We start from the raw sequence: 57,321 nt of genomic DNA on the forward strand, positions 1-57,321 counted from the left end.
ATAAATATTTTATTAATTAAAAACTTCTGCTGAGTATAATAGCCCCTGGGTGAGTAGAATAGCCCCGGTTGACGGTATATAATATTTTTAATAAGGTTGAAGTCCCAGCAAACACTGTTACAGGTTAGTTATAGAACTGTTACAAATTTTTTGAGAATATGTTCTGTAACTGGTTATGAACCTGTGAGTCACTGGTTACGCAAAATGTCGTACTCAGCGGATATGTAAGATTCTGTAACAGATCTAGAATATGGTAACAAATGTATTTGTAACAGTTCTAGAACTGTTTTGTAACAACTATAAAATGGTACATAACTATTATCGTACGATTATAATCTAAAAATACATGAAAAATATTTTTATTCTTAATAAAAATATTAAAACTTAATGTAATAGAAAAAGGAAATTCTAAAATAAACATAGTTAGAACAATGTCAAATTTCAACTGTTCTATAGCAATATTGCTTCACAGGCTAATACGCTAACCATTACGCTACCCTAACAAGGGAATACAAATACAAAATTGATTTGATAACTTGCGACTGAGGAGGATTTAAAAACTGTATTGCTTATATAAAGAAAATAGAAAACAATAAGACTATGTGATATATAAAAATTTTAGAGTTTTTTAAATTTAATTACATACTTAAGTAAAATGAACTATTTATTTATTAATTCCATAGAAAATAGTTAAGGTACTTATGAACCCTTCAAAGTTCTTAATCTCAGGTACAAATATATTCCAGAACTGAACTTCATAAAAATTTTAGAACAGTTGCATATCATTGTTCCGATATAGTTCTAGATATGCGATGGAACATTAGTTATAAAAAATTTGTGGCTATAGTGTTATAGAAATGTTATGTAACACTGTTGCAGAATTGTTCCCATTTTTAGGTACAAATGTCATCCAGAACTAATCTGCAACAAAATTTTAGAACAGCTAAATAACATTTTTCAGACACAGTTCTAGAACTACGTTGGAACGTCAGTTACAGATCATTTGTGATGATTGTGTTACAGAAATGTTACATTAAATTGTTACAGAACTGTGAAGTTAGCATAATATAGAATAAATCGGTAACTCCCTGGTAACAATGTTCTAGAATTCTGTTACAATGAGGTTATATAACAGATTCATAACCAGCTTGTAACAAATGTTCTATAAAACTGTGTCCTCACTGTTATATAACATTTATAGAACGTGTTTGCTGGGGTTTTAGTTGTATTTAGGATCATTACACGGAGAGAAAAATCAAGTTTCGTTTACTGGACACTCTAAAGTAAATATACGTAAACTATACTAAAGTTAGGGCTACGCATGACTCAAGTAGTTTTAACTTGGGTCTGCAGTAGATTCAACATTGGACAATGTGGATTCTACAGACCCAAGTTAAAACTACTTGAGTCTCGCGTAGCGCTAATAACTTTGGTATAGGGTAAGTGTATCAATTACTGCTGATGCGCCAATTACTGCGATTTTTATGAAATTAGTAAAACTTAGTATAATTGAGAACATAAAACTGTTTCAAAATGACTTTAAAACTTATTCCAAATGATATTTGAAATTATATCCACTAATGATGCATATTTCGACTATTATCAAATTATTTATTCAAGTTACAATTGAACCTAATATCACAGTAATTAGAGCATGCGTATATTTTTCGCATTCTGCTATTACTGTGGTCTATCCAGTCAACCTAACCTCTAAATCAACGCTTTTAGCGTTGCAGTAATTGGTGCACACCATTCGCAGTAATTCATGCAAACTTGCAGTAATACCAGCATATGCCATTTTTAAAAAAGTTAATATTTTTAATAATATATTTGTTATTTCTTCAAGTTTAAAGTATCGTTTCTATTTCCATAGACACTAATAGTGATTTAACAAAAAAAATTAAATCATTATTTCATTTACACTTTTATTATTTTATCATTATAGTCGGTCTTGGGTTGTACATCACAGTAATTGGGACATTTACTCTAGTTTACGTATATTTACTTGACAGTCTCCAGTAAGCGCAACTTGATTTTTCTCTCCGTGTGTACTACTTATTAGTAGGACAGAGAAAAAGGCATTTTAACAGTATTCAGCTTTTGACGACGTTAAATTAAAAAAAAATCATAACTTTCATAATTTTAATCAAATCCAAGAATATGTATTTTCGTATTTTTTCTGAAATTTTCAATAAAAAAAAAATGCTCAAGATAAAGACAAATGTTTTTTGAATAAAAATCTCTTGTGGAATGCCCCATATATAAACCACTTTAGTTAATTTAATCGTTACTTTTTGAAGATTCATGTCATTTTACCCTAAGGAATTAAAAAGCGAGCGACAGTCGTGAAGTAATTAATTTAAAACCCTCTGCGCACATTTACAAAGTTAGTCAGTTCTTATTGTTCAAGCTTTTGTGACACTTGAAGATAAATTATTGAAATTCATGAAACCTTTTCAAATAGTGTGATACATATTTATTTATCAAAAATAACAAAAATAGCTGTTAATAATTGTAAAATTGTGATTTGGTGCAAAGATTCATAAATCACTTTTATTTGCCATTTTCTTTTATTCGCATTCATTAAATACTCATGAAGGACTCTCTTTTTGACATTTTAGATGCAGCTTAGACACGCAATTAGAAGAATTTATTTTTCATTTACTTGTCAGTTTTCGATGGAAGTTGGGTTGAAATTCGATTAAAAAAAAACAGAGGTTTTGTTATTATTTTCCGCAGAACTCTGTATTTAAGTCTTTTTCATTCGCGTACTAATTTGTTGCTTATCAATTTAAAATTGAATTAAATTTTCAAAAAAAAATATGCATCTTAAACAGAAAAATATTTTTTCTATTCAACAATATTGTAAAAATTGTTCTTGCTTTCTGTTTTTTGTGACTGGTGTAATTGGTAGTTGCATTCAACCATCAGTATTGACTTTGCAATTTATAATAGATTATGGTAAAATGAGAAATTGGGATCAAATGGTTATTTTTGATGGATTAAATGCAAGTGAGTTTTGTTTAATCTAGTTTTTTAATTCGTTGATTATTATTATTATTTTTATTATTCCACACATCACATAAAATTTCCTGAATATTTCATTGAAAGATTCGAAATATTTCAATGAAAGGTCCATGAAATTTTGATGCAAGCAATGAAATGTCCGCCTATAAGAAATATTGCGGTTCCGATTTCCTGAACATTTCGCTGAAATTTTTCGTACAATCGGAACTGCAATATTTCTTATAGGCGGACATTTCATTGCTTGCATCAAAATTTCATGGACCTTTCATTGAAATATTTCGAATCTTTCAATGAAATATTCAGGACAAATTCAGGAAATTTGATGAGCTGTGTGGGATTATTATTATTAATTTTAATTAATATTGGCTTTATAGGATCCGAATAAGGAACAAAAATTTCTGTATTAACCCTTAACTGGCACAATTTCGCGTTCGAACGAAAATGGCATAACGGGTCTGCTGGACCCGACGTATTCAAACGTGTATTGTACAGCCGGTATTAAATATTTTTGCAAAAAAATTTAATTTGAGGTAGCTTATGATGTATTTTTTAAAATATTATTAGTTTTACAGGGATTAATTTATTTTAAGTTAGTTAAAAAAATTGTGAAAAATAAAAACGAAAAATTGCTTGTTTTTACTTAAAAATTCATGAGTTATTTAAATTTTAATATTATCACTTAAAAATTTAAGGTTATACTCTTGATGTATTATATTCTTTAAGGAAAAAATTACCACAACAGTAGGACTTGCAAAAAAGGTATATTTATTTTGCAGAATAAAATGTGACTTTTTAGATTAAAATTAAAAATTTTAAATTATTAAGGTTTGAAACTAATTTATTCTTTTGTATCGAATTAGTTGTATCAAAAAACTTACAAAATTACAAAGATTATGTCAAACTAATTAATTAAAATATAAAAAATATTTAAAAGCTATACTAATTTGATTAATTTGAGTTCAAAAAAATTCTCGGGTCTACTGGATCCATATGGTGCCAAGTTAAGGGTTAAAAGGAAAAGTGTTGATGTTAAATATTAAAATAATATAAAATTTATATATTGTAGATTGTTCACTCGATTATGCAAGACCATTGATAGAGTGTCTTGGTAGTAAAGGAATAAAAACATCTCTACAAACTGGTTCAGGTTCTAAATTAATGAATTCTCTCAAAATTCAAAAACATCGTGTCGCCGCTGTTATTTTTCTTGACAGACTAAATTTCACGGATAGTGAAAATATTCTTAATGTGGTGCATAAAAAATTTGTATCTATATATGTTTAATTATAAAAAGTATATTTGGAAATCTTAATATTTTTTTAAAGTCACGTAAATTATAATTATTGTAATTTTAAAGAGAATTTTTAATGAAACTGCCTAACAAATAAAAATAAATAAATAAACTACTATTATGGAAAAACTAAAATTTTTGTAAAATTTTAACCAACTTGTATTTTTTGTAGGCTTCTAATAAATTATTATTTAACTATTACATTTCTTGGTTAATGGTAACAACTAATGAGGCAAGTACAGTTATTGATGCAGTCCTTCGCGATTTAAAGATTGGAATTGATAGTGACATAGTTGTAGCATCCTCATTTCTTTCGCCTAATGAAGATTCTGACCTCATCCATCATTTTAGGAATGAGTATAAAAAAATTTTAAATCATTCAAATTAATTATATGTATTACTTTTTTAGGTTAAAAATTAATTTTCATTATTTCTTATTAGAACCAAAAAAAAATCGATGCAAGGTTCCTTTGAAGTCTGATTTTCAAAATTTAAATTGGCGGATCTAATATAGCTAATACTATCTAATAATCTAATATTTTTTAATAATAATTATTAAATTATTATAAAACTCTTCCCTTCTCTTTAATTGCTCGATTTATCTTTTTTTCAAAATAATTTAATATTAGAAATGTAAAAAAAATTTCTTTATATTGGATCTACCACCCAAGTAGCACGGAATATTGCTTGAATGTCAAGCTGAAATCAACCGGGAATATTTTCGTGACATTCAGGCGATATCATAATGTCCTCTTCACGGGGACATTCCTCGGTGATGTATCTATGTGACGGTCTTTTACACAAAAAATGTAACGCATTACAAAACTTACATTCTACATTTATTAAACCTAAATAATTCTGTGGAACTTTACTTTCATCGAAATCTTCAAAAGACATTATTGCAACTCCTGCATTTTTTTTATTCCGATTATCGTTTTTACATGTCAAATTCTTTTCTTCACACATTCGTTTCATCTTCCGTTGCCGTAGAAAATTTTTTTTTTACATGACAAATTATTTTCTTGACGCACTTTCTTTTCATCTTGAGTTGCCATTGATATTTTTCTTTTCCTACATGCCAAATTTTTATTCTTGCGTATTTTCTTTCCATCTTCAGTTTTTATAGATAATTTCTTTTTTTTGCATGTCAAATTTTTTTTGCGCTCTTTCTTTTTTATTTCTGTTTTATTACGATTACGTTTTCTCAATCTCTCATTCTCCTGTCTTATTACTTTCGGCTAATATGTAACTTCGCGCCTTGCCTTCCTTTTTCTTCCCTTCTCTTTAATTGCTCTTTAATTCTCTTAAAAATTAAATTTTTCTTAGTCAGATTATTTGATTGCAATTTCTTAGACAAAATACACCTAAAAGTGTAGAAAAAAATTGACACCCCAATCTTGAGCTTCCATTGATATTTTTCTTTTCCTACATGCCAAATTTTTATCCTTGCGTATTTTCATTCTCCTGTCTTATTATTTTCGGCTCATATGTAACTTCGCGCCTTGCCTTCCTTTTTCTTCCCTTCTCTTTAATTGCTCGATTTATCTTTTTTTCAAAAAAATTTAATATTAGAAATGTAAAAAAAAATTTTCTTTATATTGGATCTACCACCCAAGTAGCACGGAATATTGCTTGAATGTCAAGCTGATATCAACCGGGAATATTTTTGTGACATTCAGGCGATATTTTTTGGGTCATTGAACACAAATCTGAAGTCCGTTTTGATCCATCGCGTCATGATTTTTCCTAACCTTAAAAAACATCTCGGATTTTATGTGACATACAAAACTTTTACAAATATTGACGGATTAACTGTTATCTTATGGTATCCAGTATTTTTTGAGCTGCCTGATTACAAATTTTAAGTCAGATTTTTAAAATTCAAAATGGCGGTCGAATTTTTTTCAAATTTGGTATCTATATACAGATTTTTGAATTTGCTGATTACGAATTTAAAGCCAAATTTTTAAAATTAAAATCCAACAATTATTTTTAAAAATTTCCACCGTATTGTATTAACTAATTTGGATTTTGAAAATTTGACTTTAAATTCGTAATTAGCGACCCAAAAAACTGATAGATTTCGCAAGTTTTATAGAAATTCAATAATTTTTTAAAAATTTGACTGCCATGTTGGATCCGCCATTTTGGGTTTTGAAAATCTGACTTGAAATTCGTAATCAGCAACAAAGAAAAACCATTCAATTCCAAGATTAAAGTTAATCTATTAATATTTGTAAAAGTTTTGTCTGTTACATAAAATCTAACATAATTTTTGAGGTTAGGAAAAAATCCTGAGGTAATGGAGCAAAACAGACTTCACATTCGTTTTCAGCAACCCAAAAATCCTCTAGGCAACAAGTTTTATAAAAATTAATAATTTTTTTAAAAATTGCCCGCCATATTGAATTCGCCATTTTGGATTTTGAAAATATGACTTCAAAAAACCATTTTATTGATTTTTTTTGTGATCTTGTGTTATTTTTCCTATAATATTGGAAAAGTCTGTACAATCTTTGCATAATGTTTCAGAACGTGTTCGTCACTTTTACAATATAAAAGACACTATAATCATTATTTGAAAAGAGTGAAACACTCTAAAGTTAATGCTGATGATAAATCATCATCATCATCAGCAGCAGCAGCAGCAGTAAAAACAAATTTAGAATATATAACACTCGAGAATAAAACAATGGCATTTTATCTTGCACACGTTTATAAAATACGTCGAAATGAAAATACAAGCATGCAAGTTGATTTTCTTGGTGCTTGGGATCCTGAAACACGATTTATAAGAACACCACTTGGTGTTAAATTGAGAACAAATTTTTATGGTTATCCCATTAAAGTTGGTATTCATAATGGTACCAAGGATGTAAAAACTGAATTAATAAGTAATGAGGAGTCTAATGATATTGAACCACTTTTAGATTTTATGAAAATAATTGCAAACTCCTGCAATACAACGTGAGAATTTTTTTTTTGTTATTTAAATTTTTTTTTATAATTATATATATATATATGTAAAATTAATGATGAATTTGTGTTGAATAGAATTGAAGTGACGGCATTTGAAAAAATTGGAACAGTCACCAATAAAGCATGGAGTGATTTATTGGGAGAAGTTGTCTCTGGTAATATTGATATTGGTTTGGGTTATATAACAATAAGCAGTGAGAGGCAACAGGATATGAGTTTCAGCTATCCACTCGTAAAATCAATGTAAAATTTTAATTAAAATTTATTTTCATTGCAATTTAGAATATATATTATTGGCAACATTGTTCTTTTTAAAATACATTCTAGGAGGAATGTTTACTATGCTCCACCTTTCTACGGTACCATGAGGGATATATTTTTGCAGCCATTTAATTATCGATTGCTACTTTGTGTAGCTGGGACAGTTGTCATAATTGTTGCCTCTATGGAAGCTACGAATTATTTTGTAAAAGAAGTTTTGCGTAATATTCAAGAAAGAGAGGCAGGACTTGGAGAAGCAACACTTTGGTGTTTAAGCATTATGTGTATGCAAGGTATTAACATTTGTTATTAATTAATAAAAGAAGATACGTTAAAAAAATCAAGTTTCGAATAAAACTCTCAAGAGGACAAGACAAAACGAACTGACCGATCCACTGCTGAACGGTCGATATTTATACAACGAATCACGAGTAGGAAGGGGTATTCGGTCCTCTAGTAGGGGAAACACTGAGCGCGCAGTAGGTTGGTGGTGGGGATACTGAAGCCTTTCATTACCGTCCGCAGTAGAATCGACTTATTTTCTATTTTTCAATTTTACGACACGCATCAGACATGTTACATTTTTTGTAATTCAATAAATTATTATTATTTATTAAAAAATTGAGTATATTGAAAATATTACGAAAAAAAAGTCGAGGAAATTAAATTAATAGAAAAACTGTATCTACGTGACTCTTTGATATTTTAATTTTTTTGTTTTCTTTTGTTTGACCTTGGTTGACTTTGGACTTTTCGTCAGTTTAATTTAACAAGCAAAACTGTCGTTGAGTAAAGAAGTTTTGATCTAAATTCATGCATCTTTTTTCTTTGTTTCATATTACACCAAATTGCTCAATTAACGATTAGAAGAGAAGGAAAAACAGAAATATTATTTTTTTTCCAAAATTGATTTTAGGTTCTCCATGGACACCAAAAACATTATCAGGAAAAACTGTACTTCTATGTAGTTTATTTTTTGCATTGGTAATTTACAATGCATATTCTGGCTTTATAACTTCTATTCTTTCGGTTCAACACAATGGTATCAGAACACTTGACGATCTACTACAGTATAATTCATTTAAATTGGGATACAGCATCAATGAAGATGAATATATTCGAGTAATGTTTATAATAAAATTGCTTACAGACACATTTGCATGTAAAAGAATTATTTACAAAGTTTAAGAATGAAAGCATAACAAATTTTAGGGGCCAATCAAAGTTATAAAATTTAAACGAACCGAAAATATAAGCAATATTATTGACTGATTTGTGGCAGCCTTTATTAAAATACAAAATAAAAATTTTTCTTTCTCTAAGTGAAATTGGAAAATTTATATATAAAACTACAGGATGACATTTTATTTGCTTAATAATACGTATATCTAAGTTTGATTATAATAAAATGAAAGGTAGTCAAATAAGGTGTCATTCTGTAGTTTTATATATATCAATTTTCCATTTTTACATAGAGAAAAAATATTTTTAATTTAATTTTAGATTTTTTATATTTCACAACTTGGACTGTCCCTTAAAGCATCGCTATTTCACACTGCAATATTACTTTGATTTATGAATCGGATGTTAGATTTTCAATATGGCGGAAGATATTTTTAAAATTTTCCGATTTCGATTATAACTTGTTACTTGGGGGTTTTTGGAATCGCTAATTACGAATCCGATGTTAGTTTTTCAAAATACAAAATGGCGGATCCAATATGGTGGAAGATTTTTTGAAAATTGATCTGATTTGCTTGAAATTTGTTACTCGGGAGTTTTTGAGGTCGTTCATTATGAATCCGGTGTCTATTTTTCAAAATTTAAAAGGGCGGATCCAATATGGCGAAAGATTTTTTATAAATTCACTTAAATCTTGTTACTTTGAAAATTTTCGTCGTCTTTAAATCGAAATTTTATTTAAGATTCGTAATCAACAATTTTTAAAATCTCTAATAAAAGAATTTCAAAATGAAAACAAACGAATTTAAAAAAAATTCCACTAAATTGTATTCGTAATTTTGAATAATGAATATCCGATGGCAAATTTGTAATCAACGAACCAGAACACTCGCAAACGAGTAATAAGTATAAAAGCAATAACAAACGTTTAAACGCACAATACTATTAACTTGTTTACCTTGACACTGACAATGAATAGCCATTTCACATTTGTTAAATTTACACGCATATATTAATATATATATTTTCTATACTTAATATATTTTCAATTAGGAAATACATATTTCTTCATTCTTTTTGAATATTTTAAATTTATTTAAATTTCATCATCATCAACAGGTTTCAAATGACTCTAATCTTCGAAAATTGTACATCAAAGCATTTGATAATCGTGAATCACGTTTAGAGACAATTGTTGGTATTGAGAAGGCAATTAAGGGGAATTATGGATTTTTTGTTGGCGCTGCAGACGCAAGAAAAATACTTCAAAAAACATTAATTCCAAATCAATGTAGTTTAAAGGAATTACAAATTGAAAAAACTTTTTCATTTGTCGCTCTTCCCATGGCATATTCGTGTCCATATAAAAAAATCATTAATTTGAGGTAATATCTATATATATATATATATAAGTGTGAATAATTATTACAGTGAAATGTGACTAAATCTTAAAAAATCTAACCAAAGAAAAGGTTTCAATATTGAAATATCGAGTCATAGAAATATTTCCTATACAAATTCTTTATGTTCACATCTTTTTCATTTGTCATTGACATTAAGATAAAGATTCAAATAACAGGACGCATGATTATGTTCTAAAAATCATTAGTTAGAATTTTCATTTTATGAAATTTCATTTGTCATAATTATTTTTGAGCCGAATTTTTATTTGTTCGAATTAGTATTTTGCAAAATTTTCATCAAAACGATTTTCTATATTACAGAATTTGTATATAACCGAAAATTCACTTCACAGAATTTTTATTTGTTCGAATTTTTATTTTCTCGAATTTTCATTTAAGATAATAGGCATTTTAAAAAATTTTTATTAAGTAGAATTTCTTTGCATAGAATTTTCATTTTATTCTTTCAGATGAATTTTCATTTGTTCGAATTATTATAATTGTGACGCGATCTGAAGAAAGGGACCTTAGAAGCAAATGAATTATTGGTTATGTTTACAATAGTTTTACTTGAACTAAAAGTTTATTTTTGTTTTTGTATAACTGAAATCAGTTTTTATTGAATATTTTGGATGCAATGAAGACCTAAATATCATTAGTTTGCATTACGAGTTGAACGTCTTTGTGTATTTTCACTTTAAAATTTCTAAACGTAACCTATAATTTTTTGCTTCTTTATAATACAGAATTTTTACATAACCGAAAAATAATTTAACAGAATTTCTAATTGATAGAATTTTCATTTGTCTGAAATTGCAAATGACCGAACAAACAATCGACAGAAAAAATTTAGCGCGATTTTTAAAATCAACGAATTCAAATTTTATGGATAATTTTTGATTGGTTGATTTTAAAAATCGCGCTGAATTTTTTCTGTCGATTGTTTGTTCGGCCATTTGCAATTTCGGACAAATGAAAATTCTATCAATTAGAAATTCTGTTAAAAGATTTTTCGTTTAAAAAATACCGACACAGAAATCTACCTTACTGACCAATGGTAAAATTCGGCTCAAAAATAATTATGACAAATGAAATTCCATAAAATAAAAATTCTAATTAATTATTTTTAGAACATAATGATGCTTCCCGCATAAAGTTTATGCCAAATGAGATTTATGCCAAATAAAAATTATGTTAAGTGAGTCTTTTGTCAAATGAAATTTATGAAAAACAAGCTTTATCTCAAGTATAAGACTTAGAGAAAATGAAATTTATGCCAAATAAAAATTATGTCAAACGACATTTATTTCAAGAAACTCAGATAGCATGTATGCTTGCAGCAACCTTGCGGCAAGCTTGCCACGCAATATTGCCAAGCTTTCACGGCAAACTTACCGCAAGCTTACTGCAAACTTCAATTGTCCCACCTGATCAAAAACTTCCATGGTAAGCTTACCGTAAGATTGCAATGTAAGGTTACTGCAAGATTGCACAATAAGATTATCGCAAGATTGCTCAGTAAGCTTGCACGGTAAGCTTGTAGTAAGGTTGGTGCAAGGTAGCCATATAACCTTACTTTGAATCTAAAAATTTTTTTTTTGTTTTGTCTAATTTATATAATTTTATTGTATAAATTTTATTATATAAATTAGACGAAACATTTAAAAAAAAAATTGTAGGTAGCAAGGTTATTTAGGCAATATTGCGCGGCAAGCTTACCGCAAGGTTGCTGTAAGCTTACGTGTTATCTGGGAAGACTTATTTTAAATCAAAATTTATGGAAAACAAGTTTTAAGCCTACTTTCGGTAAATGAAAATTATGCTAAGTAAAAATTATGGCAAATTAAAATTAGATTTATGCTGCCGTGCGAAATAAAAACTTAGTTAAGTCATATTTTGTTCGAACGGGGAAAATGACGAAAAACTGTTTGTATTTAAAAACCTAATGTAATATAAATAATTCTTTAATCTAACTTCACTTCCTAGGTAATTTGATAGAGTTCTTTTTAATTCTGAAGTCAAAAGTTAATTATTTAAACAAATTATATTAAATAATTGACTTACGTTTTATTTTTTAAAAGCAAAACTTGGTTAACTCGAGTTACGTAGTGCTTTTCGAAAAGGTAGGCGAGCGCAAGCCTTCGTTCAGAAGTAAGAACTTAGTTAACTCAAGCTAAATGCATGGGATTCCGAATTCACCCGACGAAAATCCGAACTTTAACGAAGTTGACTTACGCTTGCTCCCATCGAAATGCAGTGTCCGGCTCATGACACTTTTCGAAAGAGAAAACACTCAAGTCGAGTTAACTAAGTTTTTATTTCGTATCTTATGCTCGATCTCAACGCTTCCTACGATTTTTGGACTACTCAACTCGAGTTAACTGAGTTTTTATCAAGTATTCTTTCATTTTCTGGGTTTTTGTACATTTTTAATAACTATTTTTTGCAATAAATAATTAAAATAAAAAATTTTTAATAACTTAATCAGATGCAGTTTTTTCTTACGAATCCATTGATACCAAAAACTCATTTTTGTCAAAAATATGACTTAACTAAGTTTTTACATCGTACGGCAGTATGTAAAGTTAGATTTGTTGAATATTCTCATGTGCCAAAAAAATAATTATTATTATTATTTACAGTATCTTTCGTAATCTTGAGAATGGAATATTGGACAGGGTTAAAGAAAGAATGTTACCTGAAATGCCAAAATGTACAGATAATTCAAGTTTTAATAGTGCAAGTCTTGTGGATGTTTACACGGCATTTTGTGTTCTTTTTGTCGGAATGATCGTCTCATTAGGACTATGTCTACTTGAAAGATTATGGAATAAAAGAACAATTGTTCAAGAGCAAATTATACGTAGTATTCATGTTCATCGAAGAGACAATCATTCACGACTTTCAGAACAAATAGTAGATGATCATCATCATCATCATCATGAACCACAAACACCATCTCAAACTGGATGGTCACTTAGAAAAGCACCTTCGGATTTATCAACAATTTCTAATCGACTTGAAACAAATTTAGAATTTAAACAAACGCAAAAGCAATTAACTAGAAAAAGGAATAAAATTCGTCAAGATGGTTTTTTGAATTATAAGAATAATAATAATCAGGATGCAAATCGAATTATTCCTTTTCAGTTATAATATAATAATAATTATAATGATTACAAATCGTCACTAAAGTTAATTGAAAGTGTTTTTTTGGGGGACATGATTTTCCCATAAAAATCGGGAAACTTAATTCTGTTCTAAAAATTATTAGTTAGAATTTTCATTTTATCGAATTTCATTTGTCATAATTATTTTGGAGACGAATTTTTATTTCTTCGAATTAGTTTTTTGCAGAATATTTATTAAAACGATTTTCTATATTACAGAATTTTTATATAACCGAAAATTCACTTCACAGAATTTTTATTTGTTCGAATTTTTATTCGTTAGAATTTTTATTTGCTCGAATTTTCATTTAACATAATAGGCATTTTAAAGAATTTTTATTGCACTGTAAAAAGTAAATCTTATTTTAAGATTAGTCTTAAATTCAGCAGTACTAGCCATAGAATTTTCATTTGTCTGAAATTTATATGAATTTTTACTTAATAAAATTTTTAGCTATCGAATTTTTGTTTGGCATGAATTTTTATTTTACAGTCATTTTCTTTACATGACTTTTTATTTAAAAAAATTTTTATTTTACAGATTTCTCATTCAATAGAATTTTATGTGAATTGAATTTTTAAATGACAGAAATTCCAATTCACCGAATTTTAATTTGTCCGAATTTTTAATTTATACAAATTTTTAAGACGCCGAATTTTTATTTGTCCGAAATTATAAATGACCGAACAAACAATCTACAGAAAGATTTTGGCGCAATTTTTAAAATTAACCAATTAGAAATTGTCAAGAATATCGTGATTGATCAATTCTAAAAATTGCGTCGAAATCTTTCTCTTGATTGTTTGTTCGGACATTTGTAATTTCGGACAAATGAAAATTCGGCGTCTTGAAAATTCGATTAATTAGAATTTGTGTCATTTAAAAATTCCAGTCACGAAACAGTTCAATAAAACAGCATTTAATAATTAAAATATTTTCTTTATAACATTTTCATTAAAAAGTATTTTAAATAAATAATTATTCAATAAATATTTAAATTATGTGATACTTAATGTATTTTGAGAAGTTTTAAGATAATTTTCTCAGGGTGGTCCACAGATGACTACAAAAAAAAGTTGAAAAAAACACTTTTTAAAAAACGTTAAAAAAAGTTTTTCTATGACAGTAAAAAAAAATTCTAAATACATGTAACTTATAGCTTTGCTCACTACCTATCCAACGGTGTTATTGAAGTTAGCTAATTAAATTTACTGCAAAAGAAGTTGTACATGAAAAACAAAACGTGGTTCACTCATGACTACATTCTCCTATATTTAAAAACACATAAATTGACCTATTTACGGACCTTTCACGATCAAATATTGCCGAGTTACTGATGTTTTAAAAATCAAAAATTTCGAAAAACATGATTTTTTGAATGGTTTTTTTTTAAACTAGTATAAAAAATTTGAATTCAGTAAAAATTTTTGCGCCCTTCGAGATATGAAAATATAGGGTGATTAATATGTTCCAGACCCCCTAAATTTTTTTTAATTACACATTTTTTTTGTTTAACAAACGAAAAAAATGAGATAAAAAAATTAGAGGGTCCGGAACATAAAAATCACCCTGTAATGATACTAATATATTTTTTTAACAAATCATCACATTTTAATTGCACAAATATCATTTGAAAGGTAATTTTATCACCTTTTATTGTGATACGATCATTTTTAACAAAGATATGGTCAATTGTTTTAAAAAACAGCCCTTTTTTTAATTAATAATAAGTCGAAAACGGTTGTTTTTTAAAAAAAATTGGTTTGTTTGTTTGTTGTTAAAAATGATCGTATCACAATTTTCAAAATAGCTCTTTAAAGGTGATAAAATTACCTTTCAAATGATATCTGTGCAATTAAAATGTGATGATTTGTTAAAAAAATATATAAGTTTAAAATTTGCCAAAAAAATGGAAAATTTTGTTTATTAATAAGAGCAATTAAACAATAATTTTTTTTTTTAAATTCACTTTTTAGATATTCTAAAACTATGGGATATAAGCTTTAAAAAAAGTCTTTGTTTATTGTTTTATCTTTATTAGAAACAAAAGTATAAAACTTTTTGCAAACGCCTAAAATTCTGTAGGGTGGTCAAAATCTACTGAGCGACACTGTATATGGGACGGTCAATGATAAACCAATATATCGTCGACTTTGACCTCTTCGATTTGACTCAAATTTTCTTATCATTTTTAACTCTTCAAAAAAGAGCTTCATGATTTTTTTCAAATTTTTTCATCAAGCCGCTTACGAGATATGAATTTTTCAAAATTGGAGAATTTTAATTATTTTTTATTTTTAAATGCTCATAACTTTCTTAAAAATACATCAATTTAAAATTTTTTTTTTCAAAATGTGTGTTTTTAAATCAACTTTTCAAAAATTTCAATCAACAAATTATAAAATTAAAATTTACTATATTATTTGTGATTTAAAAGTTAAAATCTTGTTTTTAAAACTGTTTGTATCCTTCGATTTTTTTCTAAAAAATATCAAAAAAAACTACTTCCAGTTACAAAAATTTTAAGCCTAGTCTGATCGTGGGGAAACAAATTTTTTCAATATTTTCAAAATTTTGTTTTTTGAATTTTTTTTAAATATCTCCGGTTTTGTTTTATACTCTACGTATTTTTATGTATTTTAATACACTGATTACGAAAATCATAGTGACAATACCCAAAAAATTTGATTTTTATGGTGAAAACTATAAAAAAAGTCCTAAAATATATTGTTTTTTTAAGGTTTTTAACATAAAAATTAAATTTTTGGGTATTGTCACTATGATTTTCGTAATCAGCGCAACAAAATATATTTTTTATGTGTCGTACTATTTTTTAATTTTTCGTATTTTACCCGAAAATTTTATTTTTATTATGAAAACCATAAAAAAGTTCTAAAATTTACGTTTTTTTTCGTTTTTTTGGGTAAAATATAAAATATTAAAAAAAGCATAAGACATAAAAAATGTATTTTGATGCGCTGATTATGAAAATCATAGTGACAATACCCAAAAATTTAATTTCTATGGTGAAAACCATAAAAAATAAATATTAGAACTTTTTTTATGGTTTTCACCATACAAATTAAATTTTTGGGTATTGTCACTATGATTTTCGTAATCAGCGCAAAAAAATATATTTTTTATGTGTCGTACTATTTTTTAATTTTTCGTATTTTACCCGAAAATTTTATTTTTATTATGAAAACCATAAAAAAGTTCTAAAATTTACGGTTTTTTTTTCGTTTTTTGGGTAAAATATAAAATATTAAAAAAAAGCATAAGACATAAAAAATGTATTTTGATGCGCTGATTATGAAAATCATAGTGACAATACCCAAAAATTTAATTTCTATGGTGAAAACCATAAAAAATAAATATTAGAACTTTTTTTATGGTTTTCAAAATAAAAATCAAATTTTTTGGGTACTGTCCATATGATTTTCGTAATCAGCGCATTAAAATACATAAAAGTACGTAGTATAAAACAAAACCGGAGATATTTAAAAAAAAATAAACAAAAAAATTTTGAAAAAATTGATTCCCCACCATCGGACTAGGCTTAAAATTTTTGTAACTGGAAGTAGTTTTTTTGAAAATTTTTAGAAAAAAATCGAAAGATACAAACAGTTTTAAAAACAAGATTTTAACTTTTAAATTACAAAAATATAGTAAATTTTAATTTTATAATTTGTTGAATGAAATTTTTGAAAAGTTGAGTTAAAAACACACATTTTAAAAGAAAATTTTTAAATTGATGTATTTTTAAGAAAGTTATGAGCATTTAAAAATAAAAAATAATTAAAATTCTCCAATTTTGAAAAATTCATATCTCGTAAGCGGCTTGAAGAAATTTTTTTTTAAAAAATCATGAAGCTCTTTTTTGAAGGGTACAAAATGGTAAAAAAATTTGAGTCAATAATATACACTTAGTATATTATTATAAAATTATAAATGTTATAATTACATAATACATTATAAAATCAATTATACATATAAAAAAAATCATGTTTTTGTTTTTTTTACCCTTCTTTCACGAAACATTATCAACAATGACGTCAGTGCAACTATTACAAATATATAACATTAAAAATTAAATTGTCCTTGAATTTTGTTATCACACGAACGACTTTCACAAAATTGTTGAGTACATGAAACTATGCATTCGATAATAATTTTGTGAACTTGCAAATAGTTTAAAAAAAATATATATTAAAAAGTAAAAAATAATAATGGAAGTTACTTTCTTCACCTTTAATTTTTTTTAAATATTATATTCAAATTAAATATTAAAAAAAATGTATTCGATTTTAAATAAAAATTTTCTTTCATTCCTTCCTTTTTTCTTGTATTTGTATAATTATTGTTATTTATATACATTTACTATAAACTATTTCCATTTAATTTCTGCTAAGATTTTTACATGAGTTTCAAAATCTTCTGACGGTGCATTAGGCTTCTTATAATCATTTTCTTCGATACTTTTACAATCTCGAAAAAATGTTGTATCATCTCTAATTATATTAAATAAGAAGTAGGTAAAAAAAATGATAAAAAATAATTTTAAGGTTATGTGATTGTTGTGATTTTACACGTAAAATATTCTCCGCAGATTTTAATTGTAAAATACTTATTAAATTCAGCTAACATTTTGAGGTAAACTCAAAAATAGTATAAAAATTCGTTGTCATGTAATAAAGAAATAGTAATAATAATTATTATTTCTTTATTACATTACATGACAATGAATCTTTATAGGTACACTGTAAAAAATCTTTTTGCAGATTGTACATTCACAATTTGTACTTGTGTTAAAATTTGTAAAATTACTATATTCAATAAGGTTATGTTACTGCATTAAAAAAAGCACTTTTACAATTTTCTGTAAATTTACTACTTTCAAAGTGGGTAATAGGTGAAACATAATTAGTTGTTGCATCCGTCACCTATTATCCACTTTGAAAGTAGTAAATTTACAGAAAATTGTAAAAGTGCTTTTTTTAATGTAGTAACATAACCTTATTGAATATAGTAATTTTACAAATTTTAACACAAATACAAATTGTGAATGTACAATCTCCAAATAGATTTTTTACAGTGTACTACTTTTGAGTATCACATAACCTTAAAGTACTTAAAAATTTAAGAATAAGTACCACAAAAGGAATTTACAATTTCTATAAAATATAAATTTTAAAGGAACACGTACACACCTGCATAAAGTAGTTGATAAATCTTCTGCTCCTTGCTCATCATCTGCACTATCGCACCATTTTTTCCATTGTTCATATAGTCGGATTGGATTCATTTCATCGAGATAATGATGACACTTGTTTCTTAAACTATAATTAAAAATTAGATTTTCAAAAATTTTTGAAAAAAAAAAAAAATTGGCGTTCATATCGATGCCGATTTCTCGAAAACGATAAGTCATATTTTCATGATTTATGTGTTATTCAGTACTTTCGATCTAATCTCGATGTCACACGTTTATTTTTTTCAAATTTGTAAATTTAATTTTTTTAAACTTTCTATATTACCGACCGGTTAAAGATATAACTACATGTTAGTACAGCGCTGACTGCTGACAGTATCCAACTATATATATATATATGCAAATAAACATGGTTGCCGAAGCTGTCACTTTGTTTTGTTTTCTTGTCGTTATTCACCCAGAAAAAAGTTTCTTTGCGCATCAAAGAAATTGTAATAGGGTCAAAGAAAAATTTCTATGATTTAAAGAAATTATTTCTTATTTTTTGTTGACTCTCAAAGAAATATTTCTTTGATTTTACAAAATTTTTTATTTGAAAAGAAATAAATGTTTATTTTAATGCACAAATTTCTTTAAATGAAAAATATATTTATATTTCGTTCTGAGATTGTATATACGCGTTCGTATTTTGATTAAAATATAAAAATATTAAATTAATTAAATATTTTTGAAATACTTGAAATATATATTTCAAAAAAGTTATACACGTAAAACACTAAACAAAACTTCATGGCAGAATTTTGATCACGAAGAAAACAAATCAATATACACTGCAAATCACTATTTTCACATATCACTCGTAAATCGCTAAGACACGAACAATATTCACAAACTTCTTTATCACTCACTGTAAGAAAATCTGAAACAAAACTTAGCTATAAATACAAAACTGTTTAGAACATAAATCCGATAATTATCACGCCATGAAAAATTGAACACGCTTCCATGCGGCACACACAGCTGTTTACTACGTAGTCTGCGCAAACGCAGTCGTGGCAACTCAGTGTACTTAAGTTCGAAAGAAATATTTCTTGGATTCAAAGAAATGTTTCTTTAGGTTAAAAAAATCATTCAATAAAAAAATTTCTTTGATTCAAAATACTTAAAAATTTCTTTTTCTTAAGCAAAGAATAATTTCACAGTTTTCCTAAAAGTCTCAAATTGAGACCAAAAATTGCATCAAATCTTTGCAACGTTTTGATGCACATAAGTTATATCAAAAAGAGATCGTATTGTGTATCATTTTTAGAAATGATACACGAAACGGTCTCATTTTTTGATGCAAAAAATTTAATCAATTTATATTAATCATGGCCGAATTGAATCGACTCAAAATTGAACGTATTTTTTTCAGATATTTTGGTAATAGTACAATTGCGGAGACCATTTCACTATTTAATTTGAAAATGAAAATAACAGAAAATCAAAGACAATGTGCAATTCGATAATTAAAAAGTGACAGCTTACAAACATAACCTAAAATGCATGAGAAAAAATTTGTCGATAAAATCAATATAGCCAAGCTTTTTAGAAGGTAGATGGCAGTTTTGCTTTTTATAAAAACGATTCAGAAAAAATTTAAAGAAAGAAAATAGATGAGTGCTGCCATCTACCTTCTAAAAATCTCGGCTATATTGATTTTATCGACAAATTTTTTCTCATGCATTTTAGGTTATGTTTGTAAGCTGTCACTTTTTAATTATCGAATTGCACATTGTCTTTGATTTTCTGTTATTTTCATTTTCAAATTAAATAGTGAAATGGTCTCCGCAATTGTACTATTACCAAAATATCTGAAAAAAATTCGTTCAATTTTGAGTCGATTCAATTCGGCCATGATTGATATAAATTGATTAAATTTTTTGCATCAAAAAATGAGACCGTTTCGTGTATCATTTCTAAAAATGATACACAATACGATCTCTTTTTGATATAACTTATGTGCATCAAAACGTTGCAATAGAAAAAGAGACAACCAAGTTTACTGTGTTTTAATTTAAACAAATTTTATCTTTGATTCAAAAAGTAAAATTAAAGAAAACATTTTTTTTTAAATATTTTTTCTGGGTGTTTGAGGCTGCGTCTATAACAGGAAAAAAAATTTGTAGCGATCATAGTGTTGGTCTATGTACATAGTATACCCACAATATTGTCAATTGCTGAAATTTTTCACTGGAATTATAACAAAACATAACTTCAATCACGTGTATGTACTCTGTTAAAAAATTATTAAAATTAACTGGTTCACCACAACTCTTAAATAGAGTACATCCACGATTGAGGTTATGTTTTGATATTATTTCGGTGTAAAATTTCAACAATTGTCAATACTGTGGCATATTTTGTTTTGAAAATTTTTAAATTTAATTGTTTGAAAATTATTTTCAGTTTATTCTAATTCTATGCTTCAGTACAAAATAAATACTAAATAAAAATCTTATAAAACACTCGAAGAGTGTTCAAAGGTCTCTGAAATTTGGTATTTAATTATCGCCCTATAAAAATGGAACTGAACTTAAAAATGATAAACATTGATTTTAAAACACTTTCTTATTAAATTATGGACACTTTTTATAAAATCAGCCAACGTACCAAGATTTCTTTTCTTATAACATATTTATAATACAATATTGCTGTAATATTACGTGCTACTTGGGACAATTTTGAAAAGGTACAAACTTTTTTTGGTGGTCAAACAGTTAATTTGTGTTTAAATATTAATTTAAAATATTAAATATTCTGAAAGTAAAGTAGGTAATGAAAAAAGGGGACATAAAAACAATAGAGTCGACTAGAAGTCTAGTCATAATAAACCATTTATGACACCCTATTGTATTAGTTGTCCTTCTGTATACCTAAATATTGAAATTATATTAAAATATTACTTGAAGTATTTGTTTACGTTTCGTTACGTCCTGCCGCCGTCAGATGGCAGAAGCATGCAGGGAGCATAAAATCGCAACTATTATTATATTACAGACAGAGATTTTAATATTAATAATTAATTAATTATATTAAACATGACTTATTTCTAAAAAAAATATAAGCATTGTTTAAATAAAAGTTGCTAAATTTAATAAATGGACATTTTTTGTAAAAGCAGAGCAGATTAAAAATTCAATTAATTTCTGACAAAAAATTTCGGACAGTGTATTTGGTTAAGGGCAAGTCCAACATGTGAAATGTAAACAAACATGAAATGTAAACAAACCATGCACATTTTTTCGCAGTTCTCATTTGCGTAGAAAATAAAAATTTGTCGTTTTCTTTATGAAAATGGTAAATTAATGTATTAAAGTTTGTTACTATACTTTATTTAACTAATTATATGAAAAAATAAGTACAATTATAATGAAATGAAAAGTGCACTGAATTAGCAATTTTTTCAAGGTTTCGAAAAAAAAACCATTTGAGTATATCTGAGGCACGGACGTTGAGCGCCTAGGTGGGAGAAGAATGTTGAGCCATTGGACGGTCACATCTTGGAAAGGGTAAAATTCTGAAATTTTACCCCTTCTCTCACTTTCTCCCACCTAGGTCCTCAACGTCCGTGCCTCAGATATACTCGAATGCTTAAATTTTTCGTAACTTTGAAAAAATTCATATTTCAGTGTACTTTTCATTTCATAATAATTATACTTATTTGTTCACATAATTAGTTCAATAAAGTATAGTTACCTAGTCTAATATATAAATTTACCATTTTCACAAAGAAAACGAAAAATTTTTATTTTCTACCCAAATGAGAAGTGCGAAAAAAATGAGAAAATTGCTAATTCAGTGTACTTTTCATTTTATTATAATTATACTTATTTGTTCAGAAAAGTTGTTAAAAGAAGTATAGTAACCTAATACAATATATCAATTTACCATTTTCACAAAGAAAGTTACAAATTTTTATTTTCTATTCAAATGAGAACTGCGAAAAAATGGGTATGATTTGTTTAGATTTTGAACAGTTTTTTCGCAGTTCTCATTTGAATAGAAAATAAAAATTTGAACTCAAATGGTTTTTTTTTCGAAACCTTGAAAAAATTGCTAATTCAGTGCACTTTTCATTTCATTATAATTGTACTTATTTTTTCATATAATTAGTTAAATAAAGTATAGTAACAAACTTTAATACATTAATTTACCATTTTCATAAAGAAAACGACAAATTTTTATTTTCTACGCAAATGAGAACTGCGAAAAAATGTGCATGGTTTGTTTACATTTCATGTTTGTTTACATTTCACATGTTGGACATACCCTTAAATAAATTGTTAAAAAATATGAGGAAATTTATCGCAAAACATTTGTTTAATTATAAGGAAACTTATAAGCACAAAAATCCCTTGCAAATTTATAAAAAAGCACAAATTTTTTTGCACACAAACAGGCGAAATATGTAATTGTTTATAAGATTTTGTTTATATTTAAATCATAAAATTATCTGCAAAATTTTTTTTTATAATAGCGACTTAAATTTAATATTAATTGTAAAAAATTTGATTAATTTCTGATTAAAATTGATCGTACTGTTTATTTTTGTTTATAAAAATTGTTTTAAAAAATAAGAAAATTTATTGAAAAACAACTTTTTATATATAATTTATATATATATAATATTTATATAAATATTATACAATATTTTTTATAACAATTTTAAAGGGTAGACATTTTTTTGTGGTCGAAAAGTTAATTTGTGTTTAAATATTTAATTAAATAATATTAAATATTTCAAATGAAAAATAAGGAGATAGAGTCGACTAGAAGTCTAGTCATAATAAACCATTTATGACACCCTATTGTATTAGTTGTCCTTTTGTATACCTGAATATTGAAATTATATTAAAATATTACTTGAAGTATTTGTTTACGTTTTGTTACGTCCTGCCGCCGTCAGATGGCAGAAGCATGCAGGGAGATATACGGAGATATACCGTGCAGCTTGGATATATAATGTATTGTTTAAATGAAAGTTGCTAATAAATGAACATTTTTTGTAAAAGCAGGGCAGAATTTTTGTTACTAGTTGTACGAATCTGAAGCCTAAGAGAATGAATGTTTCATAAAAAATTTAAAATAGTTTCTAAATTATCATGAATTTCATTGAAAATATTTAAGAATACTATTTTATTTAATAAGTAAAAATTTATAATGCTGGAATTTTAATTCATTTTTTTTAATTGTCAAATAATAATTTATAACAATCTCAAAATCGTAGGGACACCGTATATTTGTCTCACAGCCTACTATAGCCAATTTATTTGGCTTGAATAAAATTTTTTATTTAAATCAAATAAAAATTTATTTGATTCAAATAAATATTTATTAGTCTGTGAGAAAAATATATAATTTTTCTAGATGCAGTAAGAAGCGAACAACCAACAAAAAAGTGAGGTTATGCAGCATCACAGAAAATTAAAAGGCATTAAAATAAGCTGCAACGCTTATTATTTTAATCCAATTTTGCTTATTTTAATCCATTTTGGTATTAAATTAAGCAAAATTGGATTAAAATAATAAGCGTTGCAGCTTATTTTAATGCCTTTTAATTTTCTGTGATAATGTTAATCATTCTTTTATTTATTATACCTTCCTGTCTATTCATTGATATTTTTTATTAAGTGTTAGAAATGCAAAAATAGAATAATGTAACAATGTAGCAAAATTGGAAATAGAAAAGTAATATAATGAAAGCTGCGACTTTGTGCTCCCTGTATGCTTCTGACATCTAACGGCGGCAGGACGTAATAAAGTTGTTATTATATTACTTTCCTATTTCCAATTTTGCGATCGCGTTTTTGTATGGATTCGAAAAATCTTTTGGATTTAGGAAATTTATAAGATAAGAAATCTTATTATTTTGGCCGATTTTATAAAATGTGTCCTTAATTCGAGAAAAAAGTGTTTTCACGTTCAGTGCCGTTTTTATAAGGCGATAATTAAAGGTCCCTTTTTGTCAAAGAATTTCAGAGATCGTTGAACACTCTTAATCTGCAATATGTTTTTCTATTTATTGTTTTATTAAAAAGACAAAATTTTTTTTTTTATTTACTCACTGTTTTTCCCAAAGACCATCAACAGACGTTGTAACAAGAGTTGCACCCGGTTGTCGATCGCAAATCTGATAATTTCCATTGAGAGAACGTAAACTGAAACTTCGATAATTTATTTAATTTTTAATTAATTAAAATCAATTATCTATAAAAATTAGATGAAATAAGAATTAAATAAAAATAATTAGTCCAAATTAAACCCTTCGCAGTCTAGTAGAAAAATCGTTTGTAGGCCCAAAACGGTCCAAAAAAATTTCATATCATCGTATTAAAAGATTTTGAAGTCGTTGAATCCAAATTTAAGGTCACATTTAAAAAATTCAAAATGGCGGACCCAATATGGCGGAAAAAATTTGAAGTTGATTCGATTCGTTCAAAATTTGGTACTCGGTGGTATTTGGGTTCGCTGAATCCAAATTTGATGTCAGATTTTAAAAATTCAAAATGGCGGACTCAATATGGCCATCCAATATGGCGGAAAAATTTAAAATTGTTTCGATTCATTCAGAATTCGGTACTTGGGGGTTTTTTGGGTCGCTGAATCCAAATTTGCGGTCAAATTTGGATTCAATGACCCCAAAAACCCCCAAAAACCAAATTTTGAACGAATCAAATCTATTTTAAATTTTTCCGCCATATTGGGTTCGCCATTTTGAATTTTTTAAATCTGACCTCAAATTCGGATTCAGCGATCCCGAAACCTTTAGTATATCTATTGATACTTAAATCGAATTATATTTATTATTTTATTTTCTAATGTGGACATATAAATGTTCAAAATCTCAAAGGAGGCACGAATTTTTTTGGACATTTGTGGGCCATCGACTGTCAAGGGATTAAAAAATTATATACATTCGTTTCATAAAATTTTTTATTTTATTTGAATTTACTTTTTCAAAGCAAAAATGAATGCAAAGTAATAAAGGTAAATTCAATAAAATTACTTTTTATCAAAGATGGACAAAAATATCTCATACAAGAGAAAAATGAACCAAAGAATATAAAATTTTTTGAAGGAAGGAAAAAAAAATTACTGTTTGAATGAATCGTTGCAAATTGTTCTTAAAAGATTAGAGGCTTCTGTTTCATTAAGCCAGAGAAGTGGTATCATTGATTCGTGAATATCAATTAGTGTTTGATTTATCTATAAATAAGAGGAGATAATTTTTGTTTTTTAAATTATTTTTTTTAATTAAATTATTTAAAAAATCTCACATTATAATTTTTAAATATATTTTCAATTTTATTAAATTATTAATTATTTGAAATGTAGAAAATAAAAAAATATTATATAACCTTATTTAATACAGAGGGGCATTGAATATAAGAGAAATAATTAGAATAATATGGAAAAATTCGCAAAAACCTGCTGAGCAATGGCAAGACACATTTCACATCTGATGCAAGCTGATGAAAGATTAACATCGATAATGCCACAAGAATGAGAAAAATATGATGAAGTTATTGATTGATAAGAAATTTTTTGAATAAAATTTTTTTCGGGTCTATTGCAATTATAATGAGGATCAATGTAAGTATTTTCATTGGTTTCCATTTTATTATTTACTATGGGAAAATTTTTCATTTTTTTATCACTTAAGTTACATTCTTTTTTATCATTCAATTGATTATTATTATTATTATATCTTTCATGTCGAAATTTTCCAAACGATTCAACTTTTTCAATATATGTAATATGTAAAAATATCGTTAATGAAATTAAAAAAATTCTCTTTGACAAAAATGTCATGATTGTTTATAAATAGGTTAACAGTTCATTTTGTTTTTGTTTATATTTTTTTTGATTATATTTCATATAAAACTTATGTCTATGATATTTTTTGAATTTTTATAAAAAAAATAATGATTTTTTTATGAACAAATTAATTTTTTCTTATTTTTACATATCTGAAAATAATTAGAATATTTTGCAAAAAGTTTTAGTGTGGGCCAAAAAAAAAAAAAATTTCTTAAAATAAAAAAAATTTTTTTTTAAACAAATTAAAAAGGATCAGCTGGTCCACTTTAAAACTTTTTGAAAAATATTCTTAGTATTTCCAGGTAGGTATGTAAAACTAATAAAAAAAAATCGTGCCCAAAGAGTTAGGATTGAAATTAGGTCTAATTTTCAAAAATCTAAAAAAAACTCAAATTTTTAAAAATTCATAGCTTAAAAATTTGGGCACTTATAAAAAAAATAAAAATTATTATAATATATTTAAATAAAGAGAAATAGTTTTTACTTACTACTGCCATCTCTTGCCATTCGGATATAACTCGAAGTAATTTATCCCAAAAGATATTATCGACAGTAAAGATAATTTCATATGATAAATAAATGGCTATTTATAATAGAATTTGAAATAGAATAATAGAATTTGAATCAAATTTATTTTTCACTAAGATTCTAGTAAAGATGTTATTTTTTTTTTTACATAAATCCACAATTATTTTTTATAATAAACTTTCGCCCATCCTTGTTAGGCCTCATATCATATTTAAATATTGAAAATAAATTTTATTCAGAAAAAAATACAATTAATATTTAAATTTTAAATTACAATCGAATGTTAGTTAAGTTTATTAATTCTAACTATTAATTTTTGTCGAATTCCTAATAGTTTAAATTTTCTTTATTATCATTTGAATTTTATTTTCGTTCGAGAGATTCACGAAAGATGGCATTAAGTTGAAAAGATTAATAACAAAACCAGAAACGTATAAGAAAAAGATAGGTTATGTATGCAAAAACGTGGTCACTGTTTAAGATGTCAGAAAATATTGTTATCACTACTGTCTGTCTATTTATTATTATTTAACAAGTTTTACCAAAAATTTTATTGTGCCTCCACAAAAAAGTACAATGGTAAGTATAAACGTTTATTTCTATTACACTGTGTTACAAAAAAAAAAATTGTCAAAACAATTAAGAATGAAAAAGCAAGGAAAACTGACAAAATACTTAAATTTGCTACTGGTCTTGCAAAAAGAAAAACTGCAATAAATTAGTAAATTTTTTTTCTATTGTAAATATTACCCCTACAGCACCAAAAATTTCCTGATAATTTAGTAAATATTTATTACTTGCAATATTTGGAATATTTAATTGCAAATGTCCCGATTAAATAAATGTTTAGTGTGAAACTTTCCTGAACATTTATTCAAGTGGGACATTTAAATCTTTATACAATTTTCACTAAACATTACAATTAAATATTCTGAACATTTCAAATAAATCTTTAGGAAAGTTTCAGTACTGTTGGGGTACTTTTAACAAAAAAAAGCCATGAATTACAAGTTTTTTTTATCACATTGAAAATTTAAAAAATTATTATAATTTGTATTGAAATTTTTAATAACTTTTTTTTTAGTTATTATTAGTTAGTAGTTAATTAATTTAATTAATTAGTTCATTAATTGTAATAAATATATTTCAGTCTACAAATTTAAGAAAGGAATTGTCAAAGGTGAAGAAGCTTTCTCATCCAAATAGTAGGAAGTCAATAGCGCTTGTCAAGAAAACTCACAAGTAAATTACAGTATAAATTATATAGTATAAAAATTACATTAAGGACGTTTATCCAAGGAAATGCAGACCTCCAAAAAAAGATAATTAAATAACATTTAAATAATTAAAGTAATATTATTAATTGTACTTTCTGAAAAAAGAAATATCAATTTTATTTATTTATTGAAAATATACGGGCAAAGCCCATTCGTACAGAGTACTATAAAGATACATTATGTTTATTGTATATTAATTGGCTGCATAGTTATTATAATCATTGAAAATTAAGATACGCAAATTTTTAATAAAAGTTGTGAGTGAATTACAGAAAAAATCAATGCTGTTGTTAAACTGATTTGCCTCACTGCTCAGTCTGTTGATCACTGAATTTATAATGTAGTTTTCTTTAATGAAAGGTAATTTAAATAATGGTGGGTTTCTAGGCGATCTTTGCGGCACGTAGAAATCAAATAAAAACAACAGGACTGAGCAGTTAATTCGACCATTGATGATTTTAAATAAAAAATGAAGATCAGAAAACAAAAAATCTTTCAGACATTAGTGGTATTTTAAGTTTACGTCTAATTTCACTATAATCATGATTATTATAGTCTAACGGCAAACCAGTTTGTCTGGCAGTAAAACGCAAATAAATTTTCAAGAAAAAAATTTATTTGTTTATACAATTTGAATATGTTCTAAAAATCATTAGTTAGAATTTTCATTTTATGGAATTTCATTTGTCATAATTATTTTTGAGCCGAATTTTTATTTGTCAGAATTTTTATTTACTCGAATTTTCATTTAACATAATAGACATTTTTAAAGAAATTTTATTGGGTAGAATTTCATTGCATAGAATTTTCTTTCAGAGTAATTTTCATTTGTTTGAATTATTTTTTGATATAATTTCCATATAACCGATTTTTCATACTATCGAATTTTTACTTAACAGAAAAATCATTTAATAGAATTTCTAATTGATAGAATTTTCATATATCCTAAATTGCAATTGGTCGAACAAATAATCGACAGAACGATTTCGGCGCGATTTTTAAAATCAACCAATCAAAAATTATTCATAAAATTGTAATTGGTTGATTTTAAAAATCGCGCGCCGAAATCTTTCTGTCGATTATTTGTTCGACCAATTGCAATTTCGGACATATGAAAATTCTAACAATTAGAAATTCTGTTAAATGATTTTTCGGTTAAGTAAAAATTCGATAGTATGAAAAATCAGTAATATGGAAATTATATCAAAAAATAATTCGAACAAATGAAAATTCATCTGAAAGAAAATTCTATGCAATGAAATTCTACCCAATAAAAATTCTTTAAAAATGTCTATTTATGTTAAATGAAAATTTGAGCAAATAAAAATTCTGACAAATAAAAATTCGGCTCAAAAACAAATTCTTTGAAGTTGGTTAAGGTAAAAGCACCAGTACCTGGATAAAGCAAAATTTGGAACCAGTAGATGGACAGTAGCAAAAATAAATTAAAATAGCCCTCAAATTAAGTAAAAAAGAATTTGAAATACTCTTTAGATAATTAGCTTTTAGGCAAAATAAAATTTATTAATTGTAGGAGTAAAAAAAATATATAAAACAATTTCTCGAAAATCGCTGTCCAATTCTGTCTGAATTGACAATTAATTTTGTCTAATTAGTATTTTTTAAAGATAAATAAAACGAAAATACAAACATTTTATCAATTATATTGAATAATTATCTTAGTACAAAACACAAATAAATTTGAGACCCCTTCAATAGCGTCCAGTTACTGGTGCTTTTACCTTATATAAAAATTCTGTAATATAGATAATCGGTTTGATGAAAATTCTACAAAATACTAATTCGAATAAATAAAAATTCGGCTCAAAAATAATTATGACAAATAAAATTCCATAAAATGAAAATTCTAACTAATAATATTTATAGAACATAATCATGCGTCCCGATATTTTTTGAAATAAATTATTATAAAATTGATAAATTTTTAGAAAATATTAAAACGTCAATGTTTGGAATGTTAATTAATTTTTCAGAATAAATAAACGTGAAAAAACGAAACTTGGTTCGTACATAAAGCAAAATTTGGTGGCTGAGAAAATGTTATGGATTCAACAGAATATGAAGGATGTTTGTCCTTATACTACAGAATTGACAGCAGAATTATTATTAGAGTTAGTGATCTGTGTTTCGCATAAATATGTATAAAAAAATGTATAATAAATATTGAAAAATTTCATATTCTACATTTTATTTTTCATCTAGATACATAGCACGAAATGATGAAGAACTGGAGCAAATAGCATTAAAACATTCAATTGGAGGAAAAAGAAATAGACAACATGCAAGTAGAGAAGATATTCTTCGAATGACAAAGGAACGTGAATTAGAAGAATATAAAACATGTGGAATTGGTAATGAGATAAATAATTTTTTTTTTTTTTGGTAAATTGGTTTAAAAAAGAAAAATTGTATTTAATAAGACATTTTTCACAGAATGTTTCTAATATATATATTTTTTTGTTTTTTCTCATTAAAAACAGAAATTCCTGATATACTAACAACAAGCCAATGTGAAATGTTGAAGAAATGGGATGGCGAATTACGCTATCTACCAAATTTCAAATTTCGAAGATTTGGACAAAAAGATTTAACAAGAGATTATTTAAGTAGAATAAAAAAGAATGTAAATAGTAAATTAGTATTAAAAACTAATGATATTTCAAGAGAAGAAGAATTATTATCTACTGAGACAAAGAATGCAGAAAATGCAGAAAATTCTAGGATAGAGATGAATAAAGATGAGAAATCGAATGTTAGTACTTTGGAAAATGATAGTGACATGATAGTGGAATAAAAAAAAATATTTTTTAATTAATCATCTGTTTTTTATTCGAACCTTTAACCTGTTTATATTAAGTGACTTGAAAAAATTTAAATAGAATTTTTAAAAAATACCCGTTTAATTGAAATTATTAATCTCAAATGATAATATAGAGGGAAATCCTCTAAATTAGACTGAATTCTATTGTTGCGAGATGAGGAAAGAAAGATTTCTCACCTCATCGATAAATTACCATCTGAAGGTAAGGAAGAAAATCCAATTTAAATCATATTTTAAGAATCTTTCTCTTTTAATTATAAGACCACAAAATTAGTAACAATTATTTTTGTTTTTCAATTTATTCATTAAATTGTTAATAAATCTAGAATTTTTCAACTCAGGGCACACTTCAAAATGTAAAGATTTCATGGAATTAGCAAAAGTCAATTTTCGACCAATCATAATACCTTCTCATATATGATGAGAATGTAAAAATACACAAATCGTTTTTGTTTATTTTATTTAATTACAAATTATTAACTATATGAAAAACGTAAACAAGTGAAATTATAAAAAATATACATCAATATAATTACTATTATAAAAGTTAACTAAAAATTATAAGTTTTGTTGTTAATAATTAAATATACATATGAAAACATTTTATATATAAATTCCAGTAGCAATTACTGTATCCAATCATTAATTAATTTCATTTCTAATTAAACAAACTTTTTTTTTTTTTTTTGTAAATACTTCACGGTATCTGCGTGCCGGAGAAAAATGTCAGCGCAAGTTGTTATTATAGTTTGTATACTCTCATTTGATTTGATCTCGAAATTAAATAGTTGGATTCAAAGTACAAGATCGTATCGATTATGCAAGGTCATTATCTGCACGGTTCTAAAACCAGGTATTTCACACCGTTGAGAGAGAATATAATTTTAGTGGAGCAAAATTGATGAAGCACAACGAACCTAACGGTGAAGCTGTACTACTGTGTGTGTATATATATATTGCAATAGAATATCATAAAAATATGATTATATCTTTTCATTATGATTCCCATAATGTTTGCAGTTATGTATACTTGTTGTTTTATTTTTCTTCTTAACGAAAAGGTTTTATTTCCTATATACATTATATACATACAGTTCTAGGTCAGGGTTGTGTTGACGACTCAATTAGCCTGAATCAGTGAAATTCTCCGATTAACATACATATATATATACATATATATTATAAGAAAATTTATTTTCTTGATCATTAAATATAATATATATCAGTTATATTTCTGAATTATTTAATTTCTTTGGTATAGTTGGAGATTTAAGAGTAGTAGTTATTACCGATTCAGAATTTAATATGCCTAAAACACCAATACTGCAATATTGGTACTGCCCCCACAGCACCGAAAATTTCCTAAATATTTATTTGCAAACTTCGGAAACTTTAATTGCAAAGTTTAGAGAAAATTATATAAAGATTTAAATGTCCAAAATGAGTAAATGTTTGTTACAAAAATTATACAATTTTCTCTAAACTTTGCAATTAAAGTTTCCGAAGTTTGCAAATAAATCTTTAGGAAATTTTCAGGAAATTTTCGGTGCTGTGGGGGATGGTACTATAGCACATAGAAATCCCTAACCTCAATTTTATGTTTGTATTCATGATACCAGAATGACAGTATTACTCACGAAGTAGTAGAAGGATATTTCTTCTTCTTCCTTTATGACTTCTTGATAAAACAATAAGGAGACTTAACAGCCATGCAAATGTAAGGAAAATTTGGCCCCAGAATAGGGCAATACACCTAGAGTTTTCGGTAGTCGACTGTTCAGTGCGACCTTCGCGGGAAAATGTAGAATTAAATCGTGTCGCCTGCTTCTAATGCACTGCGAAAATTTTTAATGTGCATGCGATATAACTTAAATATTTAATTATTGATTAATGATGTGAGTAAAATCATAAGGCAATATGAAAGTATGTATGAAAACTTAATTTCTTTAAAAATAGTGTAAAGTATTTTTTTTATTAACGGACATGTTTTTATTGTTCTCACGTTTATTGTTGTAGGTTATGTTTATGTTAAAAGATGTCATAACACTGAGAAAAAGGTCAGCGCTGGTTTACGAACAGTTTGTAAAGTTACAAATGATTTTTTTTTGGGTAAAGTTACAACGTTAGACATAGTAAGAAAATCAGAGGTTAGGAATACAGCGACGTCTGACGTAAATTTACAAACGATCGTAAATTGACAATCGTTTGTAAAAATGCAAACTCATTGTAAATAAGTTTTTTTACAAACCGTTCGTAACTTTACAACGTCTGACGTGGTCCATTTTTCGAGTCACGTTGGACGTTGTAAAGTTACGACGGCATTTTTCTCAGTGAAACAATACTGTTATTTAACTTTTTAAGGGAGTAACAAATATTAATCGTTTTCAATTATATTTATTATTGAAAGGAAAAAGCAGGGAATAAAAACTTACATTTAAAGCGTGTAAGAATAAATTTATGAAATCACAATTCCCTTCTGACAACACAGTAAAAAGTGAGGAATTGAAAATTTTTAATTCTTCTGAATTCCGTTTCTGTCCAATTCTTTTGTATACATCTTGCGTTCTCAAAAATAATGCCAGTTGAATTCTTTTCAATTTTCATTTTAAAATTTTGTGCAGAAAAAAATTTGATGGTCTGAAGATTTGAACTTTCGATTTTCAATGTCAGAGCCAAACAACTAGGTTGTTTTCGGCGTTCGCCCTGGGTTAACTCTGAGTTAATTGTGATTGGTAGATCTAACAGAATGTTAATGATGATTGGACCATCGTTAACTCTGGGTTAACCCAGGGTGAACGCCGAAAACAGCCCTATTCTGCGCAGCTGTATCAACTGCGAACTATGTAGATATATTTGATTTAGAGTATTACGGAATTCAAAATAATTAAAAAGTTATCGAAATATCAAAACGGAATTGAGTTTCAGGTATATAACTGAAATATTTAGTTTGAATTATACTTATTCAGTATTTTGGAATTCAAAAGAATTAAAAAATTAGAGAAATATTAAAACAGAATTGATAGGAATTGAGTTTCAATCAATCTTAGTCTCAACAAGGAATACATATAGGAATTGGACACAAACAGAATTAAAAAAAAATTGATAAGTTAATAAAGTACCAAAAAGTTTCAAAATTTTTTATAATAATATAAATTGTTTCCAACTGTTTTCTTGTAATTGTGAATGTCATCTTTTTCTACAGATCTTGATAATTATCGACTACGTTAAAAAAATCTGTTTTTAATCCCTTGTTTCCTAACTGTAGGGGTTTTCTTAATTTTTTAATCAAAATTGATTTAGCGTATCTTTTTTTTTTTTTGTAGAAATACATTGGAAGTTGTACGTACATACTTTTACGACTAACAAACTGGTATTAAATTCGAATGTTGTAGTTCATAACGAACTGGTACACCATTTTTAGATTTCCTTTTTGGATTATGCTTGGAGACTTTCAAGGATTATTAATAATATTTTTCAATATAAGGAAATCTCTAATAGAATATGATTCATTTATATAAAGAATTTGTACAATCTTTAAAATACTTTTGCCATTTTCAAATTAATACGAGAAATATTGATTAAATTCTGATAAATATACATATAAGAAAAGTGAATGAAGTCTTTAAGAGAACACGATTATAGGCACATATATATATAACATTGTGTGAGTCACTGTATATATAGACGTCGATTCTATTTAATAGAGTCATTTCACCAACTAACAATACCAGATACCGATTTGGCTAACACGTGTTGTACTTGCATTATAGTTGTGAAGATAATAAATATTAAATCCCCGATATTAAAAGATAGGTTACCAAAAGAGTGAAAAATGATGGAATTAACATATTTTATGTTTTATGAATTTCTAACAAAACTTATGAAACAATAAGGTCGTTTTTTTTATTTTTCCTTAAGGCGTTCCCATTCTCTCATACTTTTCCTCTAATTTATAATTATTGTTTTGCACTTTTCTAGAAGACTTGTAGATTCCTTATTTAATCATTAGTTTAGTCTTGATTGGGGTTTAAAAAAAAGGTTGAATCAACTACAAAAATTGAAACAAGTAGTCAAATCTATACTAGTTCCTTTTAATGTGTGATTGAATAGAATAATGAATCCTTAATGTAAATGTAGATTAAATATATCGTGTTCGTAGTTACTTTAGACTAAAGTAACAATACATTTTATAGTCCTTAAAAATTTTTTATATTAAATTTTATTTGAACAAAAATTAAATATAACTAAATTCAATTATCACGAAATAAAAGTTATTCACGGAATATTTCATATAATGGATTCCTCGATTGGTAAGATTATTTCTATTATATACCAAACATAGACAATACCTGAAATATTATTGTCTATAATAAATACTATTTTAGAAATAATAAAAATTATAATTATATATTTTAAGACTATTACAGAATCGTAATACAAAAATATAAACAATTTTTAAATCCGGAAAAAAAGGCGTTAGTTAAATTCATTTTTTTAATTCCATTTGAATTTCCTGTAATGTTTTACCCTGAGTTTCCGGTCCAACAATAAATATAACAAGTGTCATTAAAATGTACATAAATGCAAAAAACCAAAAAATCACATATAAACCTAAAATCTGTAATAATACTTGAAATTTCATTAGCGCAATCAATTGTATAATCATGTACATTGTATTAGTGATACTAATACCTAATGTTTTCACATCGTTTGAAAAAAGTTCGCCCTGATATGCATAATATGTATTTCCAACACTGAGGGCATTTGCAATTTCGGAAATGGTGATAAAAACCAATGGGAACCATCCAATTGTTGAAATATCATAATTTTGACTATGAAAAAAGAAAAATAATCCCACAAGTATCATGGAACATGATCCAACAATACCACAAATAAGAAGAAGTTTTTTTTTACCAATCTTCTCCACATATTGTGTACTAATTAAAATTACAATCACCTTGATAATTGTCATTAAAAATGATGCCTTACCACCATCCATAATTGATCCAGGATATGTTAAAAATTGTTCAGTATAAGATACAATTGGTATATGACCAGCTAAAATATCTAAACAACAGACACACATTAATATAAACAATGACTTTCTATTGTTTCTTTCCATAAACAATTTCCAAAATGAACTTTCTTTTATCTTTTCATGACAAATGTTCGAAAAATAAATTTTCGACCAATTCTTCTTTTCCTTTGCCTTATCATCAATAAGCGTTGGTTTATTCAGAATAAAATGATTCCTTAAAATATTATCACTCTCGGGCATTTTGATTTCAGTTTGAAAATTTTTCTTTTTATCTAAATCACCGTTACCGATAACATCCCTTGGTACTAAAATATTTCCATTATTTTCAATTATTGAAATTTTATCATTAATTGCAAAATTCTTTTCATCACTTTTGTTGATATTCACTTTCTGTGATGTAATTTCCAAATTATTTTTCATTTCCTCCTTCCATTTATTCATCTCGACAAAATATGATGACTTTGGCATAAATAAAAAGACGACAAAAAAAATTATTGGTATCATCATTAGACTGAGATTCATTTGGAAATATGTTAGAAAAAGACTAAGTGCTAGTGGCAATAAAGTGCCAAAATTTGAAGAGAGATTCATTATGGCATATAATTTGCTTCTATTGCCTGAATTACTGATGGCTGTTAAATATTCGGTCAATGATCCCAACGCACCACAATATGATAAACCGCTTATTAATCTTGATATCCATATTGTTGTAAATTCTTCATTAATCACGAGCATAATCCATGATATTATTTGTGGAATTGCAAATATCAACAGTGTCCATTTAGTGCCAAAATACTTGACAAGAGGTGGATTTGCCAAATAGCCGAAAAAACTTCCAAGTGTCGATGCTGTTGCAATTAAATCAAAATCGGTTGCCAATAGTGGTGAATTTGCTTTGTCACTTGTTAAATATGGTAACGCTGGTGACATCCAACTTAACACTGAATTGTATCCCAGGGCGATGAGTGTGGCTATAGAAATAAATTAAACAATTTGTTCATTATTTTGTGGAAATAAAAATTATATTTTAATTAGAATAAAGAAATTTTTTTTCAAAATTATTCAAAGCGAATAGAGTTTTCATTATAAGGTTTCGTGGTCAGTCTTAATTATCAACGTTCTCAAATCTAAATAGCCTAAAATAAAAATTAATATAATTAATTACTATAATCCGTATTTAATCCAAAACAGTCTAATAAGGTTTTTGTCATCTGGAATTAGTCAAATAAAGTTCGAAATTCGCCGGTTTATGTAACTATAGTAAATCGGGATTGATTCAGGTCTAATCTGAAGTCAGTCCGATCAAACGTAATTGCAAATTCCGGATTTTCTAGTTGGACACACAGAATAAAAGGTGGGTAAAAAGTTGTAAAGATAGAGGATAAAAGTCGTTGGAATACAGGGTAAAGGATAAATTTGTGATGGATAAAAATGTTACTAAAATATTACTAGAAAAATGGATGTCATATTTGAGTAAACTGTCTAATTTTAATAAAAATATTAGTAATTTTACACTTAACTTATTAAATTCACAGTTTTTTTATAAATAAGTAATTGTATGTGGAAATATTTTGCCTATAATTATTATTGTCTATTAATAAAAATATCTTTGACTAATACAACTGACAGCTGACGACAGTGCGTAAATAATCAGAACTGGGAAATTACAACTCAACGTCTGTATTATTGCACGAAAGCAGAGTTGGGTAGTAACTGAATTTTTTGTGCATATTAGGCTCTGTCACTTGTGACGTTAGAGTCGATTTTGGTGTGACGTCAGAAGTCTGGAGGGACAACAAACAGACGACACAATGTTATTCTTATGGGGAAGAAAATTAGTTTCCACTTTCATCAATTTTATTCATACTTTGAACATGGAAAACGCTTGTTGACATCTAATAAAATTAAAATGTGTATTGATAATTAATTTTGTTATATATTTGATTCAATTGCATTGATAGATTCTCTGAATTCGTGATAAAATATAAATTTTGAGGTTAGGGGTGTTTGTTTACTAATCACATTTTACATTTTAACATTATTAAACAATATCCAGTATGCATGTTATTAAAAAAGATATAAAATATATATTTTAAGTGGGAATTACCGCAGCAGTAAAAGATCTCAAGTTAGTAAACAAACACCCCTAACCTCAAAATTTATATTTTATCACGAATTCAGAGAATCTATTAATGCAATTGAATCAAATATATATCAACATTAATTATCAACACACATTTTAATTATAGTAGATGTCAACAAGCGTTTTCCATGTTCAAAGTATGAATAAAATTGATGAAAGTGGAAACTAATTTTTTGTCCTACCTGCACGGAAAGTGTGTTATTTCGTGCACTTGAGGCGGTCGCAAAGTAAGTGATTCCCGCCCAGAGATGGGGTGAGCGGGCGCAAAGTACATTCGCGCCCGCTGACGTCATAGATGCGGGCGCAAAGTACATTCGCGCCCGCTGACGTCATAGAAGCGGGCGCAAAATACATTCGCGCCCGCACCATTAAAAAATGTATTGCTTTCATTTTTTGTGACATAATAAACATACATAGTATACGTAAACAACTACATGTAATTTACCTTAAGTATATTATCTTCCCAACCCTGATGGAACATTGAAACAAGCGGACTTGCATGCACTCAATAATACACTTTCCATGCAGACAGGACAAAAAATGTTGTTCGCAGCACGGGCGCAAAAGGTGATAGTGTCTCAGGCGAGATTATGAAGAAACCTCGGCGACCCTACGCACCCTCGGCTTCGCCTCGGGCGCTTCGGGTCCCCTTGGTTTCTCTAATCTCGCCTTCGCCACAATCACCTATTTTGCGCCCTTGATACGAAAATAACTATTCTTCCCCATAAGAATAACATTGTGTCGTCTGTTTGTTGTCCCTCCAGACTTCTGACGTCATACCTAGAATCGACTCTGACGTCACAAGTGACTGAGCCTAATATGCACAAAAAATTCAGTTACTACCCAACTCTGCTTTCGTGCAACAACGTTGAGTTGTAATTTCCCAATTCTGATTATTTACGTACTGTCGTCAGCTGTCAGTTGTATTAGTCAAAGATATTTTTATTAATAGACAATAATTATAGGCAAAATATTTCCACATACAATTACTTATTTATAAAAAATTTGTGGATTTAATAAGTTAAGTATAAAATTACTAATATTTTTATTAAAATTAGACAGTTTACTCAAATATGACATCCATTTTTCTAGTAATATTTTAGTAACATTTTTATCCATCACAAATTTATCCTTTACCCTGTGTCCTAACAAATTTTATCCTCTATCTTTACAACTTTTTACCCTCCTTTTTTTCTGTGGCAGACAGAATTAATTTCGGATTTAATAGGAGTGATTGAATCGCCACATGGACGAAGAAGGGCACATATATAGATCGATATCGTTAGCCCCTGAAATTTTTCTAATCAAAAAGTGTTGTAACCTTGGCGCAAGCTTGCTGCAAGAGCAACTTGCCGTAAGAGGACATTTTGTTGTTTGCACCAAACTTACAACCCAAGAAGCACGTAATATATCCTCAATATCAAGGTAATATTACACGTGAGATTCGTAATATAACGCTGTAATATTACAGTAATCTTACAGTGATCTTAAAATGTCCGCCTCAAGGTAATATTACCGGTAATGTTACTGTAATATTACGCGCTAATATTAAGGTAATATTAACGGTAATATTACAGACTGATTTGAGTTATTCATAATGCATAAAAAACGTAAATATATTATGAGTCAATTTGGCTTGTTGGTAAAACTCTGGACTCGTGTGATTTGAGTTCGGGGTTCGATTCCCTGGATGGGTAGATTTTTTTCGTAAAGAAATGTTCCCATAATATTACTGTAATATTCTCTTGTAATATTATCTTAATATTACGGTATAATATTACTGCAATATTACTGTAATATTACCTTAATATTAGCGCGTAATATTACAGTAACATTACCGGTAATATTACCTTGAGGCGGACATTTTAAGATCACTGTAAAATTACTGTAATATTACAACGTTATATTACAAATCCTACATGTAATATTACCTTGATATTGAGGATATATTACGTGCTTCTTAGGAACATGTTTGCATTGCAGTCTCGCACATCTTCCATGTACGGCAAGCTTCCTGCAAGTTTGCTGCAAACTTTCATGCTTATTAGGAGGGGGTCAATAAGTATATTAATTTTTTTTTTCAGATTCTCTTAATAAATAAAATGCTATATATTACAGAAACTTGAAAATTTCTCTTCTACAAAATCTGTTTTTTGCAAAAATTTCTTAGAGATTTATGAATTGAAGAGTAATAAAAATATGTTAACATTGTGAATTATACACATTGTTAAAGATAACGATTAAAGATTAAAATATTGAATGATTATAAATGTCAGAAAGTTTATGAGATAAAATATAATATATTTTAAAGTTACAAATATGATACGAGAAAAATGCACCTGTTGAATACTAACTAGAGTTATTTATTATAGATTTCATGAGCTGATTATGTGACAGTCAATGTTAAACTTATTGTTTAAACAGAATTTAGAATTACAAAATGTAAATTATATAACATTTTTTTTTCTTGCTTATTATATTGTTTTATTAATTTACTTTTATTTATTTATTTATTTATTTATTGCAATATTATTAATTTAATAATTAATAATTACTTAATAATTATACTTTTAATAATTTTAAAAAACATTTTTATCAAAATGAAATTGATAGTTATGTAAATAAAAGATTCGGGAAAGAGAATTAAAAACTGGATTTTTGGTAGAAAATAATGGTTAATGGTGAATTATTTAAAAAAAAAATTTTTAAATTACTTTTTACTATCTACTAAATTTTATCAATGTTTAAAAATAATTTCTTTATAGTTTAATTTTAAAATTATAAACACAAAAACAGTTTTTTTTGCATAAAAAAAATAAACATTTAATATTCTTTTCATTATAATTATTTAATTTTTATTTTAGTTCTTTTTATACATTTGTTACTGTTTTAATAAATAAAAAAAAAATATTTAAAAAAGTTTATATTTCTACTATTTAGGAATTAATTTTTTGTTACTTACATGTTATGCCAGCCACATATTGAAAAACAATCACTAGACTGTAATCTTCCTTTTTTGTTCGTATCATGTTTTTTAAAATTTATTTTTTAAATTTCTATTAATTAAAAATAATTTTCGTAATTTGTTAGAAAATCTTTTTTTTTCTTTATTTGATAAAACATATTTTACTTTCAAACTTGAAAATAATAAATTTTTATAACTTTGTCATGTAAAATAATACATGAAAAGTTTGATAAATATTTTTTTTAATTCATATTTTATATAAATTTTTCTGTTGCACTGTGTGATATTGAAGAAAATGATACTATAACTAGAAGTTAGATATATGTATTAAAGACATGATCTTTCAATGAAATCCTGACAACAACTGAGGAAACTACACTCCGAGACTACTTTGCAATGTAGTTAAAATATCAGTCACGTGGAAAGTCCTTGATTTTCTGAATATATTAATTTTTCTCTTTAAAAAAATTAATTTTTTTTTTTATTTTAATTTAATGAGAACATTGCATTAACATTCAATGGTATATTTTTATAGAAATAAATAATTAGGTAAATACAAATTTTTTATAGAAATAAATTTTATATCAATAAAAGTCTCAATAAAAGAATGAAATAAATATTTTATACCATATATAATTAAACGGTAAAAATCAATTAATTTTATATCAAAAAAAAATTTTAAGGCAAACTTTGAAATTTCTTGAATTTTTTTTTATTCATTTATTTCTATTTATTGACATTAAAAAAAAAATTCAAGAAATTTCAAATTTTGCCTTAAAAATTTTTTTTGATATAAAATTAATTGATTTTTATGTTTAATTATATATATTGGTACTTCTAAAATAATTATTTCATTTTTTAAGTGAGAATTTTTCTATTAATTCCTTCATTTTTTTAATAAATGGCTTTTGTTTATATTGAAAAATTTCAAAGTTATTACAATGTCTATTTACTTTTATAAAATTCTTCAATGTCACTATATAACATTCTAATCAGACTATATACAGATCGAGATTCCTTATGCCATTCACTAATAAAATTCTAAATATTTATTCACTAATGATATAAATATATGTATCTAATTGATTTGCTTTATTATATATTAAAAACTTTTTTTTTTTATTTTCGATACTTTATTTCCTGAAAACAATAGAAAATTGAAAATAAGGGGTAAATTTCTATTTTTGCTTTATTTTTCGTCGAAAACAATGTAAAATGCAGCAAATTTTAAAAATGTAACCCTTTCTGCTTCATTTGTCTCTGAAATTAATGGAAAATGTTGCAAATTTTAAAAATTTATCCCTTTTCCCATTGTTTTCGGCGAAAAATGGAGCAAAAATTGGGTTTGTATCATTTGTGATGTGCCACTGTGCTTATCATCAGCATGAAACTGTTTTGCAGAGTACCATAAGTAGTCTAAGCAAAGTTAATAAACAATGTATAATATAAAATTTTATAAATTTAAATATATTTATTATATAAATTTATTATATATATTTATTATTTCAATATGTGAAAGAAAATTTTTTAAAATGATAAAAAAAATGTTTCTAAATTAAAAAATATAAAAAACAAAAAAAATACAAAACAAAAATGGAACTAAAAACTCATCACGTCCTCGACATTAGTTCTGGGTAGCGCTAAAAACGAGTAACCCTTTGGAAAGTTTCAAAATTGGAGTATATCATATATTTGAAACTTTTTGAAAAGTTCGTTTGTTATTTTCGATAAGCCATTTTTAATTTTTGAAATTGGACGTCGGATTCGTATTCAGCGACCCCAAAAACCCCAGAGTAACAAATTTCAAGCGATTTCATGCAAGTTTTGAAAATGTCCGCCATTTTGAATTTTTGAAAATGGACGTCGGATTCATAATCAGCGACCTCAAAAACTTCCGAGTAACAAATTTCAAACGACTATTCCTAAATTAAAAATGTGTGCTTCTAAGAATTAACAAAGCATATGGCCATATTTTCTGAAATTATAAGACAGAAAGACACATATATTATTTAAATAAATAAAGAAAATTAGTCTCAAATTTCTAGGTTATTACAAAGCTTAGGTCGTATACTGTTCAAGAAAACAAAAAATTAACAATTATTCCACAAAATTTCACTACTACAATAAAAAACGTGAACATAACACCTGTTTTCAGAAATTGGCAAAATATCGAAGAAGGTTTATAATTATAAACAAAATTTTTGTATTAGGAATTAACTGTAAATTGACATAGGCATGAATATGGCAACGTTACACCAAAAAATTAACGGCGCTATTGTATGAAAACCAAGAATAATGACGCGATATTCAAAAGATGAAAAAAAAAATTTCAATTTTTGAAATTTGAGAAATATGACCTTGGTAATACCTCAGCAAAGTCTTAATCCGGAAGTTGCGAACGAAATTTTTGTGCGGATTGACTATATAGGGGAGGATGGGGCAAGGATAGTTAAGGGGCAAGGATAGTTAGTGGTTCTCTTGCCTATACGGCTTCTTCAAAAAAGGCACTATTCTTCATATATACTTGTTTTAACACCAAAAGACGTCAAGAAAAATTTGATCTTGATGCGATATCATTTATGGAAGCTACGTGTTTATTTGTGAAAATCCTGTATTTTCTAAAATGTCTCAGTTGTGTTTAAGGCCAGGTCCAAGTGAGGCAGCACCATCTACATTGAAACTAAAATTTTGGAATATTTTCAACAGCCTTTTCTTGAAAACAAGAAGGTAAAATGCTTTTTCCTTTATGAATAATTGATTATTAGCAAGATATACACCAGCTAAAACTTTTTTTGAGTTAAAATAATAAAAAAAATTTCATGTCAATAAATTAAATATGAGCACTTTTTTCACAAAAACTGTAACAGTACTTTCTCAGAAATTACAATCAAAAATGCAATTTCCATTTGGAAAATTAATAAACGCTAAAAAATACACGACCTAAGATTTACCAATCACGAAAATAACAAAAAAAAATTTTTTATTAAATATTTAACATATTAATACTGCTTTACTGATTGTGACAGCCCTTTGGTAGATTATGTATTTCAGGTGTTTAGCAACAGCGCCAATCTCCTCCTTTCGTCAAAACCGCGAAACGTCTGGTGACATATATAACCTGCCAAACGGCTGTCATAATGAGTAAAATATGTTATGTTAAAATACTTTTTTTTTGTTATTTTCTTGATTGGTAAATCTTAGGTCGTGTATTTTTTAGCGTTTATTAATTTTCCAAATGGAAATTGCATTTTTGATTGTAATTTCTGAGAAAGTACTGTTACAGTTTTTGTGAAAAAAGTGCTCATATTTAATTTATTGACACGAAATTTTTTTTATTATTTTAACTCAAAAAAAGTTTTAGCTGGTGTATATCTTGCCAATAATTAATTATCCATAAAGGAAAAAGCATTTTACCTTCTTGTTTTCAAGAAAAGGCTGTTGAAAATTTTCCAAAATTTTAGTTTCAATGTAGATGGTACTGCCTCACTTGGACCTGGCCTTAAAACACTGTTTCAGATATTAACTGTTTTAAATATTTATTTATGTCCAAAAAATTTTTTTGGTAGTGCTTTGAAGCAAAATAATGTATTACAAAATTGTAGCTAAATAAACAGGCTTTCGAACGATACTATTCTTTTTCCGATGCCTGTTGAATTTTAGCTACTATAGATCCAAAAATGTCTTACCTAACTATCCTTACCCCATCCTCCCCAACTAATTTTGTAATTATATTAATTTCAGATTTCTCGAGATTTATTTCAAATTTTGATATATTTTCTACCTGATTAAATCCGGAATAATGCAGACTAATACTGGATTTTTCACACAAAAATTTTATATTATTACGTATATTCTGTTTACAGATAGTTGACATACAAATTCCAGATTATTCTGGACTTATTTAAGATTAATTTTTTTGATTGAATTAAATTTAGATTATTGCGGATGCGACTATTTATTTCATATTATAATTTTGGACTTTAAAATCATTCTCTGAGAGTTTCAGCCCTGGTCCACGAAACCCTAAAAATGGACTTAGAGTGTTATGCCAAAATTGTTATTTAACAATATAATATTTTTTTTGACAATTTTTATAAACAATTAAATCGTAATAATTGTTTATATATATATTTTATAATGTAATGATGTATAAATATGTTAAAATATAACAATATTTATTGCAAAATAATGGTTAAATAAAAAAAAAATTTAATTAGAATAATAAGTACAGTGTCAATAAATTTATTCACTTTTTTTCAGTTTCTCTTAATAAATGAAATACTAAATATATTACAGAAGCTTAAAAATTTCTCGTCTATAAAATCTGTTTTTTGCAAAATTTCTAAGAGATTAACAAATTAAAGAGTAATAAAAATATGTTAACAATGTGAATTATACACATTGCTAAAGATAACGATTAAAGATTAATATATTGACTGATTATATGAATGTCAGAAATTTTATGAGATAAAAATACAATGTATTAAGGTTACAAATATGACACGAGAAAAAAAAGGAAACCTGTTGAATACTAACTAGAGTTATTTACTATAGATTTCATGAGTTGATTATGACAGTTAATGTTAAACTTATTGTTCAAACAGAATTTTAAATTACAAAATGTAAATTATATAATACTTATTTTTTTTTGCTTCTTGGCTTCTATTTATATATTGTTTTATTAATTTACTTTTATTTATTTATTTATTACAATGGTGATTTCGCGGTTCACCATTATTATTTTTAATAATTAATAATTACTTAATAATTACTTAATAATTACTTTTAATAAATTAAAAAAACAATTTTATCAAAAAAAAATTGATTATTAAAATAAATAAAATAAATATTTAATATTCTGTCCATTATAATTATTTAATTTTTATTTTAGTTCTTTTTTTTACATTTGTTACTGTTTTAATAAATAAAAAAAAATATTTAAAAAAGTTTATATTTCTACTATTTAGGAATTAATTTTTTGTTACTTACATGTTATGCCAGCTACATATTGAAAAACAATCACTAGACTGTAATCTTCCTTTTTTGTTCGTATCATGTTTTTTAAAACTTGTTTTTTAAATTTCGATTAATTAAAAATAATTTTTGTAATTTGTTAAAAAATCTTTTTTTTTTTTCTTAATTTGCTAAAACATATTTTATATTTAAACTTGAAAATAACAAAATTTTATAACTTTCTCATGTAAAATAATACATGAAAAGTTTGATAAATATTTTTTTTAATTCATATTTTATATAAATTTTTTTATTGCACTGTGTGATATTGATGAAAATGAAACTTTAACTTCAAGTTAATTATATGTATTAAAGACATGATCTTTCAATGAAATCCTGACAACAACTGAGGACACTACACTCCGAGACTACATTACAATGTTGTTAAAATATCAGACACATGGAAAGTCCTTGATTTTCTGAATATATTAATTTTTCTCTTTAAAAAAATTAATTTTTTTTTTATTTTAATTTAATGAGAACATTGCATTAACATTCAATGGTATATTTTTATAGAAATAAATAATTAGGTAAATACAAATTTTTTATATAAATAAATTTTATATCAATAAAAGTCTCAAAAAAGAATGAAATAAATATTTTATACCATATTATAATTAAACGGTAAAAATCAATTAATTTTATATCAAAAAAACTTTTTAAGGCAAAATTTGAAATTTCTTGAATTTTTTTTTATTCATTTATTTCTATTTGTTGACATTAAAAAAAAAATTCAAGAAATTTCAAATTTTGCTTTAAAATTTTTTTTTGATATAAAATTAATTGATTTTTATGTTTAATTATATACGGGTACCTCTAAAATAATTATTTCATTTTTTGAGTGAGAATTTTTCCATTAATTTCTTTATTTTTTTTATAAATGGCTTTTATTTATATTGAAAAGTTTCAAAGTTATTACAATTTCTATTTATTTTTATAAAATTCTTCAATGTCACTATATGACATTCTAATCAAACTATACATATCGAGATTCCTTAAGCCATTCACTAATAAAATTCTAAATATTTATTCACTAATGATATAAATATATACATATATATGTATCTGATTGATTAGCTTTATTATGTATATTAAAAACTTTTTTTTATTTTCGATACTTTACTCTATAAAATTTATTAAAACAATTATTTATTTACAAAATAACAGCTGTTTTATATGGTAAAATTTTTTATTTAGTTTTTAATTCCCGGGCAAAAATCCCTTTTTTAAAAAAATATTTATATCTATTTATTTTGATATTTATTTATTATCTTCTAAAACTTGTATTAACTTACAATATTCTTTCTATTAATTATTGTAAAATTTTGAGAAGTTTCTATTCTAAAAATGTTTTCCTGCAAAATTAATTTAATTATTTGTAATTATTTAATTAATTTATTAACAATTAAAAAAATAGTTTTTTAATTTTTATATTATATATAATTAACTATTTTTCTTATAAAGTAATTACAAAATTCAAAAGGAGGTCGGCTATAAGTAAAAGATTTGTAAGTCAACGTAGCTGTGTGGTCTGTGTATACGACTCGCGTCTCAAGAGTCCTGGGGTTCGATTCCCCATGCGTGCGAGATTTTTCAAAATTGTTTCTTATAAAGAAATTAAAGATTAATATTATCAATAATAATTTAATTTATTAGAATATTATAACATATTAAATGATAATAATGAAAATTATATGTTTAAAGGCCTCGGATTATACGACTTTTTCCGACTTTTTTTTCAAAAATACGACTTTTATCGACTTATTTTAATAAAATGCGACATTTTTTTTACATTTGAAAAAAAATGTAAATAAAATATATTTTTTTAGTATAAAATGTAGATCTTCTTCAGATCTTCTTTAAAATGAAATAAAATTCAATTATTTTCTAAAATTTCTATTCAAAATTAATTATACAAATATTCAATAAAAAATGAACTTAAATTAAATTATTATCCAAAATTTCAATTAAAATTCAATTATTTCCCAAAATTTTCAATTCAAAATGAAGTGAAATTCAATTATTTTCCAAATTTAAAATCAAATAAAATTTAATTATTCTCAAAAATTTGAATTCAAAATTAATTGAATTTTCAATAATTTGAATTTAAAAGCATCTAAAATTTAATTATTTCTAAAATTTTCCATCGAAAATTTTTTTGTTGAAATTTAATAATTTCAATTATAACTCTAAGGAAATTCAATTATTTTTAACTATTTTAATAATATTCTTTGAAATTTCAACTATCTGAAACCATTTTTTAATTTAAAATAATTTTCAAATTATTGTATTTTATCCGCATTTTCTAATAAATTTTTAGTGAAATCATCTAAAATTTTAATTACAAAACACTTAAAGTTTCAATTAATTTCAAAAATCTCAATTTTATATCTTTGAAAATTCAATTAAATTTAAAAAATGTTTTCCAAAAATTGTTTGATAAATTATTTTTAGTTCTGTAAAATTTAATAATTGTTTGAATATTAACAATATCTTTTGAAATTTAATTATTTCTAAAAATTTCAACTTTAACCCTTCGAAAAGGATTATTATTAAAAAAAAATTTTTTTATTTAAAAATCTGTAAAATATTTTTGTTAAAATAAAAAACAAATCCACTTTTTTTTTGAAATATAAATCGACTAAAACGACTTTTTTGTGTCTTTAAGTTGATTCAAGGCCTGTGTTTTTATAATTAATATTTAATAGGTATTCGTTGGCCTCTGGTACCTTAAAAATTAATTTTTAAAAATAAATTTTTTTCAAATTACTATCTTGTACGAAATTTCCTGGCGCATCTTTTTTCTCATCATAAATTTTTTGTATTTGTATATACAATTTTTGAATCAATATACAAAAAATTTCGTTGGTAAACGTTGTGTACTTCAGCTTCGTGAATTGAATTTTCGAATTTGGAATTTTAAAGAAACTTATTCCGAAATTTGGAAACACAATTATACAACTTTGGCAAAAATGAGAAAAAGAATTGTCAAAATTTGACACGTTATTAGATTACTACTCAAAAAAATACGTGAAATCAGAAAAGGCCAACTTCAAGTTAGGACAGAAGGACAGACCAAGCATTTTATTATTATATATAATAATATTATCTCAAATAGAATATAAGTTAAAAATAAACAATTGTAAAAAAACTGTTATTTAAAATAAAAATAATCTCACAAATAAATAAACTTAGAAAATCACACAAAAAGCTCTAATAATACCTGAAATTCTACTATGACAACAAGTTGTATAAACATTTAGGGATAGTGTGTAAATTGCATTTCTAACACCGATGACATTTACATAGCATAAGGTATAATTGCGCCTATATAGAGCTCCCTTACAGTCAATACTTTTTTTTATGTTTACTTGTTTCCTCTCCGTTTACAGTGAGAAACGGAACACTCTTTCCGTGTGCAGTCAAGTAGAAAAGGAAGCGTTTGCCGTGACGTCCCTGTGGTTCGCTGACCCGTATCTTACTCTTAAGAAAAAAAAAAAAAATTATAATTTGACAATTTTGAAAAAATAAACAAAAAATCAATGGATTTTCCTGTTATTAATAAAAAGTCATAGATTTTGTCTCGTGTAATTTTTTTTTTTTTTGTTATAATATTAATACAGTAGAAGTTTCCTAAGTGTCGAGTTTTCAATGTATCGGATTTTTTCCCCCACTCATAAGCTTCAAAAGTGTTGAATTGAAAACTCCCTCCCACTACTTGCGTGCGCAACCAGAACCAGGGCCGTATTTTTTTGACTTTTTTTTTTAATTTTGATACTTATTGTTATATCATCTTTTTTTTTTATTGTAATTATTATAAATTATTATAAATTCAAGTAATAATGATAATAATAAAATTTATTGGCATTTATAATTTTAGAATACAATATAATTAACTGGATACCAAGGAATGAAGAAAAAAATCCTTTTCGATGTCATAGACATTTTTTGTCATTTTGAAACCTTCTTGATTTTTGGAATTAGTTCTTCTTACAACATTTGCTTCTTTGTGAGCACATGTCATTTTTCAATTCCTCGCGACTGTAACATTCTGTTGCACATTCTCCTTGACCATTTTGGCATGTTGGAGTCTTTCCTGATTTATTGCGGAATCTACCTGTAAATATGAATTAAATTTGTTTTTATTTTTTTTTTACACGTGAATAGAAGAAGTTTTCTGTGACATCAAAAAATTAACTGTACCATAGGAAACTTGTTACTTGTCCAAACAAATATTATAGTTTTTTGCAGCAAATTTTGACTACAAAAATTAGTTGGCATTTTGTATTTAATTTGTTTCTTTCCGTTTAGTATAAAAATTGTTTTTATTATTTAGAATTTGGAAAATGTCTTTTTTTTATTTTCATTAATTAAGAAATGTATATATTATATATAAACCGCACACGTCATAGATTAGCATACAATTAGCATGCCATTCTCCGTGAGAATTTCGAAAATAACTTTTTCAACTTTTACCAAAATATTGTAAGTTTCATATAAAAATTGTAAAAAAATTGATAAAATTTTAACTAAATTTATTAAATTTGTATAAAATTTCATAAAAATAATTTTGAAATTTCTAATTCACTGAAAAAAAAAATATTTTGAAATTTAGTTTAGGTATATAAGATTGGGACCTCGATTGAGACCTATTTTACAATATTTTATACTTAAATTCAGTATGTCATATTCTTAAAATGAGAATATAGTCTCTCCAGTTAGTATATATTTATTCTTAGCATTTGGAATATATACAAAGTACCAACCAACTTGGAAAGATTCCTCTGAAAGTGTCCCTGGAGGTTCTATCAGAATTCCGCCGGAACTTCCAACGTAATTCAGTCGGAATTCCATCGGAGTTCCAAAGAATTTCCGACGATATTCCGATCAATTTTTTTCAAAATTTTTAGAGTCCTAATTCCGTCGGAATTCCGCGGAAACTTCCAACGTAACTCCGTCGGAATCCTATCGGAAATTCTTTGGAACTCCGACAGAATTACGTTGGAAGTTCCGGCGGAATTCTGATAGAACCTCCAGGGGGCACTTTCAGGGGAATCTTTCCAAGTGGGAAGAATATATTAAAATTTTAAGAATATTACATATTGAATTTAATTATAAAATATTATAATATGTCCCAAGTATATAAATTTCAAACTTTTTTTTCGATGTTAAAAAATATAGGTATGGAATTTTAAGTAAAAAAAAACAAAAAGTTTTAAATATAAATAACTATCAACAAAATTTTAATTAAAAGATAAAAATAACTGCATTAAACTTCAAAAATAATTTATAAAATTTGTAATAAAATATTGACATTAAAATTATTATGCATAAATAATTGCAGAAAATATTTTCTAAATATGTTCTTTTAGTAGTTTTTGTTTTTCAAAATATATGTTAATCTTAATTAATATTATATAACAATTTTTTAATAAAAAAAAATTAATTAACATTTCATTAAAAAAAAAAAAAAATTAATAAAAAAATAAAAAATATTTGATGATATATTAGAATATTTAATATATGAGTATTAATTAATTATATTTTTTTCTCACCAGCCATAACCTCTGTGGCAATGAATACCAAGAATACAAAAATGACGATTCTTCCTGCCAAACGCATCTTCGATTTTTTTTTATAAAGAAAAAAATTTAAACTGTTAACTATTGAGACGTTAAAAGTAAATTAAATTTTAATGTCAGGATGAGCGATTTATATATATGTGCCAAAAGTAACTTACTATCGCAACTATTAGCTTTATCTTAAAATATAGTTATATAGTTCTGGTCACATAAAATAACTGGAAAAGTCACTTTTATATAATTTATTTTTTATATTTACAGTAAATAATAATTATTGAAGTATTTTCCTTTTTATAAACAATATAATATATTTAGTTTTATATTTTTTAAATTTTATTACAATCTTGAAACTTGCATGGAAAAAAACAAACTTTTGTAATTTTTTTATTTCTATTTAAAAACTATAATAATAATTAATTATTTTATAATGATAAAAAAATATTTTTTTTATAATTTTTTTTTTAAAAACTCGTTTCAATTTTGTCGTCATTTGAGAACGACAAAAACAATTATTATTTTTAGACTCTTTTTTTCAAAATTAAAAATTAAATAATGTAAAAAACAAAATACGAAAATGAAATTATCAGTTTTTTTCTTTGAGAGCAGAGAGATTAAACCCTTTTTTCGGAATTTTTTATTTTTCCTTGACAACGCTATAATAATCAATTCCTATGAGATTCGCTATATTTTTCCTGTAATTTTCACGTAAAAATACATAAGTGTACCAAATTTGAGCCCTCCAGATAAATTCGTGCGGCCGCTAGGGGACCGATATTAATAGGGTTCTGAACCGTATGGAACTCTAAACAATAATATAATAATAATAATAATAAAAAATAATTCCATTTTTTTTTGTAAAAATCAAAGTTATTAAATAGGTATTGTTGACTTGTTAAATTATTGTTATCTTTGAATCACACAAACATTTTGTTGGTTAACTCTCAGTATTCTTTTGCTTCCTCGTGGAGGAAGCTTTGTAGTCCTTTCGTTTATAAAACTTTTCAAAGTGGCGGAAACAAATTTTTTTCTTTATAGAAACATGTTATATGAGATCCTGATCAATTATCCGGATGTATGTATGTGTGTGTGGATCCCTGTTTTGTTTAGATGATAACTTTAACAGGTTTTAATGGATTTTGATAAAATTTGGTAGGCTCATTTATCATATTAATATCTCAAATCTGACCAAAGGATTTTGAAAAATACCCCAAAAAAAAAAATTTTATCGTCTTTTTTCCAAAAATTTTTTTTTAATCGAAAAAATTTTTAAATAGAAAAATTTAAGGTTATATATAATAAAATCGTATTCCTTACGTCAAGATGAATCGATAGATATATATAAATTATACATTTGAGGTAAATTTAAAGAATTAATTAAAGTTAAAATATCAAAATCACATTTTGTCAATAAAATTTTGCTTTTTCCACGAGGAAGCAAATTTTTTTGCTGATCGTAAAGAGGAAGCAAAATGTTCATGTAATGAACATCTGAATTTACAACTTGTTTATACAATTTTTCCTTCTTAAAAAAAATTAGAATAAGCCTGTTAATTTGATAGCCAAAACGAAAGTGAAGATCTTCTCTATGTAAAAGTCTGAGCAGAATAGAAACGTAACCGGAATCATAATCGCAAACGCAACCGGAGGAATGAGTTAGAGATGGATAGACATATTGTTTGTCCTTTTCTAACTCATTATTCCGGTTACGTTTCTTTTGTGCTTGGGGGCCTTCACAGAAAATTAAAAGGCATTAAAATAAGTTGCAACGCTTATTATTTTAATCCAATTTTGCTTATTTTAATACCAAAATGGATTAAAATAAGCAAAATTAGATTAAAATAATAAGCGTTGCAGCTTATTTTAATACCTTATAATTTTCTGTGTTAACGGCAGTCGCCGGAAAAACGCTCTAACCTAACCCGTAGCACGCGCGCCACCTATCATCGACTGACGCGACATGGCGCGAAAGTAATTCAAATTCAAATTTTTACACAAAATTAATTTGACTAAATATTTTTTATATTTATCGCTGCGATTAAAAAAAAAGACTTATTAATTTTCATAAAATATTATGCCGGCATAATTGTGATTGAATTTATAAACGGGGAGATAAAAATTATATTAATATAATATAATTGAAATTACCGTATTGAAAAAATATTCATTATAATTAAACAATCTCTGAAATGTATTATTTCGTCACTTTTTGATATGAGGAAATGTAGATTTGTGTATATATGATTTTGCTCCGAAAAGGTAGTAGATGTATATATAAATATTCTCGTCTCTATGTTGTCCGTGAGAATTACATGTATATACATTGTATATAATATTGCAAGTAACATGCCATGAATGATTTCTATCAGAATTCATGCAGTTTTCCCATCATATACTCACTAATATGGAAGCTCCCAATTATTGTCTTTTCTTCATATCGATATATATATACACAGTGAAATCTTTTGCCCTTTTCTTTTGAACTTTCTGTATAGAACACGAGAAATAACTTGTAAATTTCCTAATGGTGATGTTTTGTTAAACTATTTTTCAACAGAAATTCATTGAAAATTTCCCTTAAAATTCAAAGATGAAATAATATTTCCGCTTCTTTGTTTTAAGGTAGAAGCTTCTTTTTAAATTCTATTGCATTTCCTTGTTCATTACATGTTACGTTGAAGATTACAAAAAATAAAAATGTAAATTTGTGAGAAAACATTGTAGAGTCAGTAGTCAATTTTTTAAATTTACAATAAGGTTTAATTTTGAAAAAAAAATTTTTTAAGCTGGCTCAATATCGGCTCAGTACTGATTTTCCAATACTGGAAGGATGGTACTGCACCAGTACTGATACAATGAAAATACCAGTACTGGTTCAGTACAGACTACCCAGCCTCGGCAGCCAATACTGAACCAGTACTGATCCAGTAGTTAACTCTGGTATAATACTGAAATTTTTTGTTGGGACGTCATAAAAAGGTTATTAGAAAACTCTATATATATTTTATGTTACTATAAATGGTCTAAAATACTAGACCCATAAAAATAGATCTACAATACTGAGATCGAAACGTCCTTATGTTTCCAAATATATGAAAAATAATAAGCGTAACAAAAACAAAAAGAAAAAGCCATTTCAAAATTAAAGTTTTTTTTACTTTAATCGTAATAAACACTTTTTTTGAATTATTGTTAATTTTAATAAAATTTTGAAAATAATTGAGTTTTCCTGGAAAATGAAAAAATTCCTTACAAATTCAAATAAAATTAATCAGCATGTCTCTATCATTTTTTACCTTAAAACAACACGTAATACCTTTAAAAAACCTACCAATTGAACCTAAATTGCAGTAGACTAAGAATAATCAATTTTATTTCATTTTATGGGATAGAATGTTTTCCTGGAAAATGAAAAAATTCCTTACAAATTCAAATAACATTAATCAGCATGTCTCTATCATTTTTTACCTTAAAACAACACGTAATACCTTTAAAAAACCTACCAATTGAACCTAAATTGCAGTAGACTAAGAATAATCAATTTTATTCCATTTTTTAGGATAGAATGTTTTCCTGGAAAATGAAAAAATTCCTTACAAATTCAAATAAAATTAATCAGCATGTCTCTATCATTTTTTACCTTAAAACAACACGTAATACCTTCAAAAAAACCTACCATTTGAACCTAAATTGCAATAGACTAAGAATAATCAATTTTATTCCATTTTCTGGGATAGAATGTTTTCCTGGAAAATGAAAAAATTCCTTACAAATTCAAATAAAATTAATCAGAATCTGTCTATTATTTTTTTCCCTTAAAACAACACGGAATACCTTCAAAAAAACCTACCAATTGAACATAACTTTCAATAGGCTAAGAATAATCAATTTTATTCCATTTTTTGGGATAGAATGTTTTCCTGGAAAATGAAAAAATTCCTTACAAATTCAAATAAAATTAATCAGCATGTCTCTATTATTTTTTTACCTTAAAGCAACACGTAGTACCTACCAAACCCTTTTTTCAGTGTGATAAAGGAGCATATTTTGGGAGAAAAGTTCTAAAAAACATTTAAATTTAATTATGTGAGAATAAAAATGTTTCGAAGGCTTGAAAATCAGTGAACAGAATATATCTTCTTTTGGAAAGTTAATTTCATATTTAAATATTTAATTTATTATTCTAATTATAAGAATACAAACTTCTAAGTATATCTCCTATGGGAATGATTTTATCTAATTAGTACCTCTCATATTGTATATTATAATGTTATTATAGAAGAAGTAGTTCATTATTTGGCACAAATACGTGTCTCAAATGCCAAATATTGTGTTTTTTGGACTGTATATTTATAGAGAGTGTGGACAAGTAGGTAAAAGATGGTAAACTGTATATATTATATTTATACAAGTGTTTGATTGTATTAAGTATATAGGAACAAGCTACGTCTTCAATTATGCCTGAGGGCTTCGTTGCTGGATCGAGCGAATGTAGGTCCGCAGGTCGGCATCTATATATATTGCCAATCTCTTCTCATATATCGCCATATAACTTTGCGATCTACGGCGATGCGTTCAACGTACTTTGTTCAATTGACGCTCACGCATTTCCGTTCGATTACTCACTTTAAAGAAACGTCGATTACGAAGAATGTCTCTTATATTTCCTAATAGTTCATTTCCTCGATACTTTTTTAAATTCTCAGCAAATGATTTATTATAAATGTCTATATAAATCGAATCCTTTATTATATATATACCAATGTGTGCCTTATATGTGCAAGTATATTCTCACTTTTTGTTTTTAATTGGATGTTGATATACAAGGTGATTTTTATGTTCCGGATCCCCTACAAAATTTTTTTAATCTCTTTTTCATTTTTTAAACAAAAAAAAAAGTGAAATTAAAAAAAAATTTCAGAGGGTCCGGAACATAAAAATCATCCTGTATATAAATATGGGGCAAAATTTCTGAAATTTAATTTTTAAAAAAGGGGTAAATTTTGAATTTTTTTTTAAATAAACTTTCTGCATCTTTTAAAAGAGCAGGTAAAACTTTTCAAAAATATATAGGTCAAAATTTTGTTCATCCTTTTTTATGCAAGTTTAGTGATTTTTCAAAAAATTCACTGTTCACATTTTATCAAAATTTTAATTGCCTTACCCCTCTACAGTTTTTTGATAAAAATTAATAATAATTTATGGGTGAAATGTCATAGAAATATTTTTCGAAATTAATTTTTATGGATCTTTGTATATATATATATATATTCAATTTAGAATGTTAATTTTGTATTAAATTAAAAAATTTTGATTTGGAATGTAAAATTTATTAATGAAATTCCATATTTATCTCAAGCGTATGATTGTGACCTAATAACTCTCATTCATATACCATACTTTTTAATAATTATTTTTTCTTTCCTTATTTTTTTTTTTTTATCTTTCATTCATAACTTTCAAGAGTGTCTTGGACTCATCAGCTTTCTTTTTATGTTAATTCATAAAATAGTGTAAATTAAAGATTCTTTTCGGTTTCCATTCAAA

At 26.0% G+C, this 57,321-nt stretch overlaps 4 protein-coding genes across 5 annotated transcripts; 2 read left to right on the forward strand and 2 right to left on the reverse strand.

The window, feature by feature from the left end:
- The first annotated feature begins 2,755 nt into the window (after window positions 1–2,755).
- On the forward strand, window positions 2,756–13,381 carry LOC127288346 (glutamate receptor ionotropic, delta-2-like). Its single transcript, XM_051315738.1, has 9 exons — window positions 2,756–3,012; window positions 4,094–4,278; window positions 4,491–4,675; window positions 6,851–7,285; window positions 7,373–7,540; window positions 7,625–7,851; window positions 8,475–8,680; window positions 9,860–10,125; window positions 12,786–13,381. The coding sequence occupies exons 1-9, from the start codon at window positions 2,823–2,825 to the stop codon at window positions 13,297–13,299; spliced, it is 2,376 nt and encodes a 791-aa protein (XP_051171695.1). The 5' UTR covers window positions 2,756–2,822; the 3' UTR covers window positions 13,300–13,381.
- Window positions 13,382–17,685: 4,304 nt separating this feature from the next.
- On the reverse strand, window positions 17,686–26,367 carry LOC127288294 (marginal zone B- and B1-cell-specific protein-like). The gene is made up of 5 exons (XM_051315667.1): window positions 25,997–26,367; window positions 25,665–25,774; window positions 24,634–24,732; window positions 18,525–18,653; window positions 17,686–17,825 (listed from the first exon to the last, which is right to left on the reverse strand). Exons 1-5 carry the CDS (start codon window positions 26,213–26,215, stop codon window positions 17,702–17,704), a joined length of 681 nt encoding a protein of 226 aa, XP_051171624.1. The 5' UTR covers window positions 26,216–26,367; the 3' UTR covers window positions 17,686–17,701.
- A 968-nt stretch (window positions 26,368–27,335) lies between these two features.
- LOC127288293 (translation machinery-associated protein 16 homolog) lies at window positions 27,336–31,022 on the forward strand. Its single transcript, XM_051315666.1, has 5 exons — window positions 27,336–27,496; window positions 28,068–28,159; window positions 30,189–30,326; window positions 30,418–30,566; window positions 30,696–31,022. The coding sequence occupies exons 1-5, from the start codon at window positions 27,494–27,496 to the stop codon at window positions 31,007–31,009; spliced, it is 696 nt and encodes a 231-aa protein (XP_051171623.1). The 5' UTR covers window positions 27,336–27,493; the 3' UTR covers window positions 31,010–31,022.
- Window positions 31,023–35,424: 4,402 nt separating this feature from the next.
- LOC127288286 (facilitated trehalose transporter Tret1-like) lies at window positions 35,425–46,552 on the reverse strand. Of its 2 annotated transcripts, none has more exons than XM_051315649.1 (2): window positions 46,172–46,552; window positions 35,425–37,045 (listed from the first exon to the last, which is right to left on the reverse strand). In XM_051315649.1, exons 1-2 carry the CDS (start codon window positions 46,236–46,238, stop codon window positions 35,523–35,525), a joined length of 1,590 nt encoding a protein of 529 aa, XP_051171606.1. In that variant the 5' UTR covers window positions 46,239–46,552; the 3' UTR covers window positions 35,425–35,522. The 2 variants fall into 2 exon arrangements, with proteins under 2 accessions (XP_051171606.1, XP_051171607.1); XM_051315650.1 differs by lacking the exon at window positions 46,172–46,552 and adding an exon at window positions 41,180–41,281.
- Window positions 46,553–57,321: the final 10,769 nt, after the last annotated feature.

The sequence above is a fragment of the Leptopilina boulardi genome, unplaced genomic scaffold, assembly GCF_019393585.1.
Source record: "Leptopilina boulardi isolate dan_hultmark-lab unplaced genomic scaffold, ZJU_Lbou_2.1 LbouV2_384, whole genome shotgun sequence".
Classification (NCBI taxonomy): Eukaryota; Metazoa; Arthropoda; class Insecta; order Hymenoptera; family Figitidae; genus Leptopilina; species Leptopilina boulardi.

Bases quoted from the DNA above. Each gene is read 5' to 3' on its own strand.
- LOC127288346 (XM_051315738.1), top strand. From the start codon at position 2,823: ATGCATCTTAAACAGAAAAATATTTTTTCTATTCAACAATATTGTAAA. The intron at 3,013-4,093 runs GTGAGTTTTGTT...TATATATTGTAG, and splicing joins TTTTGATGGATTAAATGCAA to ATTGTTCACTCGATTATGCA. The intron at 7,852-8,474 runs GTATTAACATTT...AATTGATTTTAG, and splicing joins AAGCATTATGTGTATGCAAG to GTTCTCCATGGACACCAAAA.
- LOC127288294 (XM_051315667.1), bottom strand. From the start codon at position 26,215: ATGAAAAATTTTCCCATAGTAAATAATAAAATGGAAACCAATGAAAAT. The intron at 24,733-25,664 runs GTAATTTTTTTT...AAATTATCGAAG, and splicing joins TGCAACGATTCATTCAAACA to TTTCAGTTTACGTTCTCTCA. The intron at 17,826-18,524 runs GTGTGTACGTGT...TAATATAATTAG, and splicing joins TTATCAACTACTTTATGCAG to AGATGATACAACATTTTTTC.
- LOC127288293 (XM_051315666.1), top strand. The intron at 30,327-30,417 runs GTTAGTGATCTG...TTTTTCATCTAG, and splicing joins ACAGCAGAATTATTATTAGA to ATACATAGCACGAAATGATG. The intron at 30,567-30,695 runs GTAATGAGATAA...CATTAAAAACAG, and splicing joins ATATAAAACATGTGGAATTG to AAATTCCTGATATACTAACA.
- LOC127288286 (XM_051315649.1), bottom strand. From the start codon at position 46,238: ATGATACGAACAAAAAAGGAAGATTACAGTCTAGTGATTGTTTTTCAA. The intron at 37,046-46,171 runs GTAAGTAACAAA...TTATTTCTATAG, and splicing joins ATATGTAGCTGGCATAACAT to CCACACTCATCGCCCTGGGA.